The sequence below is a fragment of the Melanerpes formicivorus genome, unplaced genomic scaffold (genome assembly GCF_026170545.1).
Source record: "Melanerpes formicivorus ecotype bairdi unplaced genomic scaffold, bMelFor1.0.p_v2 SCAF_20, whole genome shotgun sequence".
In the NCBI taxonomy this organism is placed as follows: domain Eukaryota; kingdom Metazoa; phylum Chordata; class Aves; order Piciformes; family Picidae; genus Melanerpes; species Melanerpes formicivorus.
Window position 1 is genome coordinate 11,661,779 of NW_027142372.1, and position 70,041 is coordinate 11,731,819.

At 48.0% G+C, this 70,041-nt stretch overlaps 4 protein-coding genes across 5 annotated transcripts in view; 3 read left to right on the forward strand and 1 right to left on the reverse strand.

Annotated features, from left to right (window-relative positions):
- FOXF1 (forkhead box F1) overlaps positions 1-3,824 on the forward strand; it is a 4,393-nt gene extending 569 nt beyond the window's left edge. The window contains exons 1-2 of the mRNA XM_068150829.1: positions 1-556; positions 2,079-3,824. The exon at positions 1-556 is cut by the window's left edge and continues 569 nt beyond it. Of these exons, the coding sequence (XP_068006930.1) occupies positions 1-556; positions 2,079-2,239 (717 nt within the window). The 3' untranslated portion in view covers positions 2,240-3,824. The remainder of the gene's footprint in view (positions 557-2,078) is intronic.
- Positions 3,825-16,818: 12,994 nt separating this feature from the next.
- On the reverse strand, positions 16,819-33,954 carry MTHFSD (methenyltetrahydrofolate synthetase domain containing). 2 transcript variants are annotated; one of them, XM_068150830.1, is made up of 8 exons: positions 33,882-33,954; positions 33,591-33,694; positions 31,571-31,684; positions 30,385-30,498; positions 27,727-27,817; positions 26,815-26,927; positions 26,466-26,591; positions 16,819-18,096 (listed from the first exon to the last, which is right to left on the reverse strand). In XM_068150830.1, exons 1-8 carry the CDS (start codon positions 33,907-33,909, stop codon positions 17,581-17,583), a joined length of 1,206 nt encoding a protein of 401 aa, XP_068006931.1. In that variant the 5' UTR covers positions 33,910-33,954; the 3' UTR covers positions 16,819-17,580. The 2 variants fall into 2 exon arrangements, with proteins under 2 accessions (XP_068006931.1, XP_068006932.1); XM_068150831.1 differs by lacking the exon at positions 31,571-31,684 and adding an exon at positions 31,731-31,844.
- Positions 33,955-39,774: 5,820 nt separating this feature from the next.
- Positions 39,775-43,093, forward strand: FOXC2 (forkhead box C2). The gene is given in 2 exon segments (XM_068150903.1): positions 39,775-41,395; positions 41,397-43,093. Coding segments are annotated over 2 exon segments (1,476 nt in total). The 5' UTR covers positions 39,775-40,273; the 3' UTR covers positions 41,751-43,093.
- Positions 43,094-46,568: 3,475 nt separating this feature from the next.
- FOXL1 (forkhead box L1) lies at positions 46,569-51,783 on the forward strand. The gene is made up of 2 exons (XM_068150904.1): positions 46,569-46,827; positions 49,573-51,783. Exon 2 carries the CDS (start codon positions 49,736-49,738, stop codon positions 50,648-50,650), a length of 915 nt encoding a protein of 304 aa, XP_068007005.1. The 5' UTR covers positions 46,569-46,827; positions 49,573-49,735; the 3' UTR covers positions 50,651-51,783.
- Positions 51,784-70,041: the final 18,258 nt, after the last annotated feature.

The following is a 70,041-nucleotide window of genomic DNA, read 5'->3' on the forward strand; positions in this document are numbered from 1 at the left end:
CGCCGCCCCCGCGGTTTTCGAAGGAAATGCCAAGCGCTGAAGCCCATGTACAGCATGATGAACGGGCTCAGCTTTAACCATCTCCCCGACAGCTACAGCTTCCAGGGTTCTGCTGGCGGACTCTCCTGCCCCCCCAACAGCCTCTCCCTCGAAGGGGGTTTGGGGATGATGAACGGGCATCTATCCAGCAACGTGGAGGGGATGGGCCTGGCGGGACACTCCGTGCCCCATCTTCCCGCCAACGGTGGGCACTCCTACATGGGCAGCTGTACTGGCTCCTCGGCGGGAGACTACCCGCACCACGACAGCTCGGTGCCCGCCTCACCGCTACTCGCCGGCGGTGGAGTGATGGAACCTCACTCGGTTTACTCCAGCTCGGCCTCGGCGTGGGCACCCTCTGCCTCGGCGGCCTTAAACACCGGCGCATCCTACATCAAACAGCAGCCCCTTTCACCCTGCAACCCCACGGCCAACCCACTCTCCTCTAGCCTTTCCACGCATTCCCTCGACCAGTCTTACCTGCACCAGAACAGCCACAACACTGCCGAGCTGCAAGGTAAGACGCGGGCACGGTGGGCTGCCACCGGCTGTCGGTCGATCCACGCGTGGATCTAGAGCCCCGTTTGGGTTTAATGCACCATCCGGGGAAGGAGCCTCTGTCTCTCCCTCTCCACTCCCCTCCTCCTTTCCCCGGGGCAGCCGTCGAGGCTTTCCGCAGCTGTGGGGCCGGGCCTGAGCTGCAGGGCTCTGGTCCCCCTGGGGCTGCCCCAGGCCTAGGGCCGGTGGGCTCAGGCAGGCGGGGAGCTGCGGGAAGACGAGCCCGGGGATAGGTCCCTCTTCCATCAAGACCTGAGGGTGACAAACTGGGGGATCTCCCCACTGAGGTCCGCCATCCGTACCGCCCCATCCGCCGCCATCAGCTCCTCCCGGGGATATTTTTTCCAGGCCCATCGCCTCCTTCCACCCTCCGTCCATGCGGAAATCAGTGGCCCGCACTCCCTCAACCTCGAGATGGGGCTGTCGGGGGGGATTTGCTCTGGAGTTTGGAAGGGGAGGGGGCAGATGGTGTTTTGGCCAGGAGGAGGCCTCGGGAGGGATGAGGCCAGCACCGGGCTACGTCCTGCGGCCCGAATTCACCACGGGGTCGAGGGGGGTCCCTGGGAGCTGTAGGTGAAGAAGCAGGTTTTAGGGGTCCCCGCACATCACTTCAGGCTTTCAGGGGAGCCGAAAGCACCTGGCAGAAATAGGTGTGAAACGGAGCAGGTCAAAAACTCGAAGAGGAGGGGAAAAGCATCATCCGGGCTGGTGCGGAGCGCCCGAGCCCGAGCACAGCACCGAGCCAACCCGCGCCGGGACCAGCCTGAGGGTAATCTCTTGCCCCGGGGTAGGTCCCGGCTGCAGGCACTCAAATTCACCGGAAAATAGAGCAAAAAGTCTGTCCTGAGGAGCCACGGGGCCTGCCCGCGGCCTTAACCAAAATGCTCCGGATTAACATCCAAATTACCGGCGCCGGAGCGGCGGGGAGAGGGGTCCCCGGGCGGCTGCTGTCCTCGGAACACCCCAATTTTTCTGGGTGTTTTCATGTCCCGAGGGGAGGGTAGGAATGGCCGCAACGGCCCCGTTCTCGGCAACATTTCACCCTAGGCTTCTCTGTCCGGATCCCGGTGACCTAAATGTCACTTCCCTACTCCGCTCCCCCCGGACATTCCGCGGATGGGAAAAAGCAGCCGTCACCTTCAAATGGGGGAGGAAAAAACCCACCAAATCAAACTCAAATCAAACCCAAGCCAAATTAAAAACCCAACCCAAACCCTGTCTCCTTGAAGCCTTTTCAGGCCGCAGTGTCCCAGGGCTGCAGTGTTCCTCCTCCGCACCTGTCCGCGCCCGCGGAGAGGCTGTATATTTGTTTTTATGTTAAAGCGCTGAGACCAGGGTTTGGGGGGGTTGGTTTGTTGTTTTGGTGGTTGGTGGAGTTTTTTTTACACCCCCACATGTCTGCTTTCTCCCCCTTCTCTCAACCTCCTTTCCTAAATATAATTCCGATGGCTGACAATCTTTCCCCCCGCCTCGTCCCGCAGGCATCCCGCGGTATCATTCCCAGTCTCCGAGCATGTGCGACAGAAAGGAATTCGTCTTCTCTTTCAACGCCATGGCCTCCTCCTCCATGCATTCAGCGGGCAGCGGCTCCTATTACCACCAACAAGTGACATACCAGGACATCAAGCCGTGCGTTATGTGATACGGGACGGAAAAAACACCTCCTGGGGCCGGCAAGGGCTGACCCAGGCTCCAAGCCTCCCCCCCCACCCAGGACCCTCTCGGTGGAAAAGGAGGTGGGGGGTTGTTCAGGAGGTATAGACAGAAGCCCCCAGGGGACCGAGGAGTGCGGCCCCGGGGCTGAGCACCGGCCGGACCCGGCCTTCACCACGGGTCGTTCATCATAGACCGTCTCTGCCGCCTTCATCTTCTGCTTCCTCGCTTCGGGATGGGTTGAGAAGAAAGAAAAGGAAATTTCCCTTACACCCCGCCTTTCCCCACCTTCCCACCCCCCCACCTCCCCCTCCCCCCCCAAAAAAAAAAATCCCAAAAAGAGAGAAAAAAAAAAAAGAAAACCCAATCCCCAATACCTTGACTGCGAGTTTGATTTAAGAATTTGATAAATGAAGATTTGATGCTTCTTTAAAGAGAATATAAATTCAGTCCCTGATTCAGTTCAGAGATTGGCATTGAGCGATGCCACCAGCCCAGTTGGTAGGTGTTGGGGGGGGGGGGGGGGGGCGGAGGGGAGGGCGTAAAGGACCCCGACCCCAAAACCAGTTGCACCGCGAGAATAGCGAGGACCCCCCCCCAACCCAAACCCATCCATCCCATCTCACTTCGAGCCCTTTCTTCCAAGAAATACCTTTATTTTTATATTGTTTTTTTGCCGTGAAGGATCAACGGGGACAAAAAAAAAAACACCGATAATCTCTCAAAGGGATTACTTTTTTGGTTTTAGCTACGAATATCTTTTTGGGGGGGAACCTGCATAAAAACTGCAGGATCTGACCCTAAGCGGAGAGAAAAAGGCACTTTGAAAAGAGACAGCCGTGCTCATTCTGTTATTTATTCTTCCTTTCCCTCCCCCCTTCCCCCCCTCCCCCCTTTCTTTTTTTTGTTGTTGTTGTTGTATTTTTTTTTCTTTGTTATTGGTAATAATCGAGACAGGAGCAGTCTCAATCGATCAGTGTTAAATCGGGGGAACTCTGTTGGCAATATTTGCCGTGTAGATTTTGGTTGTTTCGTTGTGTTTTTCGTTTGTGTGAGTTTTGTTCGTTTGTTTATTTGTTTTGCTGTTTTTTTGTTTTGTTGGTTGCTTTTTTTTTTTCCCGGGTTTGTTTTGTTTTGTTTTGTTTTAGTTAACCTTTGTAAATTTGAAACCCATCATGGACGGCCCTCCATATGTTTTTATAGAAATATATATATAATGAAGGATTATTCCCCTCCCTCAACCCCTCTCTAAGTTTGTTTTTTTTTTTGCCCCTCTCCGTGGTTTATTTTCTCTTGTTTTTCCCTAACTTTGTACAGTTTCGGCGACACCTATTTTAAGTCTTTCTGCACTGTATAAAATTGTAATTATGTGGGTTATTAATTTTTTTTTGCTGCCCAGCCCTTTTGTGTACGTTTTATTCCCCTCCCCCCACCCCCCCACCCCCAAAAAAAAAGGCAAAAAAAAAAGGGCAACAAAACCTCGAAGCGAAATAAAACCTTGTATGTTATTTGTACGTGGGGCTTCACCATTGTATCAGCAGCAAATAAACGAGCATGCGGTGGAACACGCCTAATTATATCTGAGGAGTCTGTGGGCTCCGCGGAGGGCTCCTCTAGGGCGCGGAAAGAGCCGCGAAAAGCCTGGCCCGGCGGCTGCCAACCTTCTTGAGTTTGGTGAAATAATTCCTCATCTCGGTGCAAGATGGAAACGGCTTTTTTTTCGGGGGTTGACTGAAGCTCCTGATGGGATCCCCGGGCTGGTTCCTCCTTTCTGTGCGCGGAAATACTTAACGCGAGGATAATGAAACGAAGCGGGAGGAAAACCGGAGGCAATTCGTATTTTAATCTTTTAATTATTAGACTTACTCTTTTTTTTTCCTATTTTTCCGCCCCCCAAGGAGAAAGACAGTGTTTGACAGCTCTTTGCCTCTTACTCGGCGTGGGGCTGCAGGGATGGAGCCTGTTGCTCCTTTTCTTTCCTCCTCCACCGCAGTGTAGTTTTGGAGCTTCCGCACGGTCTGCACCGCGCTCGACCCCAGCTCCGCGGAACCTCCGCGGGGAACGGTCACGAAAAGCCCAAAATGTTCTTTTCCCGCGGGGGAAAAAAAATAAAAAAAGAAAGAAAAAAAGGAAAAAAAGGGGGAAAAAAGGAAGAAAATAATAAAACGGAAGGAGATGAGCTCCTGCAGCATCACCATTCTGAGCCGGGAAGCAAAGGGAGGAGAGCAGGCAGCGGGGGAACAAGCCGGGATCACTGGAAAAATAGGTCATTCCCTGCGAAGTTTGGGGTTAATTGGTTCAATTAATGATATTACTATGTCCAGGAACTTTCTCTTTGAACTGTGGGCCGATATGTCTGTATCAGCGCTCAGGCAATGAATATACAGGCACATAAAAAATAGATGCAGGCAAATTGATGCGATTTCTTGGCCGTGTATTAGTGTCTTTATCCAGGGAGCTTACATTACTCCACGCTAATCAGCCTCGGGGTGTGTAATCAGGTTAATTAAAAGCCAAGTTAGCTACTAACACCAACAACAGCAATATCGAACTATTCTTTTCATTAAGGCAGGTGGGAAAGGCTTTGTCAGAGCTGGTGGAGGCCTTTCTCAGAGCGGAGCTTGTGCTGTTTTAGGAGGGGTTGTTGTGGGGGTTTTTGTCGTTGCTTTGGGAAATTTTTCGTTGTTATTTTGCAGATGGTTTTTGTTGTTGTTGCTCTCAGGGCTTTGTTATTTTATTCTTGGTTTGGGGGGTTGATATTATTTGGGGGGGATTGTTGTTTTGGTTTGGGTTTTTTTGTTTGTTCTGAGGGTTGAGGGGTTTGGGGTCTTATTTTGTTTTGGTTTGGGGTTTTTTTGAGAGTCGGTCTGTTCAAGCTAGCAGCACTCAACCTGCAGTGTTTATTGGTTTTTCCCTGGTTTTGTGCCCTTATGGGTTGATCCTCGCCTCCATTGCCTGTCCTGCTGCCCATTCCTGAGTTGCCACCATCTTTTTTATTTTGTAATGTACTGAAAACTGAGGGGTGTTTTGCTGCTGAAGCACATATCTGCGCTAGGTGTGGCTGAGATACAGGTCCAGGGTTAGGAGGTGAGTCTCTGCTGAGTGGCTCTTCCTTCCTTGAAATCTCACTGTCACCCTTAAGGCTCATTCTGATCATTCAGGTTAATTTTGGATTTGCTCGTTTGCCTGCGGTGCCAATGCCTTCACAACTTGGCTGGAGAGGGGAGGCGGATACCTTGCAAGCCTCAGGTCCCAGCTTGAAGGGGTTTTGATATCTGGTCCCCCAACAAAGGTAGATGTGATTAATTCCCCCCCCCTCCCCCCCCCCCCCCATTGGTTTCCAAACCTGGAAAAACAGAGCCTCCACATACCGTGGACGCCACATATTCCTCAAGCCAGTGAGCGCAGTCTAAACAGACAGCTCTCCATCTCAGACACCTCCATCAGGAAGCAGAGGATAAAACCCCACAGGCTGCTGCCCCCAGCCCTTCTTCTGCACAAGACAAACTTTATTTTCCCCTGCATATATTGCCCCACGGGATGGCAAACTTCCCCCCTGCCCCAGTGGCTACCACAAGCGATCCCTTTGTGTAAGCTTCATTTGTACGTTTGCAGGATCGGTTGGGCTCTTGTAGGAGGTGAGGAGAATTAAGCTTGATCAGAAGTGCTGTTGGAGCCCTGTAAGAGAAGATGAGAAAATAGACTTGCTTGGAAAGGCAGTTTTGCTCATGGAATGGTCCAGATCTGCCTGTGGTTAGCTGCTGTGGTTCAGTTCAGTATCAGCGAACTTCTCTCTGCTCCTCATCCAACCACTTCTCAGTCTGTAGATGACACGACACCACAATTTCCCTTGCATTTTTTTCCCCTTGCATTTTTACTCTAGGAAAGAGTTTCTTATTGCAGATTCCCTGTGCAGGCCCATGAGTTTTCTCCAGGGCCTGGTTTCTCCAGCTGGATGTGGCACAAGCTGTCCCCCTGGTTCAGGAGGGCTGGGTGTTCTCAGGTGTATTGCCCCCAGGGCCATGTGCTGTCATATCAAGGGTTTGCACGGTGAAGCACATCGTGAGTCTCAACGCTTCCCTCTGCCCTCCCTGCATGCTCCCTCCTATCTTTGCAGGGCTACCACAGAGCTGTCACTTTGTCACATGTGCTTGGGCTTGTGTCACCAGGGTTGCTTGTAGGGGCCACAGAGTCCTGCGTGGAGGAACTTGAAGAAACGTGGGATCGTGCTGAGATTCCAAAGTGGGGACATGCACTGTGAAGCCCGTGCAAAAGGAGAGATAGGGCTGGGTCGTCCTCGGGTGGGTACATATTTGGGGAGGGAGGTCCTTCGAGGAGAGCTGTGGCCCTTTATATGGGGCAGCACCTGGCAGCTATCGCATCCTGGGCCTCTTGGGAAATGGGGGGAGTAGATTTGGAGGGATCCCCGACAGAGGCAGCAAGGTTTGGTTGGGATATGTGGGGGGCTTTAAGGGGACCCGGGGTGGAGGGGCCGGGGGGGGCGGACCTAGGTCCAGGGGGCGGAGCCAAAGGGGCGGGAGTCTCCGTTCCCTTGTCGGCAGCGCCACCTGGCGGCAGCGCCCCGGCACCACCCGCGCCTCTCTTCCTCTCCTCGCCCGGCCGTGATTTTCGTCAAATCGGGCTTTAAATGCGGCCGGTTCTGGCGGGTTTTGATCTTTTCTCCACGAGGTGGGTGTTACAAATTTCTGTTCTTTTAATTTATCTCCTTCTGGCATGCGGAGCTCTGAAGGTGCGTGTCTGTTTATCACATCTTCAAGTTTGGTGATGGAACACGCCCGGAGAAACTGATCTATGGAAGGCTTCTGGGTCAGGCTTAATCCACACTCAGGTGGAACAGATGGGAACGCTTGGCTTGGGATAGCATGAAGTAGCCCCTGAATACAGACACTCAGTGCACAATGCTCTCAGATGGGGTTGGTTACTTAGACTGGCAGAGAACTGGGAACTTCAGAGACATAACTGGTGGGAATAGACACCTTGGATCTTAAACTAGTATTTCGAAGGCCAGGTTCTAGTTTGGTACCAGATTCTTAGCAGGTCAAGACATAGGTCCATCAGAATAATTTGGTACCTGATTTCTCCTTCAATTCCAAGAAGCTTAGGACCTATGGAGGTTGTTTATCAGAGATTTTTGACTCCTACATCACTGAAATACTTTTGGAAGACCACACCTGCACATTTATCTCCTTTCCATGCATATTTCCAAGCACGACTGTTGCCTGACCCCAGCCTCTGCAGGAAAAAGCAGTGCTGGTATGCCTCTGTGGGCTTTGCATCTGCATGTCTGCCAGCAAAGCTTTGTCACAGGGAGTGACCCTCAGGGACAGAATACATGATGCAGGTGAGCTTGTGTCCGGCTAAAGCAGAACTCCTGATGAGCAGGAGATGCCCTGAGTGCAGGCAGCAGCTCTGCAGTCGTGAGCTGGAGCTATTCATAGAAACAATTATCAGATTGGCTCAGCAAGTGAGGAAAGGCATGAGGCTGGGCTGTGTTGTTAAGTAACATTCACTGCCAGTATTCATCTTGCTTAGTAAGAAACTAAAATCAGAATATTAGTAAGGAAAGATATGGAATAAATCTTACTGCTCTTGAGCTTCTGGGCTGGAGACCTGTTTTGCACAAGCTCTTTGAAAACAATTCTCATTATCACAGGTTGCTCTGATCCACCAAACTTGTGATAAATGTAACTCCAACCTTTAAATGAGCTAAATTGTCACAAGGGAGATGCAGATCCTTCGTGTGTCATAAAGCTCCTCTTCTCAGCCACTTCTTGAAAGGTCTTAAGAATAAGTCTTATGAAGAGTGGCTGGGGGTTGTTTAGTCTGAAGAAAAGGAGGCTGAGGGGAGACCTTCTTGCTCCCTACATCTACCTGAAGGTAGGTTGTCATAAGGTGGGCGTTAGTCTCTTCTCACAAGTCACAACTGATAGGAGAAGAGGAAATGGCATCAAGTGATGACAGGGGAGATTTAGGCCAGACATTATGAAAAGTTTCTCTACCAAAAGGGTTACCAAAGACTGGCAGAGGCTGCCCAGGGAGGTGGTTGAATTATCATCCCTAGATGTATTTAAAAGCTGTCTAGATGTGGTGCTCAGAAATCTGGTGTTGTAGTGACCCTAGCAGAGTTAGATAATGGTTGGACTTGATGATCTGAAAGGTCATTTTCAACCATGGTGGCTCTGTGTGTGATTCCTGAAAGTCCTCTAAGTGTGCCTGCAGGACACTGGTATGAATATCAAAGAGCAAATGATGATTCTAGAGGACAAATTATCTGCTTAATTATGGAAAGAGATGAGGGGACACTGGCAGTGCCAGTTGGCTTCAGAACTTCTTAGACTGGTGTCAATACATGAGCCTGAAAGAGGCATTTCTTTATCTAAAGCAGCAGCTGAAAGACCCAAAACGACACAGAAAGTGCAGCCCTGCAGCTCAGCTTCAGGCTAATCACTGAAAAAATAAGCAAATCCACCTGGGAAAGCAAGATGACAGGGCCTGGAAAGTTTTGCAGGGACTTAAGAGCACCAAAATTCATTGGAGCAGAACTTTCCAAGGCAATTGTGTTTCTCTGTGGTGGTAAAGCAAAGCCACTGTGGAGCAGCTACCCAAGTTAATCGCCTCCTCCACAGAGCTAGAAACACCACACCTCGAAGTCTGAGCAGTGCAGGTGCCTGGAACCACTCTGAAAACACGATATCCCTCTGGAAAAATGTAAGTAGTGCTCTTGTCTGAACAATTACTCACTCAGAACTACTAAGGAGTGGCAGCAATAGAAATGCTAATGCCTAGAAATGTAGAAGCCTTTGCAGCATTTCATGAATGTTTCCCTTCTTTCCCTGCTCTAATTTCTTCTTCCTCCCATCTAAGGGTCCTGTATGTTTGCTTTATTCCTTAAGAAAAATCACCCTGGTTTAGCTCCAGGTGTTTCTGCATGGGATGGGTGGACCTTAACACATGTATGTGACCTGCCAGACCTCTGGAGGAGGTATGCTTTGAGAGAAATCTCTCAATCTGTAGTTCATGTCTTGTTTGGCAGGGTGAAACCCAGCAGTTTATATGCCTGGACTGGAAAGAGGCTTGTGTGGGGTGCCTTGACCGGAATGTTCTACCGGATCACAAGGACCTGCAGGATCATCTGCTTCCCAGCCACAGGAGGGCTGGCTGGGGTATGGGTGGAGCAACCACAATGCTGCAGCTCCCTGTTGGGAAGCAACAGGGTGCCATCTGGGACATCAGGTGCCAAGGACCACCATGCTATGGGATGGTTTTGCTGAGTGCTTTTCATAGAATCATAGAATGGTTTGGGTTGGAAGGGACCTTAAAGATCCTCTGGTACTGACTCCCCTGTCATAGGCAGGAAAAATCTCCTACTAGGCCAGGTTGCTCAAAGCCCCATCCAACTTGGCTTTGAATATTTGCAGGCTTGGAACCTCCACAACTTCTCTGAACAACCTGTTCCAGTGCCTTATCACCCTCACCCTTCTGATGAGTTTCTAGTCTGTTCTCTCTAGTTGTTTTCTGCAGTGGTAGGAATCACCAGTTGGATCTAGTCTGTCAGGAGCCATCTCTACCTTCCTCCTTTTCCCACATCTGTAAAAAGTGGATGTTACCAGGGCCACAGTAAAGATTGACTAGATAGATCCATATCCTGAACTCATTTCTCCCTGTGACTTCAGTGGGATGCCCAGCCCAGAACAATGGCAGGATACACGACCCTAAACATTTCTGCAGGGCTTTGTAAGATGAAAAGCAGTGACTTTCATACCTATGTCAGTGCAGGGGCAGGGAAACGTTTCATGATGTTTATAGCAGCCCTCACGGACATTACCCACGAAAGCATGGGAAATGGTGCACTTTTCTTGGAGGGAGATAATATTTAATAGATGGCAATGAGGAAATAAAGTCCTTCAGACACAACTGCCTACCTCACAGAGGGACATGTCTGCTAGAGTAACCTGGCCACAGCCACAGATGTTTCCTCTAGAGCCAGACCCGCTGCATGCTTTTCCTCTTCCTTCCTTGCCCCTTGCTACACTCAGAGGAAAATGCAGCTCTGGTGCTAGAGTTCTCAACAACAACATTCTTCTACATACCAGTTGGTTCTCCTTTTGGAGCAAGAGAAGATGATGAAATGGAAAAAAAAAGAAGCCATAACTTGAAGAGAGTATTTAACCATCCCTTTTCTGACCTACTTTATTGGTCTGCAAAGATAAGCTAAAGGCTCTGTCCTTGAAGACTGCTTTCTTGGAGGCAGCAGGGACCGATAAGGCAGCCTCCAGGGAGACCTCATTGTGGCCTTCCAGTATCTGAAGGGGGCCTACAATAAATCTGGGGAGGGACTTTTTAGGGTGTTAGGTAATGACAGGACTGGGGGGAATGGAACAAAAATAGAAGTGGGTAGATTCAGACTGGATGTCAGGAAGAAGTTCTTCCCCATGAGGGTGGTGAGACACTGGGACAGGGAGGGAGGTGGTAGAAGCCTCATCCCTGGAGTTTTTTAAGGCCAGGCTGGATGTGGCTGTGAGCAGCCTGATCTAGTGTGAGGTGTCCCTGCCATGACAGGAGGGCTTGGAACTGGATGATCCTTGAGGTCCCTTCCAACCCTAACAATTCTATGATTCTATGGGTCCAGAGATGTTGGAGGGCTGGATGAAGACCTGGCTGTGGGACCCATGAGAGGGCTCTACCCCCTTCGCATCCTAAGGGTAGGATTATTTTGCCCCTTTGTCTCTCCAACAATCTCTGACTCTTGTCACTCAAGGGAAGACTACACAGCAGCATGGCTTGTTTACTGGCTGTTGTCTTAGTGGATTGAAGCTGTGTGGCCTTGTCCTCGTTCCAGGAAACGCATGGACATAGCTGTCTGAAGGAAAACCCTAATGATTGTATAGTTTTCAGCGCCGAGTGGCAGTTGGCCACCTCGCGCTTATTGGTAACAGATTACCCTCTTGCCTCACTGCTCTGCGCCACACACCACGCTGTGACTAACATCATTCAACAAAGGCAAATCCCCTCTGAAGTGACCACGTTCTCCAGCTGAAAGGAGCTGGTAGAGGCTCTATTCACCCTGTGCTGTTTGCTCTCCCATAAGTGAGGGTAGGAAGAGGGGGTCACATGACACCTAGGGTGGTCCCTGCTGGATCCCACACCCTCCCAGCTGCCAGGAGAGCAGAGCTGGGTTTGCTCACACTGCTCAGCCTCTGGAGCTGTTCAGCATCTTTCCCCACCGAACCCTCAAAACCAGGGGTGTGCAATAACAACATCCCGACTTGTTTGTGCCATGAAAGGAGCTGGAAAGAATGCGCCCAGCCACATGACAAGCGAGGACATCAGGCTGCGCAGAGAATAGAAAGGCCTCATTTTTAATTACTTCTGAACAAAGTTGGCTTAGTAAAGTATTTCCCATTGTACTGCTGAACGTTTCTTCTCATCACACAGCAGTGAAACGTCGGCTTCTCTGCTGCTGCAAGTGAGCTAAACTCAAGTCTGCGTTAGGGATCACTTCATTCCCTATTAAAAACAGACTACTCATCTATCACCAGCATTTCAGACCTTTCTGCAGGGTCCAGGCACTTCTTTGTCACTGTAGATGGTTTTAGCATGAGATTCTTGAGAGGAAAGAATGTCCTTACAAGAAGAGACTGAAGATTAAGTGCTTAAAGTTACTTCTCCCCACTGGTCCAGGCATAAGCAGTCAAAGGCCATTTCAGAGGACTGACTTGAAGCACTGAGACCTCTGAAGTCCTAAACTGGTGCTTCACAGCAAGAAAGAGGGGAGGTAAGGACCAGTATTCACCTGAGGTGAGAGGCACAAACTGTATCTAGACATAACCAAGTTCAATCCACTGTGCTAACAGTAGGGCCACAGCTGCAAGAGGTCCAAAATGAAGAATTATTACCTAAGTAAAGGTTCTCATCTTTAAAGCTTGTTAATTCAGACTATAAATCCAACAGGGCATGAACTTTAAGGTTTGATAGTCAGTAAAAGATCTTGCTTAGTCTTGATCTGGGCCAAAGTAAAGCATAAGCAGGCTTCAGTTCCTCGAGTTTCATCATGAGACCAGAGCCCAAGGTTTCACTAAAATTTATTGTATTTGAGAGTTTTGTGGATTGAGAGAAAAGTCAGAAGTGACTCATGTATAACCAACGTCTTCCTGAGCATGCAGAGAGCCTGAAACAATAGATCTAAGAGACACACAGGCTGCCCCATTCACTTTTTCGTCAAAATCTGTTGTTTCCTCAAGTATGAACTTGGTCAGCCCACAAGAAAAAATCCACATCATAGAGCTCAAGACACCAGAAGGCTATGAAGGCGTGTGCCTTGAGCAGGCTTGCATTATTTCATTAAACAGCAATTTAGCATCCTGCATTGAAATGTCTTTCAGCTACAGAGGAGCAACTTCCAGAGTTGCAGGAAGGGCTTCATCCTTGTCACAGCTTCCCTCACTGTCCACGACAGAAACTGCATTGACTTCAGGGTGGACAGGCTCCAGCTCTTGCTGTCTTGGTACATCACAGACTCACAGCATGGCAGGGGTTGGAAGGGACCTCAGGAGAACATCTAGTCCAGTGTCCCTACTAAAGCAGGGTCACCTACAGCCAGATGCTCAGGATCAGAGTGTTCAGGTGGGTTTGGAATCTCTCCAGAGAAGGAGACTCCACAACCTCTCTGGGCAGCTTGCTCTAGGGCTCCAGCACGCTCACTGCAAATAATTGTCTCCTTCTGTTTAGGTGGAACCTCCTGGGTTTCAGTCTATGCTGTTGCTCCTTGTCCTGTCACTGGGCAGCACTGAAAAGAGTTTAGCCCTATCCTCTTGCCTCTCATCCTTTAGCTCTTGCTGCCTGTTAAGAACATCCCCTCTTAGTCTGCTCTTCTACAGGCTAAACAGCCCCAGGTCTCCCAACCTTTCTTTTTAAGGGAGATGCTCCAGTCCCCTGAGCATCCTCATAGCCTCTGCTGGACTCTCTTCAATAGTTCCCTGAGGGGTCACTCTGTCCCTTCATTCAGGTTGTTGATGAAAATGGTGAACAAAACTGAATCCAGTCCTGCCCCCTGGGAAACAGGATGCATTTTCCAAAGGCATGATCTTGTACCCTCCTACTCACAGGTAAGCTCACAGAACAGCTTTGCTGTAGAATGTAAATACTTAAGCTTTTATCTTCCCTGTGAGAATCTTACAGCAACCTCAAGGTAGTATCCACATATGACTCATTTGCCTCCATGCAACCCCTTCCTACAAAATCTCTGCAGAAGCTCTGAATCCTGGCAAGCCTTCTGCAGCCTCAGGCTTTCAACAGCTGCCTCTACCAATTCCTTCCCTGTGTAGGTTGTTGCTTTTGAAGCAGAGATGACAGAAATGAACTTGGACTTCAGTAGCTACCAAAGTGCTGAAGCTGCTCATGCAGATGGATTTGCACCAGGCTGCCAAACAGACCTGGAGCTGTTGCCACTTTGGATAAAAACCACTCTTTAATGACTTTAAGATGGTGAGGACCAAAAAACTTTGTCATTTATTAACAACCTGGATCAAAAAATGAACTGTAAAGTTGGAAATACAATTATCATAGCATCAATATCATTATTCCTGTCCACTCAAAATGCTAATGAGTGGTGCTGAAGCCTAAGTAATTATTTCTCTTCTCTAACTACAGCTACATACCTCTGTCTAGTTATCTTCTCCATAGTGTGGTTTGGATGGTTAACTCCCTACTGAGAAAGTAACAAGGTATTAGGTAGCACTGGGAAATGTGGCCTCATGATACATGAGGGAGAAAAAAGGGAGAGGCTGGAAGAGAGATGAAGAGCAACCCCATGCAGAGCTACAGGCTAGGGTCAGAGTGGCTGGAGAGCTGTCAAACAGAGAGGAACCTGGGGGTGCTGATTGACAGCTGCCTAAACATGAGCCAGCAGTGTGCCCAGGTGGCCAAGAGGGCCAATGGCATCCTGGCCTGCATTAGGAATAGTGTGGCCAGCAGGAGCAGGGAAGTCATTGTGCCCGTGTACTCTGCATTGGTTAGGCCACACCTTGAGTCCTGTGTCCAGTTCTGGGCCCCTCAGTTTAGGAAGGACATTGAGACTCTTGAACGTGTCCAGAGAAGGGCAACAAGGCTGGGGAGAGGCCTTGAGCACAGCCCTATGAGGAGAGGCTCAGGGAGCTGGGATTGTTTAGCCTGGTGAAGAGGAGGCTCAGGGGTGACCTCATTGCTCTCTACAACTACCTGAAAGGTGGTTGTAGCCAGGAAGGGGTTGGACTCTTCTCTCTAGCAACCAGCACCAGAACAAGAGGACACAGTCTCAAGCTGTGCCAGGGGAAGTTTAGGCTCGAGGGGAGGAGAAAGTTCTTCACAGAGAGAGTCATTGGTCATTGGAATGTGCTGCCCAGGGAGGTGGTGGAGTCAGCGTCCCTGGAGGTGTTCAAGAGGGGATTGGATGTGGCACTTGGTGCCGTGGTCTAGTCATGAGGTCTGTGGTGACAGGTTGGACGCGATGATCTTTGAGGTCTCTTCCAACCTTAGTGATACTGTGATACTGTGATCTGCCCACCTGGATGCAGACCTAGCACAGCCTGTGGGTTACATGCAGAACCACAACTGCAAACAGAAAATAATCCAGATGTGTTTGTCCAGCCAAAACCAGCCCCTTACTGCACAGTGTTGAGAGAAAATGTAACACATTTACCTATCATGTAAACATATCTGCAGCAAAACTTCACATGCTAAGAAAGGAAAGAAGGTAGAGGGTGAAATTCCCACAAATTTGAGAAGAAAGTGCTGGTTTGATCTGGTGTTGGAAGTTTTCATTGGCAGAGTAACTCCTTTTCAACTGCTAAGGTCACCTGGGCATCTTCACCAAGGCAAGCTGCATTGCAAGAATCAAAAATAACATCAGATGATCACATTACTTAATTTGCCACCATTTGGAAGGAAAGGCAGTGATGTATAATTATTTTTCTGCTTTTCTTTCCTCCACTTTCCAAGCTCATGATGTAATGAGTATGTTTAAGTAGTAACATAACCCCTGACTCTTCCCCTTGAAGTGCTCAACTGCCCAGACAAGATGCAGAGGACTGTGCAGCGCTCATGTTTTAATTCAGACTAAGTGATACTGAAAACAGCTTTGAGCTGGGGGAAGAAAGAGAGTATTTTAGAGCACTGCACTATCATTTTTCAGCAGCCTTTCCTTTGTGGGACTTTACAAGAAGCTGAGGAAACACTCTCCTTTAGCCCCTCTCTGCAGAGGATAGAGTAGAATTAACCAGGTTGGAAAAGATCTTTGAGATCATCAAGTCCAACCTACCACCCAACATCACCTAATCAACTAAACCATGGCACCAAGTGCTTCATCCAGTCTCCTCCTAAACACCTCCAGTGATGGTGACTCCACCACCTGCCTGGGCAGCACATTCCAATGGCCAATCTCTCTTTCTGTGAAGAACTTCTTCCTAACATCCAGCCTAAACCTCTCCTGGTGCAGCTTGAAACTGTGTCCTCTTGTTCTGGTGCTGGTTGCCTGGGAGAAGAGACCAACCCCCACCTGGCTACAACCTCCCTTCAGGTAGTTGTAGAGAGCAAGAAGGTCTCCCTTGTGCTTCCTTCTCTCCAGGCTAAGCAACCCCAGCTCCCTCAGCCTCTCCTCATAGGGCTTGTGCTCCAAATTCCTCCCCAGCTTTGTAGCCCTTCTCTGGATATGTTCCAGCAACTCAACATCTTTCCTAAACTGAGGGGCCCAGAACTGGACACAGTACTCAAGGGGTGGTTTAACCAGTGCTGAGTACAGGGGCACAGTGACTTCCCTGCTTCTGCTGGCCACAATGCTCCTGATACAGGCCAGGATGCCATTGGCCTTCTTGGTCACCTGGGCACACTGCTGGCTCATGTTCAACCAGTATCCCTAGGTCCCTTTCTGCCTGGCTGCTCTCCAGCCACCCTGACCCCAGCCTGTAGCACTGCATGGGGTTATTGTCCATGCTAACGATGAGAACTTTGCATTTAATACTGTAGAAAATGCCTGACCCTTGATGCATAACAGCATGCTTAAAATATACTTAACAGTACCCTCTGGCTAAAAAACAGTTTCCAGCTCATACTTCAAAAAATATCCATTTAGATGCTTACTTTGACTACATGCCCAGCATCGATGGCAAAAGTGCTTCTGTTTTAGAGAGGATGGTTCAGCCAAAATTCAACTTGTTTTTCAGGAATAGGAAACTGAAAGCAGGGGGGGAAAGATGTAATAGAAGCTGCACACAATAAACAATCATTTTCCTATACACTCTAGGCCAATGTTCACATGTGTGCAAATCTCACTGCTCAAGATAGTAATTGATAGCGCTCTGACAGTGCTGCTGTCTGACCCTTACTGCTGCCTGATGTGGTGGGTGCAGGAAGATCCTGCTGGTGGTGACAAAGGCCCAGCAGGAAGGGGCTTTGCTGTGATCTCCAGCAACTTTTCAGGCAGCTCCCTACAAGTCACCCCCGAGTTCTGATCTGCTTTTTCTTTCCACTGCAACGATTAATGTCCTTTCACAGAGGCGATGGAATCACGTCAAGTTGTAAGAGACAAGACAAGCAAGAAGAGCATTTATTTTACAGTTATCTGCATCCAGGAAAAAGGCACCAAGTGTTCTGGAGAAAAGTCTTCACTTTCCCTTGCCAAACTGATAAGAAATAGGTTTATAAAGTACTGAATTAAAATTAAGCTGAGAAAGGGGCTCCACCCCTTCCACCTGATGTTAGCAGCTATTAGCAGGACTCAGTGGCTGAGCAGTGTTTCCATTGCACACAAAAAAAGTAGCTTTTCCTTATGAAAAACATGCTGAAAAGTCCCAATTTTTTTAGTCAGCAGAATTGTAAACCATAAGAGATAATTTTCTGCTGCTGGCTTTTAAGCTCAGGAGTACAAATATACAGGTACAACCTTCAGACGACAGAACATAACCACCTCGCTACATTCAGCTACTGAGGGGCAGGGTTTTGAGCCAGGCCAAACAAACATCCCCACTGAACAGCAAATCAACCTACAGGCAGTGAAAAACAAACAGACAGAGTGTGGGTACTTTGTGTGTAAGCCTTTAGAGAAACGACCCCTCTGTCATCGTCTTGACAAACACACTTTGCAGGTACAAGTGCAGGAATGAGGGAGGCAAGCCAGCTGTGAGATGCACACCTCATTTGCTTGAAGAGCTGGCTTCTGCACTGCTGTTGAGCCTGCAGAAAGCAGAGGATGCACTAATATCCGTGGAAGTTTAGGCTGGCTTCCCACAAAGCAATGCAAGCTTATTTCCACCCCCACCCCCCACCCCCCTTTCACGCTCATTTCTCACTATCGATTTCTCCTTGCCCTTTGTTTCTCTGAGTCTTGGCCAGCTCAACTCGCAGAGTATTACCCCTGAGGCTCAAGCCTTTCAAAGAGGATACAGCACTGGCTGCAGCTGCTTTATCCTTGTAATCAAGGAAAGCCCTGTGCTGTGCTCCTTGCCAGTTCAGTCGTAAAGGAGTTGCGTGGAACTTCCTCAAAGCGCATTTCAGCTCGCTCACTCGTAGGCTGGGAGGTATGTTCCCCACATACACAGTAGTTAGCCTGCCAGATCCCTCTAAGCTGGGACTTAAAGCATCGCTTTCAACAGAGCGTGGTCCTAGTTGAGCTGAGCCTGTAGCAGCCTGAGGTCTCACATCTTCAGCTGTCGCCATCTCATCGAATGCCGCGGGTCTGGTGGCATTTGCCACGTCTGAGCGTTCATCTCTGAGGGCAACGTCCTTGCCAGCCTGTTTCTCTCTGTATCGAAGACTCTTCAGGATGGGGATTTTTTCCAGCATCTCATAGCTGACCTAAAAAGGAGGAAGACAGATACAATGATGAGATTTCTTGCCTTCCACAAAAGGAGGACGGCCATCAGGACCCCACGTGCCAGAAAATGAGAGGAACCTCGTTATACTGCTACCATTTGGAGTGCCAGAGCATTCACAACGTTACTAATTAATGGCCTGATTCTGAAATTGCTCCCTAAATACACACTGCAGGACAAAAATAAACATTAGTAACTCTTTAAGCAAGTAGCACACTGCAGATCCAGCAGGAAAATCAAAACCAAACTCAGAACTATTCTGTTCTGACATTTATTTATCAGAGCACTTTCAGATTTGCATTCCCATTGTTATCCTTTAATATTTGCTTTGACCAAGGGCCTGCACTCCTGCTCTGGCAGAATCTCACATGCCTACAATTCACCAGACACTCTTCATTCCACAGACCTCCTTGTGCTCTTTTCCTCTCAAAACAGGATATTCTGTAGGCTGGGTCATACAATGGGGAGGGCTGATGGTGTGAAGTTTGCAGCTGGGGAGCGTGCCTTGCAGCGAGGCTCCTCCAAGTGTGGGCCCAGCTGGAGGCACGTTCTCTGCTTGTGGCACATCCCCACAGCCTCCCTCTTGTCATCTGACCTCACACACCACCCGCAGCTACTCATCAGATCCCACATCAGTCTGCTGGGCTGGATCACAGAACGGAAGAGAGCCTGGACACTACACTTCCAAACTGTGAATCCTCTGTCCCTTCCACCCACTCCCAGTTCACAGGCAGCTTTTCTGGACAGGCTCTTCCTCTCAGCAGCTGAAGCCCATCCATCTCAGGCCTGAGATGCCCCAGGCTGCACTCGGTGACTGGCAGGAAATGCAGTGGTTCCCTCGCTCATGTGGTCTAGCTCTTGGCTTTCAGACTGCAGTTAGAAGGAGGAATAATTCGTACTTGGCTGCTGGGCAAACAGAGCATCCATCAACACAAGATCCAGTTCTTGAATTTAGGGAGTAAAACAGAGCCTAGGGAAGTGATGTCTGATCTACCAGAGACCCAAGCTAGTAGCCCACACAGTGTGAGCGAGCCACTCATTGCGCTGGACTAATACCAGCATACTCTGGCCAGACTATGCCTACAGATCTCCCTGCTCAGACCACTCACACCTCTGAGCCCGTGAATTCCTGGTGGCTACAATTACAGACTGAGTTTGGATTGGCTGCACCCCATAAGGTCTAAACTTCACAAAACTCTAAGGAGCAGAGTCCAGCTCTGAAGTGACTGGAGGAAAACATTAGGTTTAGGTGACATGAAAGTCAGTCAACAGAAGCATTTCCAGGGCTCCTCTTCTGAGGAGCAGAAAAGCAAGCTTTATTTCAGGCTGAAACTAAATAAAAATGTAACTCACACAAAGCCTGTTCTATGTCTATCTTGTTAATATAACACCAAAGAGCAGAATTGGACTAACTGATATGGGCAGAGGCCACTTTCATTCTGCCAAACCTCAGACTCAGAGTCAAGGTGTTTGGGATCAGGTCCTTCAAACAAGCAAACAAAGACTGAGAACAATTTCAGCCAGTACAGAGAGGCAAGGACTTCCTCTGGGGCTCTGGGAGCTTTAGCACTCCGAAAGGTACATGTCACTTTCAGATTTTGAAGAGTTACTGCTCCGTGGATTCTTGGACTGATCTGTTTTTCCCAGCCAAGAATTCCAAGTGCTGTGTTTGACAGCAAACTCCCCTTCCCTGGGCAATACAACATCAAACCAACAGCTGAAGCCATCTTACTTTGTTTTTACTGGCCAACCATTAGGAACATTTGTTGTCCTCTGTCAAGTCCCTGTGTGAAATGTAAGTTCTATGCTAATTAAACCAAACAGGAAAAACATTTTTCTATTCTCATGCAACTAATCACTCCTGAGTCCAAAGCACAGCCTCAATCTTTTATCAAGTGCATATACAGTTCCTTTCACCCTGAAATTACACTCAGTTCCCGAGGCATGGGCTGGGTGTTTAGTTAGAAAGATCAATGCTACCACGAGGGCAAATCCTCACCACTTTGTAGATGTGGAAACCAGAGTAATGGGCACCCAGAGGATAAGCTCTGGAACTCCAAGACTTACAAGGACAAACCAAGGAGAGGATTTAGATGATGAAGGGGTCAGCATATTCTCTAGGAGACTTCAACATGGCCTCTCTTCTCACTAAGGTGACCAGTAGTTCATTGGCATCTATCTGAAGCTCTTGGAGCTACTCCTTCAGGCTCCATGCAAGCCCTGGAAGATGTAGTTACAGCAGCAGCATGTGTCTTTGTAATTAACTGTTGTTTTCTGTAATGCCTGAAGCTCTGCTCATCAAACACCACCATGAGGTGAACCTACCATTACCTTCAGTCCAGCCCCGTGCAGATGTAAGTAGCCCTTACAGTACCAAAGCAACACAGGCAGATAATTTGGCACTTACATTTTCTTGTAACAGAAAACATTCTGTAAAAAAACAAACCTACATTAGACAAGTTCTGACACCATCAGCTGCTGTCCTTCTGCCACAAGAGAGAGACAGAGGATTTACCTTAGGGGCTGTTTTCCCCAGGGTCTAGAGCCTTTCAGCTAGGCCAAACCTTCCAAATCTTTATCACCCCCTACTTTTATGCTGAGGAAAGGCAGAAACTCAGTTGGGGATTTCAGAGTTTCAATTCAACACTGATTCACTACCTTTTTTGGGGTGCAGAGGGTGAGAGCAAAAAGGGCAAGGAGGGCAGTGGGTGGCAGAGGAGAGGAAAAAGCTTGCTCTGCTCTGTTGCAAAACAGCAAACAAAAGAACTCTGTGGTAGTACAATGTGTTGCTAATTACGAACATGCAAAAAGTTTCTTTTGTCTTGTGAGCTGAGGAGGACTGCAGTGATTTATTTCCACATGGAGAGAGGCCAAAGATATTCCTCCTCTCTTTCAAACACGCTGCACGTTTCTTGGTCCTGCGCCGGCCGGTCTCTCCTCCTTAGCTTTGCCTACTGCTGTAGGCTAGGCCAGGACACAGAGACTTGGGTTCCACCCCAAGTGGGGTTGATCCAGTTCTGTAGACCTGGACAAACCCAGCAGTGGAAGCTCCTTCCCTTGCTCCCCCATGCCTATAAAGTCAAGGCCAAACCATTTATTGGTGTTTGTAAACTTTGTATTGAGCGTTGGGATTTAGCTAAACGATTGTCTTTGGCAGCAGAACCAGATGAACAAGTTTCCTATTATTCCTTGACCACCAATTCCCAGGCCAGCTCCATACTTCAGCCCTCTGGGGTTGTCCAACAGAAGTGCTTGTGGGCCTGTGCTATAAACTCAGTAACTGAAGTGATTCAGGTTAAAAATAACTCCATTAAAGGCAATTAATCATTTAACAATCCTGCCTACTCCCTGCCATAGCTGGGAGAGCCTTAGGGAAAAGGACAGCAGGATAGATGAATTCTTCAGGCACACAATTACAGGGCTATGGGAAAAGAGCTGAGAAGGGAAATGTGGCCCCTTTCTGACAGTAACCTGAAGAAAACAGAGTCTTGGATGCTGAGTGCCAACACAAATCTCCCAGCACTTAGCCCTGAGCATCCACTCTCATGACACCTGGTTTGGTCCCAAGGCAGCGTAGTGGCAGATGGACTTCTGCAACGTCCCTGCTGGAATGTCAGGGCCCTCTTCCACCTCTGTTATTCCGGAACAGTTAACGTAGCCACTTTCAATATTTTCCTGGGGAAAATGAAAGATGTGTTTGTCCTCTGACAGAATGAGTAATGCTGACCCCTGATACAGAGCAGGCCAAGTCAAACACTACTGTGATTTCCCTGGCAGCAGAGGCTGATGTAGGGCAGATGAGGGAAGGACAGCTATGGATTGGAGAGGGCTGCTATTTAATTCAGCTTCACACAGCTGCCCATCTGCACACACCAACATGTGGCTCAAGATGGAGACAGATGCTGCTGCTGCTGCTGCCCTGCCCTGGAAGGCTGCCACAAGACCAAGCAGCCTTTAGTGCAGTAGATCACTGGTCCTTCCAAGTAGTAAGGCTGGAAGGTGTTGGAAAGATGAATCTTTGGCTACCGTGAAGGGTCTCTGACCCAAGGCTGGCTCAAGGATAGAGCCCACTTACTGTGTTGTCCCCTTGCTCAGATGCTTGTTTGTAGGAACAGTGAGCTCAGAGGGGTTTAAAGCAGAGACAAAGCCAAGGGAGCTCGGACGGGCCAGCAGAGTTGAACACTCTATCATTCATTTGTACAAAATGTCCAAATATGTGCACGCAATCGGAGGGCATACTGAGCTGGCAGCCCACGAAGTCTGCTGGTGTCCCTCAGGAAAAACTTATGCAACCCACATTTGGAATCCATCAACAGAGAAATGATTCCATGGACTCTGCTGCAAGGGTCAGATTTGCAAAGGTGTTGAGATGTTTAACCTCACGTGGAAGCATGCCCTGCTCACATAATCCCTCCAGAAAAATAGAGCAAACCCAAACCCTGGCTACACTAACAGCAATTTTCTCCTGATAGCAATGCTGTGTCCCTGCTGAAGGTTTCTCCAGACTGAATGTGTGACTTTTCAGAGCTGTAAAACAAGGCCCTTTTACTTTCCAATATTCAGTCACTGATCAGGAGCTGCTGTTGTCAGATCCTTTCCCTCTCTGCCACTGCATACTCAACTCTCTCAACAGTAGACTTGGGGATTCCCCCCAGTTCAGTTCAGTTCAGTTCAGGAAAAATCTTTTCCTACTTCTATAAAATTCTCAGCAAAAGAATGATTTAAAAACCAGAAGGAAATGCTTGCTACAACACAGTGATTTTTCCACCAACTGTTCTCATTTCCCTCTTCATGACCCCAAATATTTTAATTGGTCTGTATAGTGTCAATTTAAAACAAGCGCAGCACAAATAACTTCAGAATCCTCACTGCTACTAACTACATAATCCTCACCGCTTTGCCCTCACTGCAAGAAAGACATTGAGGTGCTGGAGCAGGTCCAGAGAAAGGCAATGAACTGGTGAAGGGCCTGGAGAACAAGTCTTGTGAGGAGCAGCTGAGGGAACTGGGGTTGCTCAGCCTGGAGAAAAGGAAGCTGAGCGGAGACCTTCTGGCTTGCGACAACTCCCTGAAAGGAGCTTGGAGCCAGGTGGGGGTTGGTCTTTTCTCCCAAGTAACAAGTGATAGGACAAGAGAAAACAGCCTCAAGTTGCCCCAGGGTAGATTTAGGTTTGACATTACAAGAAACTTCTTCGCTGAAAGGGTTCTCAAACACTGGAATAGGCTCCCCAAGGAGATGGTTGAATCCCCATCCCTGCAGAGATGTGGTGCTGAGGGACATGGTTTAGCACCAGACTTAGTAGAGTTAGAGAATGGTTGAACTCAATGATACTGAAGGTCTTCTCCAACCAAATGATTCTGTGATTCTATTCTGTAATTGTGACTAATAGGCAGTGTCACAGATAAAGATCACAGCTACCCATACAAAATACTAAATGAGGAAGTTCAGTTTTTTTCATCAATTTAGAGTTCCCAGAAACAATGGGTTAGATTTTCAATATAGATGGAGCCAAATAATTCTCCAGTGGTATCCAAATAAAGTTTTCCAGAGTGCTCAACTCCTCACAGCTCCTTCTGTCCTCTAAGAGTACACACTTGTTTCTCAAACCTCTGAACTCAGCTGCAGAAAACCTACTCACAGACACACTCCAGCACGACCTTGGTATTCAGATGTGTTCTAGAGTGCCTAGTACTGATAATACTTCTTTGGTATTGATAGGGTACTTCTTTGAAAGTTTTTTTTAATCAGCAAATCTGTAACAAAAAGAAAAATAAAAATCACAGCAAGTAATTCACCTCTTCCTGTTTGGAAGAACACACTGCCTCAACAGCAAGAAATAGCTCAGCTGGAAATGCTGCACTGAGGTGAACTGAAGGAAGGCAACTGAGGGCAAGTCATGTCAGTCCCTCGAGAAGGGAATCATTTACCCACAGAGGAACACCTATTTACCCCATCCCCATATCTACTTCTTTCCTAGCCAGCACAGAGCTAACAAAAACATAAGAACTCCAGGAAAATGCAGAACCTCTCTGAGCACAGAAATCCAGCCTGGAGACATGCATTGTGTTTGTTGTAAGTACTTTCTTACCTCTTTTGAGCTGAAAACAGAGTATATGTAATGATGGCTCTCTACCCTAAGAGCTTTGGGAAAGCACATCCTTTACCACAATGCTCAGCTGTAATCCTGTGTTTGCAAACACCTTTAATTTAAAGTTCTTAAATCACTGTCTTGGCTTGACCCAGCCACGTTCCTGAAGGATGAACTTATTTGCAATGTGTTTTGGCCATCACACATCTTAACAATGAAGCTAAGCTCCTTACTGTTGACAAAATACCATATTTAGAAGTGGGTAATTTATTTACTTGCTGCCTCTTGGTTCATTTAGTTGTGCTCTGAGCAACAGGAATGCATCAGTAAAGCCAGGATTTGAAGGAGAAAAGGATGTAGAGAAAAGGATGTAGAAGCAGCCAGGAAAAGCCAAAGGACAAACAGTTAAATAGCCCGTATCAAATCCTGCATTCTTAACACCCTGCCAATTATCTAGACCTCCCAGTTCCAAGGCACTCTGTGCAAGAGCTGAACAAAGTTCCCACCTCAAGCACAAACTGAATGTAGACAAATTGTTCATCTCCCTGTGAAAGAATAATGCCAAAGTAATTCTTCTTCATATAGACACAGCACTTTGTTCTTGACCCCAAACAACAGAAAAGCCACAGTTATCCTTGCCCTGTCTTGTGTTCTCCAACGCTGTTATCAAAGGACAGCCAAAAGCAGTTTTAGGTTGAAATACTCAAATAAAGGGTCAGTTGTGTGATACAGCCTGTTCTGAGGGAAAGTTCTCTGCAGAACATTCAGAGAGAGCTCTACTTTTCAGACACTATCATTACTGTAGAGCTGTGGGAGATAACTTCATTAGTTTGAGGCATGTAATATTGATGTGGACTTTTTCTCTCGAGAAGCAAATAAATGCAAAAGTAACACCGAATTTGATACAACACTTGGCACTGACTGACTTCTCGTGGCAAACATTTCATAGGAACTCAACAGCCCCTGCAAGAGAGCTTTGAAAAATGTCCCTGCTAAAAAGGAACCAGACAGGGGGGGGAAAAAAAAAGAAAGGGGAGGAAAAAAAAAGTGTTAGCAAGGCCACTTACTGAGACTGAAGCCTGACACCAAGACAGACAGACTGCAATCAAAAGTATGTTGGCAAAATGGATGGAGCACTAGGGGTAGGCCCTCAAAACAATTACTTTCAATAATATCCTGCAAAAGTTATGACTCAAAAATAATTCAATGGAAAAAATGTTTCAGTGCAGACAGAGAGCCTTTATTTATTTATTTCTAACCTCAAACCCTCAACCACAGGCAGGGTAAAATACTCTCCCACCATAAAAATAGTACTGGCTCGAATTGTTTGTTGTAGATACATTACCTTAACACATTTAACTCTTCAAGCCTGTTGGCAAGTACCTAAACAACTCTTGATTTCCCTAGAAGTAATCCCTAGTGATTCCTCAGACATGGATATACTGTTCCTTGTTCCAGTGTCCCCTGCTGTTACTCAGTCATGTAGGATTGTGTCTGCTCCCTCACTGGATGCTTTTAGGAATGAAAATCTAATGACCAAGTTTTCCCAGCATGAATTTCCAGTAAAACAATTCACTTAATGTTTTTCTGAAAGCATTTGTGAATCTGCTGAATGTTTTTGGCAGTCTTGGGCTACAGCAGTAATTATCAGTGAGCAAGGATTCACGGTGTAAAGCAGTATCCAGTCAGTATTCCTCCACTTGAAAAGGAACTCCAGCCAAAAATCCATCTATCCTTTGGGAGTTAATTCAATCCATCCACTATGTAACAACCAGCAATGTACCAGCCACCAGGTCACACTGTCCTTTCAAAACTAGAGCAGCAGCAGCACATATCCCATCCATTCCACAGAAAGCTCTGTGGGACTGTCTGCAGAAAATGACCAAAGTCCATTTGAATGAGTACTGAGGAATGAAACACAAAAGGTGGAAAAGCCCCCAGACTTACACAGACTATTAAACCACAAACAACTACAAGAAATGATGCCTGTCTTAAAATCCCCCCTGGATTTGATAGATAATGATGTTTCCAGAGGCTCTCACCCTCTAATCCATTTCATACAGCAGCCTCAGCTTCAGTAATGTCCTTCTCCTCCTCACTATTACCACTTAAAACACTGAACACAGATGCTGGTTTGTCTCATTTGACAAACACATTTGCTCCTTTTCTAAGTATTTCCAGTACAGTAAGTGTTTGTAAGTAAAAAAGGGAGACTTAACAGAATGTTGGTACCAGTGAACTGTAATTAGCAGAGGTAACTTGCCTTGTGCCACATTATTCCCTGAGGTTTTGGTCGTTTGCAATTAGTTTTGATAGTTCTTGTTGGAGTGAGTATATAATCCACTGTTAAATCATGATCACCAAGCAGCTCTTCTGCTATGTCAAGAACCTACAAAGAACAAGAGGTTAGTAAGCAGTTAAAAACAAATCGACCTAGTTGTGAACCATTCTGATGTCTCACAATGGAGACATTGTGTCTATGGCAATGCCAGTGACAATGGCAGCAGCAAAGTAAAGAGCCACACCAAGCATTCCAAGCCTCTTCTTGAGACCCAAACACTCAGTATCCCATGGTTTGGACTTGTCACTTGAGTATGCATGTTTTAACTTACCTGACAGTCGTGCACAACTGTAATTACAGGTGTATCCTCCTGCACTGCTCCCATTGACACCATCATGGCATATTCCATGTCTGCATAACCTTCCCCTTTCCCTATTCTCCAGCCTAAAATAGGTAAAGGTAAACAGGGATAGTGAGCACAGAAGCAGGGGCGTGGAAAGGCTGGTAACTGTCAGATGCACACAGTTAAACCAAGCAGTCTGCAAAAAAATCCAAGCACAGAGCTGTAACTCTGGGAAAATTGAGATCAGCCTCTCTCACAGAATGCAACTTGCCTTGTAATCTGAAATGAAATACAAGATTGTTTCCAACGAATTCCTAAAGGATTCTGGAGCCTCTCGTTCAGACTAACTCATTTTAGTCTAATTCAGTTAACACAGAACCTGATTTACCCAGTGTAATTAGATGCCTCCACTCATGTCAAACACAGGTTAACTTCATGTGGGTAAACAGGAGTCTGGGTCACAGACAGAATACACATTATTTTTAGCCAATGGATAAAGCCAGTGGAAAAATGCAGAGCAGATCCTCTAAACAGGGAGCCCTCTTTGATTCTTAAAAAAAAAACACCCAAAAACACCACAAAAACTCACAAAACCCCCAAACCCAGCAATTGCTTGCCTGAATAGTTCCACTGAAGACCAAAATATTGTCCCACATGCTCTACACCCCACTGCTGTCTGCACACTATCTCCTGGTGTTGCTATACAGCAGGATTTGATTCTTTCTGGTTGGACTGGGACCAGTGACTTGTTAACACAGCAGAGATAGAACTCCAGACTAACTTGGTTCCAAAGATAGGTTTGGGTTTGGTTCTGCCAAAGGAACATGCAGTGTAACCCCTGACATTGTGAATTGTGGCTGGAGACCATCCTCCTGAAAAGCTTAGAAGGCTTTATCTTACCTTTTTCAGAGACAGCCACTGATCCCACAACAACCAAGTCCACTCGTGCTTTCGCATCAAGCCCCACAGGAACACTGTACTCTTTTACACCCTGCAAGGAAAACAGAACTTTAGCTTTGCAGAGGGCAGAGCCTTCCAACCAAAGAGGCAGAAATACAGAGTATTTTGATAAATCCAAGTAACTCCCCACGTTTCCAAATCTTTCTTCCATGTCTAGCCAAGCTGTACATGTCCTCTAGGGAATCTTAGAATAGATTCCCTGCTACAGTAACAAGAATCTTGGCACAATTCAAGAGGAGGTAAGGGAGATGGACACCTTTTTAAGCAAGAGTACTTATTTAGGATGAAAACCTTGCTTTTTTGAAACCCTTTATTGCATGCCTATTGCTAAAAATGAGAGCAAAGAACACTTCCTGCTCCATCACTACCAACTTCAAGTTATAATATGCAAATTCAAGCCCAAAAGATCTATCAAAGCACTGCAAATCCTTACATTTTCACATACAAATCACAGAGTTAATGTAAACAGGTACAGCATAAAGATGTGAAGCTACTTGTCTGAAGTTGCACAAAGTGCTTTGCTGAAACACAAACTGGATCACTCTCCATTCAACATTGCACTACCAGTTTCTCCACACGTCTGTCTTTAAAGGCACCTTCCAAAACTGCCTATGTGCTTCCCAAGAATACATTCCTCAACACTTTGCTCTGTGGCCATCATCCAGGGTGTGCCACTGCCAAGCTAAGCTATCTCTACCAAACCCTTTTATTCAAGACACTAATGAACAAAAAACCCACATAGCTTCTGACAAGTGTGAAGAAAAGCCTTACATAACTCTGTCATCCTTCTCTGCCTTCCCTCTCTCCCTGCTCATCCCTAGCCAACCCCCTTTAGGCTCCTCTCTAAAGAACATATCCTAACAAAATTCTGTCCAGAGCTGCAGAAATTAAAATTGGTGTTTACTTTGCTTTGCAGACATCAGAGATTTAGAACTTTTAAAAGTTATCTTGTGATTCATTTACTCCTGATGTGTAGAACACAGTGCAAATCCTTCTCACACTGATACAGCTCTGTGCTAAACTAATCCTCACAATGAAAAGCCCAATTTCTGAGTAGAGCATAACATCCAAAAGAGCAGTTATTCATGGCTGATTATCAGTGACAATGCTTATTATCCACTTCACAGTACTGTGATAAGAACTGTTTGCACAGTGCTCTCTAAATATCAACTGCTGATGCCATTCATTCGTCCCTATGCCTGGGGGGGGGGGGGGGAACCAGACACATGGTGGTAAGATCAGAGATGAGGCCTAAAGCAGGCCAAGAGATAAGTCTCTTTCAGAAGTACTCTTCAACCCTGAAAAGCCTAATTAGACTTTAATAGAGCTTCCAACAGAGAAATTCACTACTAATTACCACCTGTTTACAACTTCCAGTTGTACACAGAATTACTGCTGAACCTTATTGTGTTGAGCAGGAGATAGAGAAAGAAATAAAACCAACATAGCTGGGCTATGTATTTTGAATAAATTATGAGTTTATACCAAGTAAAGAAGTGTCTAAACCAGCGCAGGTTTCTCTGCCAAACGGGTTTAGCTGTGCAATACGATACTGTAACACCAGAGGGCACCAACAGACCTGTTAACAGAAAACTCTCAAAGCATTTTTGTGCCTCAGCTGACCCAAACGACAGAAGTAATGTTTCTTTAGACTTAAGGTTCTAAAACAATTGAGCTTTCCCCTTTATTTTATCAACTAGATTAGGCAAAACCTGTAAACACTACAACAGTCCTTACAGGGTTCAGTAGCTCCAAATTACAGAAGAATAAAGGAGTTCTACTTATTAGAAACCCGAAGATCACTCATGAAATGTTGACATCATTCTGTTAATAAAACACAGCCAAAAAGGATACATTTCCTCATGATTTAAGGATAAACAAAATATTCGTGGTGGATGTGTGCACAAACCCAGGAACAGCATACTATCAGAACAGTATTGCAGGTAGTATCTGTTTTTTTTCAGCTTCTACCTGAATAGTGTGGCCAAGCAGGAGCAGAGAAGTCGTTGTGCCCCTGTACTCAGCACTGGTTAGGCCACACCTTGAGTACTGTGTCCCATTCTGGGCTCCTCAATTTAAGAAGGACATTGAGACTCCAGAGAAGGGCAGCGAGGCTGGGAAGAGGCCTCAAGCACAAGCCCTACAAGGAGAGGCTAAGGGAGCTGGGGTTGTTCAGCCTGGAGAAGAGGAGGCTCAGGGGAGACATTCTTGCTCCCTACAACTACCTGAAGGGTGATTGTAGCCAGGAAGGGGTTGGTCTCTTCTCCCAGGCAACCAGCACCAGAACAAGAGGACACGGTCTCAAGTTGCACCAGGGGAGGTTCAGGCTGGAGGTGAGGAGAAAGCTCTTCACAGAGAGAGTTGTTAGCCATTGTAATGTGCTGCCCAGGGAGGTGGTGGAGTCACTATTCCTGGAGGTGCTCAACAGGGGATTGGACATGGAATTTGAAGCCACGGTGTAGTAGTCATGAGGTCTTGGGTGACAGGTTGCACTTGATGATCTTTGAGATCTTTTCCAACCTTATTGATTCTATGATTCTACCTGGACTACCTCAACAGAACAGGTTAATTCAGATCTCTGCCATTCTTCACTCCTACCTGAGATGTGGCACATGTCCGCAGGATCTCCTTAGTTGCACCTGGAGGTGGGACAATCCTATTGAAGAGCCCAGTTCTCAGACGGGGTGTAGGAACCAAGAGAGTCTTCCTTGCCTGTATAAACAAGAAAAGAAGTTACCACATTAAAAGGAGGTGAGGAACTAAAGAAATACTTCTGCTTTCCTCTAGGTCTCCATGTGGTTGGTCATATTTGCTACAGAGAAGTTTGCTTCTTGATTGTGTGGTGCCTGTAGATTGATCCCCTCCAGCACAGCAGAATTCCAGGAAATATTTTATTTAAGAAATTAATAGAATAGAATAGAATAGAATAGAATAGAATAGAATAGAATAGAATAGAATAGAATAGAATAGAATAGAATAGAATAGAATAGAATAGAATAGAATAGAATAGAATAGAATAGAATTAAACAGGTTGGAAAAGACCTTCAAGATCCTCAAGTCCAACTTATCACCCAACACCATCTAATCAACTAAACCATGGCACCAAGCACCCCATGCAGTCTCTTCCTAGACACCTCCAGTGATGGTGACTTCACCACCTCCCTGGGCAGCACATTCCAAAGGCAAATCACTCTCTATGAAGAACTTCCTAACATCCAGCCTAAACCTCCCCTTGCACAGCTTGAGACTGCATCCTCTTGTTCTGGTGCTGGTTGCCTGGGAGAAGAGACCAACCCCCACCTGGCTACAAGCTCCTTTCAGGTAGTTGTAGACAGCAATAAGGTCTCCCCTGAGCCTCCTCTTCTCCAGGCTAAAAAACCCCAGCTCCCTCAGCCTCTCCTCATAGGGCTTGTGCTCCAAATAGATGCAAGACACACCTACTGATCTAAATTGCAGGTCCACAAGTGAGCCACATATCAGCCACAGGCATGAGGTGAGTCTGTCCTGTGACAAACACAATTCAAGGCAAGGCTACTTTCTGTGTTTTGGGGAATATGACAATGGTGACACAGCTATTGCTGCACAGAAATGTATCAATATCCCCCAAACCCTACCTGTCCTTTCACCACTTGCCAAAAATGCAAAGACATCCATCCAAGAGCAACCCCATGAAACTCAAGGCTGCTAAATCTCCTCCTGGAGAAACAGCAGGCATAGACCACGAGATGCCACCAAGTGCTGCAGTGCTGTCCCATTCTCCTCCGGGGTGCAGAGGTGACATTACCTGCAGTGCAGCCAGCCGAACACCTTCCAGAGGTTTGTCAGGATCCACCTTAATCTCATGTGCTCTGCTGAATATATCCAGCTCTTTAACAGAGCAGCAAGCCTGGTGAGAACCCTGCATGAGGGAAGGAATGACGAGAGAAGAGAATGCATTCACTTACTTCCAGCATTAGAAAGCGAGCGTTCTTCTGGGGAGCATCAGGGTTTACTTTTACAGTACTGGCAGCTCTGAACTCCTGTAAGCCCAGAAGCCTTGTCGCAGCATGGGCAGAACCCTGTTTTCATAAGATACCAGTGCATCACCAAGGAGTTCACAGCAGAGATGGGAAACATACAATCTTCCATCCTACAATCTTCCATCCTACAGAGAAGCTGATTTCCCCAGATTTCAAATGAGGGGCGTACTGCTCATTGTGTGGTGTTCTCTCTGGAAAACTCTCACATACCAACAGGTAGAATCATAATTTGTTTCAGTTGTAAAAGACCTCTAAAATCATCGAGTCCAACTGTCAATCTCAGACCCCCAGGGCCATTAATCACATCCCAAAGTGCCACATCCACATGTTTTCTGAACACCTCCAGGGATGAATGCTGAGTGCCTAATACAAAATAATAGACTTGTTTAGGTTGGACAAGGTCTGTAAGATCATTGAGTGCAGTCATGCAGGCCTCAAAAAAAGATCCTTCCATCCTTTGCCTGCTTCATTCAGATCTAATTGAAAGCTGGAGACTAATTTCCATTTTTAGGCAACAAACACAGATTCCCCAGGGAGGTGGTGGAGTCACCATCCCTGGAGGTGCTCAAGAGGGGATTGGACGTGGCACTTGGTGCCATGGTTTAGTCATGAGGTCTGTGGTGACAGGTTGGACTCGATGATTTTTGAGGTCTCTTCCAACCTTGGTGATTCTGTGAAAAGCCACAGAGATTCTTTTAGGTGAAGACCTTCTGGACAAGGTTGTCTCTTTACAGAGACTATACTGACCTCAGAAGATTCCTTTCTTAACTAAGATGCTCAAGTTCAGCAGACAGGTCCCTTGTAACCTCCTGATATTCCCTCGCTTTAGGCTATGATAAAGCCTCAGGCCTCCTCCGCCTGCTTCAGCACCTTTTTAACCTCAGCACCAGACTAAAGCAGAACGTGTCTGCCAGTCCCTTGAGCAAAAGCAGAGCACATCTCCTAAAGCTGCTCATGGGCTAAAACACCCAACGCACATCCCCACAATGCTATTTTGGTCATCATGTCTTCAATACACAGCAGACATGTGGCTGCACACCTTGAGCTTGGATTTGAGAAGTTCCCTTTGGTAAAGCAGTGCCCTGGGTAACTGAGTATTTATAAGTTTCATCTCTTACAATCATAGAATCAATAAGGTTGGAAAAGACCTCAGAGATCATCAAGTCCAACCTGTCACCCAACACCTCATGACTACTAAATCACAGCTTCAAGTGCCATGTCCAATCCCTTTTTGAACACCTCCAGGGGCAGTGACTCCACCACCTCCCACCAGCTTCTCCCAAACAGTTAAACTGGGGATGCAAGGTAGTCAGATCAGGAGGAAGGGATCCTCAGCAACACTTTGCCAGCAGTAACTTGGTCACTGTTCACATTTCAGGAGCACACTCTGTGTTCTTAGGCTAAGCCCTACGAGATGGGTGACTTCTTTCTGTCCTAGTGGACTGTGGGGTGAAATCCAGTTTCGAATGCATCAGTCTCCCCACCTCTGTTAATGACATTCACAAGGTGATGTGGTATCCGCTGACAAAAGCGCAGCATACACCTGCCATGCCTTGTACGGGTGTCTGTGTTCCTTTACTCGCCACAGATTATACAGATGTGCTGTGGCACTTTTCCGAGGTGTCATCACGGCTCAGCCCACAGCAGCGTGCTGCTCCCAGCTGTCTGAGGGCTGCAGCGACAGGCAGGGTGCAGTCAGAATGCCTGGGGTATTCTCGCCTGCTCTTCCCTGAAGAAGCAAGGAACAAGGAAGCGGCCCAGACCCGCAAGAGCGAGTTGCCGTACCTTGAAGTTGGGGATGCGGCGGTGCACGGGCCGTGGGAAATCGGCCAAGCCGCTGCTCTCCAGGTAGTCCCACACCTTCTCCCGGATGTCCCATTTGGAAGCACCTGGAGGAAGGCAGGGGTGAGGGGACGAGCAGGCGCCTCACGGGGGAGCGCTGCGACCGCCGCGGGGCCGGCCGCAGCCGTCCCCCTCCCACTCCCCCCGCTCACGCCAAGGACCGCGCTCGCGCTACCCCCCGTGACGTAGTTCGCCGCCTCTCCTCTCCTCGCCTCGCCCCACCCCTCCGCTCACCCGCGCGCAGCCGCACGCCCCCCTCCATGGCGGCGCCACCGGCGGCGGGGAGGACAGAGGACCAAAGGGAAGAACGTCTGGCTTCGCCCCACCCGCTCGCCTCTACGGCGGCGCGGAAGGGTCTAAAAAACTAGAAAGCGAAGCTGGGGAGAAATGGTGAACCTGAAGCCCGATGGAGGGACCTTTCCTCAGGGTTCAGGCTTCATGTTGGAACGTGTGCCGAGGAAAAACTTTATTTCGTGGAAGCATGGAATGCCTTAGGTTTGAAGGGACCTTTAGGCCAGCCCCCCTGCAATGAGGAGGAATAGTCTCAATTAGACCGGGTTTCACAGCACCCAAAACAACCTGATGTGGAATGGTTCCAGGGATGGGGGATCTGCCACCTCTCTAGGCAACCTGGACAAGTGCCTCATCAGCCTCTGCGTGATAAATTTCTCCCTTCAGTCTAATCTGAATCTCCTCTTATAGTTTAAAACCATTACCCCATGTGTTTTCACACAAAACGTGCCTGTGAAGGTTTGGACTCCCTTCTCTGAGTGTCTCTCTTGGTGGGCAGCTGCTAAGAGCCCTGTCAAGTGTCTTCATGCCTAGGCTCAGGGTGAGGCATGTGAGTGGTCACACCCCCCAATATTTACAACAGCACCACCAATATTTCTGAAGTTAAACATAGAAATGGATCCACCACACCATTAACATCATAGGAATGATATTTCAATCATGTGTTACAGCTAGGGGGAAAACACTCCACTTTTCATAAAATAATTCCCAAATCAATTATTTTCCCCATTTAGAATTTGCCTGGTGTATGAATAAAGCAATATCCGGCCTCTAGGTGGGATTCCAAGTCTGCTGTCTCTCAGAAAGTGCATTTCTCATTTGCATGTAATAGGATAGCAAATTATTTGTTTGCATGATTTTATTATTTATAGAATTAATGCATTCAGCGATTACCCCAAGAAGAAGGAGGACGTTGAGAATCCCAACATTCCTGAGCAGAGTGGGATGGAAGGGTCATGGGAACAATGAAATGAAGGTTTATTTTAAAGTGTGTTGAGGAAAGGGGGGAGGGAAATGGCTTTCGAATTGGGTTCCTAATCTGCTTGGCTTGGATGCTACTGATACACATCCACCGTCAGAGCTGACTGTTGCTCTGCCAACCAAAAAGCGGAACAAATTCGGATGCTCTTCTCTGAATGGTTACAGATGTAGCTGGGCAAATGTGAATGCCTTTTCTCTCTGTGGCTGCTGTTGATGGCTGAACTGGCTTTTTTTTTTTTTTCACAGTGCAAAGCAAAGGCCAAGACTCTGCTGGGTTCAGGAGTCTTTCCCCCTCCAACTATGTGTGCTTTTCAAACTCTGTAATATCAGCGTGTTGGACCAAATGCTGTGGAGCAGCTGTGGTGAGTCTTGAGGCTTCACCTTTCCACCAAAGTCCTTCATAAGCATTTAAAAAAAAAAAAAGGTACTTAGAGCCCAAGTTCTGCAACGGGGTGCATTTAGGAACAGCCTTTTCACTACCTCGGAGTGCTGCTGGAGCCAGTGGGAATCCATCCAGGCATAATAGACCACCCATGTGGAGCTGGGCCTAAATGTTTGAAGCTCATTCCTCCACTTCCTACTCACGGAAAACTCCCAGTGACTTTGATATCTCTGCGGGGAGCTGGGGTTCAGGCCTTTGGTGAGCAATTTACAACCTCACTGTAAGTCAGCATTGTGATTTGCACTCCCGAGCTGCCAAAGCCGACGCTGTCTGTATGTCTGCTGTCACCCAAACTTGCCACACTCCAGCTCATGGGACTTGTTTCCACTCCAACACACTCTCTTTCTCCTCTCCTTTCAGGAAAGGAAAGCAAGTGAGGTAGCAACAGTGCCATTAATGAGTGCACTAATGGTCAAGAGAGGCTGAGATCCTACCAGACCACCTACATCTCCCTCCAACCTCTATGCAAGACGTTCATTAGAACTGTTCCTTACGTGGCTTCAGCTTCCAAATGAGAGGGCCTGAGCTGGTTTTGTAGAAAACAGAGGACTTGGCCTTAAGCATATGGGGACTTTGCTGATAGGTGATGTCTCTTCTGCTGGCTTAATTTTCTGCTTTGGTTCTACAGTTCTGAAATGTAATCCAAATTACTTCTCCAGGGTCTTCCCTATCACACCTTCAGCATAATTTTCCACCTAAGCATGAGGAAAATCTTTCATCTGAGGGAGATGGAGCACTGGACCACAGAGACTGCCCACAGAGGTTGTGGACTTTCCTTCTATGGAAAGACTCCAGACTCTCTTTGACATTGTGATTCTAGTCAACCTGCTTTAGCAGGAGCGTTGGACTAGGTGATCTCTAGAAGTCCCTTCCATCCCCACAGTGCTGGGATTCTGGGCCCTGTGATTAACTGTGGCAGCCTAATGCAGCTCATATGGATGTTACTGGGAAACCTTTCAGAGGGAAGTGGAGAGGGCTACCCACATCCTTGTATATTGAGCTATGGGAGGTGCCTGAATCACTTTTATTATCCATTTTATAAAAGTTAATAAAATACTCCACTGAAATAGGTTAAAGAAGGATCCTGGGCTTGCATACAGGAGACAAAATACAGCTCCTGCTGCAATTTGTGGAAACACCTAGAAAAAGGTAGTGCCAAATTAATAGAAACCCCGTGGACAATGCAGAAAGGAACTCCTTGTGATGTGGGAATTGTTTGTTGCTCTGCAATGCAGGCTGAACGTACAAGGACAGCCACAGAAAACAACCAAAGGGCAGCCAAAGAGGAGCACTGAACAAGTGATACCACACTGCTTGGGGTTCAATGCTAACAAGTAAAAATAGGTTTTCCTTCTTTTCCTTCTCTTCCTTTCCTTCCTTCCTCCATTCCTCTCCTCTACCCTTTCCTTCTTTCCTTCCCTTCTTTCTTTCTTCCTTCTTTTCTCTATCTCCTGACTCCATTATTTTTCTTTTTCTTTCTGTTTTCCTTTCTCTGCCACCCTCATACCTCCTTTCTGTCCTTTTCCCATTCCCCATTCACTTTGTCTCACTCACTTCTTGCTCTTTGCTTTTTGCCTGCTCACTCACTCACTCACTCTCTCTCTTCCTTTGATCCTCTGTCCCATTTCTATCTCTCTCATTTCCCCCTCGCCTCCTTTCTCCTATCCCTCCATCTCCCTCTCCTCCTCCCTCGCGCTGCACCCCCGCACAACCGGAGGACCCGGGGAGGGCAGCCGGTGCCGGTGCGGCGTTGCAAAGCCCCCTGTATCCCCTGGAGGGCAGCACACGCCGCGCAGAGCCCCCGGAGCGGGCAGGTGAGCGATGCGCCCGCCGCCAGAACCAGCCACCGGCACCGCACCGAGCACCCGTCCACCCCGGGGCACGGCCAAACGGTGCTGGGAAAGCCCCCGAGAAGGAGAAAGGGCCAGGTTGTTGCTCTCAGGGATTTGCCAAAGGGAAATAAAAATCTGCGGAGGGAAACCTGCCGTTTGTCCCGGTAGTTCGAGCAAAAGCCGGTCCCGGAGACCCGCGAAGGAGGGGAGAGAGAAACCGGCAGTGTCCGGGAGAGGAGGGAAACTTTCCCTCTTGCCTAGCGCTCTCTTGATGGGAACGACTCCTTTCTTCGCTCTCCCCCGTTTGAAAACTGGCTATTTTTCATAGCGAGATTGTTTTTCTTTTTCATCCTGCGATTTGAAATTTGGGCTTTCCCGAGCCCGTTCCTTAAGTCTCTGTCCAGTTCCCAGCTGCAACAAGCAAACACTCGGTACTGTTGGTTGGGTTGGGGTTTGTTGTTGTTGTTGTTGTGTTATTATTATTTATTTCCCCCCCGCCTTTCCTGTAGAAAATCAGCTCGGTAGGGTTTGCAGCCGAGGAGAGGTAAGACTTCAGCGAGGTTATAGTTTTTTCTCGAGAGCGTCCCAGGCTTCTAGGAAGGGGCAGCGCTAGGGGAAACTTCGGACAAGCTTTTGCAGTTAAAATTTCCTGCCTTTTAAGAAGTTACAGTTGTAAAAGATTCCTATCTTCTTGAATATGCTGAGAAAATGCCCTATTATTTTTAATTAGGAATATTCTTTCTTTGAAGACGGGTGGTACAAATGTGAAGCCGTTCTCAAATTAATCCAGAAAAAAATAATATAATAATAAAAATGGAATGTTTTCGCCATAGTCTTATATTTACATGAAAAATATCAACACATCTCACTGAATTTACTCACTGCTTTCCTGAAAACAATCCCCCTGGACATTTGCTCGGTTGATGAAGCCCTCCCGGAACATTTATATTAATTTCCATCAACATTAAATAACAATTTCAAAGCGTCTGCGAAAGTTTCCAGTCAATACTTTTCCCACCGCCGATGGTTTTTAACCTCCAAGTAGAGGAGCTGCAACTCATATTTTAGGGCTTTCCCCCCACACACCCCGGTTATCGCAGAAATTCGTTTCCTTTCTTATTAAAAAGCTCTCCCGTAATTACCATCACGGCCGCGTTCCCACGACCGGAGGCGGCCGCGGTCCTGTCCCCACCACCGCGGCGGGGACCAGGGAAAGGACCCTCTATCCCGGCAGCCAGCGGGGAAGAAAGAAAGAAAAAATTTAAAACAAAAAATCACAATCCGCCTTTGGGGAGGAAAAAAGAGGGGGGGAAAAAAGGAAGGAAAATAGCTTTCTTTAAAGCCTTACGAAGCCCCACAAATTACAAGGAGGGAAAGGCAGAATTATAGTGTAAGAAACCAAAAAATGACCGCTCAGAAATCAGCCGGGCTCGGGGGAGGCAGCGGGCAGGAGCCTGCCCAAGTGACAGCTAATTAATTTCAACCTTATCTTGGGCTCTTCGGGCTCGAATCGATTTTGCAGTGACTATATATATACATTATTTATTTCTTATTATTATTTTTACTGTAGCCGAGCAGGAGTTGGAGGGGAAGAAATCACCGTTTCCCACTTTTCTCCCTTGGCTGGGCAGACCCAGATTTCCTCCCGATGGGACAGGGCAGCTCGCAGAAGTTTTTTCCCAAATATCCAAGTTTACACTTGGTCACCATGCGTCCCTAATTGTCCTGCTCTGATTGCCCCTAATGAATTCATTAGGGAAAAGGCAGCGGGGCGGATTTCACAGGCAGAAGAAAATTCGCCTCAGTGGCCGGAAAGAAAACAAAACAAAAAAAGAGGCCATTTAAACTCTCTAAGTTTTGCTTATTTTCAAATAATAATAATAATAATAAAAAAAATAAAATACTCCTAAATTTCTCCAAAAAGGCAGAGGGATCTGGGGCCACTGGGGTGAGAGGGACAAAGAGGGACATGATGCCGCTCGCCACCGGCTCCCTCCCCGGTCGTCGATTTCGCTTAAAATAACGATATTTAGGAAAAAAATGGGGAAGAAGAAGGACCTGTCAGTCCCGTCGACACAATTATATCGGCACTGCGGGACGATAAGCGCTGTGTCACGACTCCCGCTGTCAATCTGGCTTTTTAGAAGCGCTTAAAAAGTCGCTTTTTGGTGAAGAACACGGGAAGGCAGCGCGGACCAAAGGAGTCCCACGCCGGCCAAAGCTTTTTTGGGGGGGTTTAAAACGTTAAAAATCATGCACGGGGAAGGGGGTTTGTATAGAATTGTTTAAGCGCGGCTATATCATCCCGGAGCGCGGCGAAGCGGGGGCGCGCTCGCGTGTGTGGCGGGGCCCTGGCGTGTGAGGGCGCGCACCCGCCGTCCGCATGCCGCCGTCACCGCCAGCTTCCCATTGGCTGGGCAGGCAGCAGTGCACCCGGCCATTGGCGGGCGGCGGCGGCGGGGGGCGGGGCCAGCGGGCAGTAAAAGCGCGCCGGCGGCGCGGGCCGCGTTTGGAAGCTCGGCGGCAGCAGCAGCGCGGCCGAGGAGCTCGGCGGCCCCCCCCCCTCCCCTTGCCCCCAGAACCCCCCTCGCCAGGAGCCGCCGGGGCCCCGCAAGACTTCGGGTCGTGGTTGTGACAAGAGCTGGCTTTCTGCAAGGCTGATTTTTCTCCTGTTTCCCCCCCCACTTTTTTTTTTTTTTTTAACTTTTTTTTTTCTTTTTCTTTTTCTTTTTTTTTTTTTTTTCGGTAAGACGAACTGCCCCCTCCCCCGCCCTGCCACCACTACGACATCCCTTGCGCGGTCCCCGCCTCCCGCTCCGCAGCAGCGCAAGCTATAGGTGTGTATATAAGAATCACAGTCATAAAGAGGGAGGGAGAGGCCACCAGAGACCACCCTGTCCCCGGCGTCCCGAAAGATGCTGCTGCGGTGCCGCTGCTAGAGGAGGACGCGCTGGGATTTAGCTCTCTCTGAGACTCTCTACTCTCTCTCCCCTCGTCCTTCTCCGCAGAGGGGGGTGAGGCCTTTCCAGCCTCTTCCTCCTCCTCTTCCTCTCCTGCCCGGCCGCGGGAAGCCCCTCTCCATGATGCAGGCTCGCTACTCCGTCTCGGACCCCAACGCTTTGGGAGTGGTGCCGTATTTAAGCGAGCAGAACTACTACCGGACGGCGGGGACGTACGGCGGCATGGGCAACCCCATGAGCGTCTATTCGGGCCACGCTGAGCAGTATGCGGCGGGCATGGGGCGCTCCTACGGACCCTACCACCCCCACCAACCCGCAGCCCCCAAGGACCTGGTGAAACCACCTTACAGCTACATCGCCCTCATCACCATGGCCATCCAGAACGCCCCCGATAAGAAGATCACGCTCAATGGGATTTACCAGTTCATCATGGACCGCTTCCCTTTCTACCGAGAGAACAAGCAGGGCTGGCAGAACAGCATCCGCCACAATCTCTCCCTCAACGAGTGCTTCGTCAAGGTGCCCCGTGACGACAAGAAGCCGGGCAAGGGGAGCTACTGGACCCTGGACCCCGACTCGTACAACATGTTCGAGAACGGCAGCTTCTTACGCCGTCGGAGACGCTTCAAGAAGAAGGATGTCTCCAAGGAGAAAGAGGAGGCCCGGGAACGGCTGCTGAAGGAGCAGCCCAAACCCTCCGGGCTGCCCGGCACCGACCTCTCCAAGGAAGCCTCCTCCTCCTCTTCCTCCTCCGCCTCGGCTCCGGCCTCCGAGAAGAAAGTGGTGATCAAGAGCGAGACGGCATCTCCCGAGCTCCCGGTGATCACCAAGGTGGAGACGCTGAGCCCTGCCAGCGGAGGGGCTTTGCGGGACAGTCCCCGCAGCACGGCCTCCCCTCCCGCCGCCGCCGCCTCCCCGGAGGCATCACTTCCCGAGCATCACCCCGCCGGGAACGGACTCCCAGGTTTCAGTGTGGAGAGCATCATGACCCTGCGGACTTCTCCCGCGGGGGATCTCAGCCCGGTGAGTGCCGCCTCGGGCAGGACGGGTGCCGGTATGGCACTGGGCTACCCAGCGGGGCAGCCGTCGGGCTACAGCGCGGCGTGTAGCCAGGCCCTGGACACTAGTGGGAGCTACCACTGCAGTATGCGGGCCATGAGCCTCTACAGCGGCGAGAGGCCGGGCCACATGTGCGTGCCCCCCGCAGCGCTGGAGGAAGGGCTGGCCGAGCATCCCACCGGTGCCCCCATCGCCCCTCGGTACCCTCAGCCTTCCGTCGGGGCAGGAGGGTACGTTGGGTACCGGGCATCCCCACGGCGGAGGGGCTGCGGCGGCTGCGGGGGGGCAACCCACCGCCTCTTGGTACCTCAACCACGGGGCTGAGTTGAGCCACCTGTCCGGGCACAGTTTTGGGTCTCAACAGCAGACTTTTCCCAACGTTCGGGAAATGTTCACCTCGCACCGGCTGGGGATGGAGAGCTCCTCGCTCAGCGATCACCAGGTGAGCAGCAACTCCGCCTGTCAGATCCCGTACAGATCCGCGCCTTCCCTATACCGTCATGCCACCCCCTACTCCTACGACTGCACTAAGTACTGAGTAGCCGCGACCCCCCCTGCAACCCTCCAGCCTAGGGCCATCCGTAAAACAAAATAAATAAACAATTTAAACAAAACAAAAAAAAGCTATTATTTTTATTATTAATAATTATTCTTGATAAGCAATCAGGAGAAATAAAACTACACCAAAGGCTTCAAACGCAGGAAACAAAATTAACCTGACAGCTTCCCTGTGGACTTGGGGGGGGGGGTGTGTACAGAGTTTGTAAATCCCAACACCCCCCCCGCCCCCCATTTTTGGGCCTCCTGAAATTTCCAAGGCAAGTAAATTCTGCTTGAAAAAACAAAAAAGAAAAAGAAAAAAAGGGGGTGTGTGGGGTGTGTGTGAATCTCTCCTAATACATAAAAAAAAAGGAAAAAAAAGAAAATCACAAAACAACAAAAGTAAAAAAAAAACCCTAACCAAAACTGACTTTAAAAAAAATAAAACAAACAAAGGAAAAAGAAGGAGGAAAAAAAAAAGAGGGATAATTCTAAATATATATGTCTATCTGAAAGTGGCAAATTTTATATGCTGAAGTATAGGGGGTCTCAGAAAAAAAAACACAAAACAAACCAACCAAAAATAAGTTATGGACCAATATTGCAACGACCATTTATACCTTTTAAAAGGAGGGGAAAAAAAAGTAGTATATAAATATATATATATATATATAAAAAAATATATGTCCTGGGTATTTTTTAAGTTCTCTGATGTGCTGTACAAAATGTGTGGATTTCTAATCAGGCTGATTTTTTTTTTTCAGAGCCATTAATATAATATTTAAAGTTGAGTTCACTGGATTCATTTTTTTTCCCCCCCCCGCCCCCCCTCCCCGTCTCGCCCAACCATTCCTAACTTCCAAATTAATGGCAAGTGTTTTCTTCTTCCTCTGTGTACATTTATGCAATAGAATTTCTTTTCTTTTAGAGGCGGTTCTCTTGGCAAGACGAGGAAATAATTTATTTTTATTCTGTTTTGCTGGTGAATTTTATTTTATTTTATTTTTTTGGCAAGGCAAAAAAAAAAAAAGCTGAAGTATCTGATACTTTTTTTTGTTTTTAACTCTTATTTACGACGTGTGATGTTTGGTTTTTGGTTTTTGGGTTGTGTTTTTGGTTTTTTTTTTTGTATAATAGATTTCACCTTGACCGTTCTTAAGGACTATTTGCTTTAACCTGCTTCAAAGTTCGTTTGTCTTATGTGGTCCTGATTGTTGTACTTACCTTAAAATAAATCCATGCTGTTTTTTGTCTGCTCCAAGTCTGCTGCTTCTCTGTGTACATATGGGGATGTTGTTTGCAGGTGTGTGTGTATGTTTGGGGTTTTTTTTTTCCTTCTTTCTCCCTTCGCCTCTCTTCATGCAGAAAATCTCTTATTTTAAAAGCAAAGTCCTTTTCCTGCAACCTAGTGTTTCTCATAGTGGTTATTTCCTCGAGCAAATGTTTAATTCACCTGTAGAGCTGCAAATTAAACAACTGTGGGAAGGGAAACAAATAAAACACGGCTTGGGCGGCCGGCTCTGAGACCCAGCTATTTCCCCGATCCCAAATTCTTGGCCGTCTTGAAACACAGGGACAATTCTCAGGCCTGTGAGGGGAAAGCGAAGCAGTGGGGAGGGGGGCTCCCTGCTCCCCTCGCTTCATCCCTGCCTGCGGGGGCCTTAAGCGTCACTTCGCGTGTTCCAGGATGCGGAGCCGGCTCCTTCCATGGCAGAAATCACACTAAATTCCCCTGTATTTAAAAAAGCTAAGAGTAGGTGTGGGTCATAACAGCACTCTTTAAATCCGGACTCACTGCAGAGTCTAAAAGTAAGGTGGAAGGTTCACTTCAGAATCATTTGAAGCTTTTAAATCCTCTCCCCTGTGAAGATTTGGCTGATTTTCACCTTTTCTTTATCGATTTTAAGCTTATTTTCGCAATGCCGGGCACTGACAGATGTAGTGCCTTTTTCTTAAATCGTCCTTAACCTGCTAGAGCAGCTTTAACCCAGCCCAGAAGCACTGGGGAACAGCAGCGCTGGAGGCATGGAAATTCCAGTGAAGCCTGAAACAGTTTAGGAGCCTGGGGACTCCTCGAGCCCAACCGCTGGATCCCGGTTCTTTCGTAGACCCTGCAGAGGCTCAGCCATCCAGTATTTCCCGGGGACATTTCCTAGCTGTGCTCCCCTTCCACCTCCCTCAGTACCCCTCATAGGTTTGGCTGGGTTAGAAAGCAGTTAGATCCGGTTAAAATCGATGATAGAAATTGGGTTTGATGGGGGAAATTCTGCATGTGCTACAAAACTGGCAAAAAGCACCGAAATCCTGTGTTTAAACGAGAAAAAAATGTCCAAGCCTCACTTGATCTGTATTTTAAGGAACATTCTTATAAAACTCTTGCTATTTTTCCTGGCTCCGAGGGACAGTTTTAGTTTTTTCTTTTCTTTTCTTTTTCCTTTTTTTTTTTTCTTCCCCTTCTAAATGCAACAAAACCCAAAGTAGTGAACCCAAAGTGCTGTTTTAAAGGGGGAAAATAAACAGGGTAAAGGGTAACAAAAATAATAGGGTAAAGAAAACAAATAGACTAAAAGGGTAAGAAGAAAATTAATTGGGTAAAAAGAAACAAAGTGGGGGAGAATTCTTCCCTGGTTCAGCTTCGTCCTTCCCCTCGGATTTTCTCCTGGAGGGGAGCCCCGGGTGGGTGTCTGCTTCCCACCCACCCCTGGAGGTGTCTGAAGTCAGGTGGCTGCTGTCGGTCTTCCACCTGTGCCGCGAAATCCCGACCTGCGCCGAGAAAGCCCGACCTGCTCCCGCATCTTCCCACGCCGGCTGGAGACTTTGGGCACCCGGGGGCCCTTCCCCGCGATGTGGACAGGGATACCAAGGTGCTGGGGGCAGAGAGCACCCCACCGGGGTTCTGCTGCACCCCCCAGGCTGCTGCTGGACAGTTCCTGGGTGCCGGTGGGCGCAGCTTGAACCAGCGTTGAGGGTCCCTTCTTCTTTCTCAACTCATTGTCGGTATGCTTTTCCCCACCTCGTCCTGGTGGGATGCCCCCGCTTGGGGCCGACGCTGCTCCCAGCCCCTCTACCCCTGCTTGCCCTGCTGTGCTCCGGTTTCAGAGATGTCAAGTTTTCAGGATGTCAGGATTTCAGGAGCCTGACAGAAAAAGAAAAGCCCTTCTATTAGGTGTTGAGTGCAGTGCAGATCAAGGAATTTGCAGGAGCAGATCCTTCTCACAGGTCGGGAATCACAGCCGGGGCAGCGGGGACATCCAGACCCCCTCTCAGGGCCAGGGGGCTGAGACACTTATCCCTTTGCTGTGCCTCATTCAGTTGGGGGAAGCGGGGAAGGGGGAATCAGATCACATCTGCCTCTTTGTGTCAAGCTCAGCGAACTCCCCCTCCCTCTCTATCCCTTTTGGGTGGGCTGGTTTCAGAGACGAGGGTAGAGCAAAATGGGGGTTCAGGAATCTTTTCGAGGCTGCATTTAAAAGCTGACGCACGGAGGTCGGTAACGCAATAGGAGTGTGTCACGACAGGTGATTTCAGCCCAGCCGGGGCAGAAAGGGCAGCAGAAGGCCCGGGGTAGCTGCTGCAAACAGCCGCGGCCGGATCGGGCCCGGCAGACCCTCGCAGCTGAAGACCCAGCATAAACCCCACCCCGAGCAGATCAGGAGGGTCAAGCTCTGCCCCGGGAGGCTCTGCATGGCCTATTGCCCCGGACTGGGACCCAGTATGGTTCCAAGCAGTGGATAAAACTGGTGATTATTTCCCCCACCCCACCCCCCCCCGCCCCGTTTTATTTCACACTTTTTCTTGCTGCACTGCCATTAACCTAAGGGTTTGTAAACCTGTGCAAAAGCCCAGACAGCTCCGTATAGCAGGAAGCAAAAAGACAGTGGTTTTCCAGCTCATCCCCACCGGGAAGTTCCCTATGCAGACTGCCCCCCATGCAGACCGTCCCCCCGCCCCGAGTCAAGGAAGCCTCTCTCTGATGCTGCTGAATAAAACACAACCTCTTCATGAAGCCACCCAGGACTCTGCACAAGCCAGGCATGGGGCTGTGTGGTGTGACCCCTCTCAAGCCATCCCACCTTCCTCAGAGCTGTGCAGTACTGTGGGAATGTGGCATACAGGAGGATTTTTTGGTGAAGGTCTCTAGGTCATCTGTCACTTTGGAGGGGGCTTTGTACAACATTCATGCCAGGGGCTGAAGGTCTGGAGAGAAAGAAAAAGAATCCCCCACCCGGGTCAATATCGAGCCCTCCAACCCCTGGAAAATGTCGTATTTCCCAATCCTGAGTCAATATCGATCAGCCTCTCCACTGTGCAGCATGTTCACAGCATGGTAGGGATAGAGGGGCGTATGGGGTAGCTCCTGGAGACTCAGGCCGGGCTGCAGCAGGAGTGGGGAACACTAATTTACAGTCCTTGCCCCCTCTCCCACGTGGCCGGGATAAAGGATCAGGGATCACAAATTTACACACCTGCTTCCCTCACGGATGAGGATGCATTAGGAATGTGGAGTACTGATTTACACCCCCGGTCCCCGCCGCAGGGCCGGGATGCAGCAAGAATGGGGAGCGCTGATTTACATTCCTCCTCCTCCCGGGGCCGGGGTGCAGCAAGGAGTGGAGAGCATGGATTTACACCCTACTCCCCTCTCTCTCCTCGCTGCTGCTTTAAAAGGGGTTTGTCATCTGGAGAGGAGGGGATACGCATCCATGAGCGTCTTCATCGCTTGCTCCGCAGTTGTTTTTTTTTCCATTCAGGGGAAGAGCCACGGTAACAAGAACCACAACCCTCACCTCCACCGCGCCGCTTGCGTCTCCCGCCCTCCCCCCCGCCGCCGTCAGAGTCTCTCCGAGGGCTGCTCTCGGGTGGATAACGCAGTTCCAGCGATGCCGCCGGCAGGATTAGGACAAGAGGCAGGACATGAGCTGGGAAGAAGGAGCAGAGAGAAAAGCAGCATCCCCGCCTCCAAGGATTTCCTACCGCCGAGAGGGCAAAACATGGAGGAAGGAAGAATTTTACTGGGGGAGGGAGCTCAGGGAGTGAACAGGAGCCCGTGTGCCCGTCTCCTGCCGTACACGCGAGTATTTATTGTTTTAATAATTCGGGTGTCCCAAGGAGCGGGGAATTCCCCGAGGTGGGGAGAGGTGAGGGCTAGAGGGTTGACCCTCGACAGGCTGCCTTGAGGATACGTCTGGAGGGTGAGCCGGGCTCTGCCGCATCCCTCCCCGGCGAGGATGTTAGGAGGATGTGGGAACTGCCCGGCGGTGCTGATCCCCACTGTCGAGACGATGGGAGCTTCTTCCCATCCCAAACATTTCTGTTTCCTTCTTTTTGATTTATTTGGAGCTCATTAAATTTCTGGCACACCGGATGGGTCCCGCAGCTCCCGGGGGGTGTGCAAGGCGGGAGAAGGATGCGGCATTACCGGCAAGGGCGGTGTTAGAGTGGGAGGGGGGTTCCTCCTACGCGTGGGGCCAGCCAGGGAGCGGGGACATCCCCCAGCCCGAGAAGCCACCTCCTTCCACCCCTCGGCTGCATTTCCCAGGCTTTCATGACGACTTTAGGACTCGTCAGCGGCTCCACAGACACAGAGCTGATTTTTACCCTGGGGTGAAGCACTTTCGCCCGATGGTTTGCTGGGGGAATGGCAGGATGGAAGCAAAACTGGGGGAGAAAACCCACTGATGAAGGGGAAAGGTGAAGGGGAGTTTATGGGGAGGTCTGGGAGTGTGCACCGCTGGGGGACACCCCGGAGCCCGTCTTTTACCTCTTCACCTGACAGATGAAACTTCCACCACGATCGAGGGAGTAGGGATTTGTTATGGTTTGAGGCTGGTGTTTCTCTCTGAAGGAGGGAGGGATCCCCCTCAGACCTCCTCTTCCCTTCCCCGGAGAAGTGATGCTCTGCAAAATGGGGTCTCAAGCAGGTCTGAGGTGCGGGGGGCTGGGGAAACAGCCGACACCTCCAACCACATCGGAATTCCTTTTGAGATTAAAGTTGTTATTACATCAGTAAATTAATAATAATAATAAAATAGTAACAGTAGCCCCATCAGAAATGCACACAAGGAAACTCCAAAAACAAAACAAAAAAAACCCCACCCAATAAAACACACAGGGCCCCCCCTTCCCCCTCCCACTATCCCCCTCCTTCTCCCGAAAACACATCCCCAAACCTGGGCGTTTATACAGAAAAAGAGCATCACAAATTCCTAATGTAAGCACCGGCCAGCTGTGTGCACTTGTAAAGTTGTTATAATCCCCCTCCTTGGTATAAACAGGAAAGTACATAATATAAAGCAACAGGCCCGCATCCACAAATACTGACCCTCCTCCCTCGCCTGCCAAATTCCCCTTTTCTGAAGCTCTCTGCAGCCCCCGGGGCTGGGTCCAGGGCTGGACCCTGGTGGCCTGTTGCCGTGCAGAGCTGCAGAAGGAGGTGGATGATACACATTGCCCCAAGCTGTATCCCCGCTCCGGGAGGTGCAAAGTCCAGCCAGGGAACGCACCCACACCTGAACCCCTTCTTCTTTGGGGCTCCTGACAGTCCATTCTCCTCTTCCTCTCCTCTCCCTCTCCTCTCCCTCCCTTCTCTCTCCCCTCTCTCTCCCCTCTCCCTCTCCTCTCCTCCTCTCCCCTCCCTCTCCTCCTCTCCCTCTCCTCTCCCTCTCCTCTCCCTCCCTTCTCCCTCCCCTCTCTCTCCCCTCTCCCTCTCCTCTCCTCCTCTCCCCTCCCTCTCCTCCTCTCCCTCTCCTCTCCCTCTCCTCTCCCTCCCTGCTCCCTCCCCTCTCTCTCCTCTCCCTCCCTTCTCCCTCCCCTCTCTCTCCCCTCTCCCTCTCCTCTCCTCCTCTCCCCTCCCTCTCCTCTCCTCCTCTCCCCTCCCTCTCCTCCTCTCCCTCTCCTCTCCCTCTCCTCCTCTCCCTCTCCTCTCCCTCTCCTCCTCTCCCTCTCCTCTCCCTCTCCTCTCCCTCTCCTCCTCTCCCTCTCCTCTCCCTCTCCTCCTCTCCCTCTCCTCTCCCCCTCCTCTCCCTCTCCTTTCCTCTCCTCTCCCTCTCCTCTCCTCTCCTCTCCTCTCCTCTCCTCTCCTCTCCTCTCCTCTCCTCTCCTCTCCTCTCCTCTCCTCTCCTCTCCTCTCCTCTCCTCTCCTCTCCTCTCCTCTCCTCTCCTCTCCTCTCCTCTCCTCTCCTCTCCTCTCCTCTCCTCTCCTCTCCTCTCCTCTCCTCTCCTCTCCTCTCCTCTCCTCTCCTCTCCTCTCCTCTCCTCTCCTCTCCTCTCCTCTCCTCTCCATCCCTTTTTTATCTTCCCCCTGCCATTTTGCCAGTTTCCTCGGTTTATTTCATTTTCGCCTTGTTCAATGCCTCGCTTTTCCCGCGGGGATCCCTGCCCGCTCTTCCCCGAGCTCCAGCAGCGTACATCCTGCTCTGCTCTCTGTGTTTGCAGCGTCAAAGGGTGGACGTGATATTTCAAACATCAGATCAGTGCGTTTATATATTGGGTGCCCGGAAATTTTTCCAAATAAACACAGCTTGATTCGACTTGGGTGGGCAGACTTATCAACAGACTAATTCTATAAACAAATGAAGGAATAACCCGGAGACCATTGGCTGGTACCAGCGAGACACGTGGAGAGAGCTTGGAGTTTTGTAGCAATGAAATTTTAATTAATGTGGGTGGGCTGAGAACACAAACGACTGTTTATCAGAGACAATTTATTTTCCAGTGCTAAGTCAACATATAATAGCAAACTTACAACAATTATTTAACTTTTTTTTTTTTTTCTCTCTCTCTCCCCCCTCCTTTTTTTTTTTTTTTTTTTTTTTTTTAAGAGCTATGAAGCAGGGACAGAGGCAGAAAGAGCTCCTTCAGGCAGGACTGGGATCTGAGCTCGCACAAATCTCTCCCCCGGTGGACTCGTCCCAGGTTTCTGCCCGTTCCCGTCCCTTTTCTCGGCTTTAACGGGGAAGCCCCGGAGCTCAGGGCCCGCCGGCGATGAGCCACATCTACGGCAGCCACCTCTCCCCCATGGGCAGCCCCTCCATGCTCTATCTCCCAGCTGCCTTGAGCTTCGCTCCCGGCGGTGCCATTTCCCGGCAGGACCCCCCGCAGAAACCCCCTTACAGCTACATCGCCCTCATCGCCATGGCCATCAAAGACGCTCCGGAGCAGAAGGTGACCCTCAGCGGCATCTACCAGTTCATCATGGACCGCTTCCCTTTCTACCACGACAACAAGCAGGGCTGGCAGAACAGCATCCGTCACAACCTGTCCCTCAACGACTGCTTCGTCAAGGTGCCGAGGGAGAAGGGACGGCCCGGTAAGGGCAGCTACTGGACCTTGGACCCCCGATGCCTGGACATGTTCGAGAACGGCAACTACCGCCGGAGGAAGAGGAAGCCCAAAGCCCCGGGGCCACCGGAGGTGAAGAGCAGTGTTGCCACGGCAGACGGGGAGCAACCGGGGCCGGACGCTTGCCCCGACGAGCCCAAAAGGGCCAAGGGGAGCACTGGGGAGGACTCGGGCGATGGGGGGGTTCCCAAACCGGGTGAGGAAAGGGAAGCGGCTCCCAGCGGGTGTCCAACCCCCTGCGGTGTTGCCCCGGCTCCCCCCACAGCCGCCGCCGCCCCGTCGCACAAGAGCGGCCCGCGGGGCAGGAGCTTCAGCATCGAGAGCATCCTTGCCCAGGGGCTGAGGCAGAACCCCGCCGGGGCAGCCCCTAAGGCGGCCCGGGAGAGCCCCGTGAGCTGCCTCAGCGGTTCCCTGGTCGCCAGTGGTGGCTTCGGGCCGGCCCTCAACGCCTCCCTGATGCTCGACTCCCAGGTACATGGGAGGCTTTACCACATCGGCATCCCGTTCCTCTCCTGCTTCCCTTTCCACTTCTCCGAGGCTGTACTTAATTTCCAATAGTTGCCCCATGATTATAACCTCCCCTTCCGTCCCGTCTCTGGTCGCTGCTCCCGGGATGCCGATGGGAGGGAGAGACCGGACTCAGACCTCACCAAGCGGGTAAAGACCAAAACAAATAATCAATGCTCAAAGGTGACTCAGGATTTCAGGGCATTTTCAAGGCACGGCTTGCTGTGGAACTCTCCTTACAGATTGTCTCCCACTCCCCCAAACCCCACCAGATCGACTTTTAAAGGTAAATCAGTTTTCTTTTCCCATGAGTGGTAGAGGTCGAGAGGCAGCCTTGTGGGGGTGTGATGTCTCACACCGGCCTCTGAGTCCTGTTGGGTTTGCTCTGCACCTTTAGTCTTTGCATCCCCCAGGTTCCTCAGACCTGGTTTATGTGGAGCCGTTCAGCTCTTTGGTTCTCTTCTTTTTCATCCTTTCTGAAAACCAAACCCACTCCTTCCATCCCTGGGGGAGGAGGCTGAGGTTTGTTTTGCCATTAATACCACGCAGATAATAATTCCTGATATTATCTCAAGTGCTCCAGTCTTCTTAGTGGGCAAAAAGCAGGGAACTAGAGACAAAATGAGGGCAGACCCAACAATCCAGGCTCATGCTACACAATCCCCCTTTGCTTCAACTCAGCACTATATATAACTCACGACAACCTGGTTTCCTGCCTAATGCTTGTGCTTCTCAGTATCACGATTAGTGCTTGTGCCTCACTGATGTGGCCAGAGGGAAGGGGATGGGCAAGCAAACATGTTGTGACCATGGAGATGCAGCTGCTTTCCAGGGCTTGCTGGGATCAGTTGCTTCTGACCAAAAAAGACTGAAGCAGGGTGATGGAGGCTGGTCTTGGCCTTTTGAAGTAGCTGTGTTAACAACCAGGACAATTACCAGGAAAAAAAATGAAGACATCAGCTGTGTTTCTAAAAGTTTGGTTTGTTTTTTTCTTATAGAAGGAAAAATCCAGACACATTATAAGAAATCAGGAATAGTTTTTCCCTTCCTTTCCCCACCTCCCTCCCCCCAGTAAATTGAGGCTTTTTGTATATTAGTGGATAAATGCCCTTTGGAAAAAAAAAATAATCTATATTCTCATTATGAAACCAAACCTATATCCAATAAAGGTATTTTGTTCAGGATTGTGGCTGCTGTGTTGTAAAACACCCCTTGACTTGTGTGACTGAAGGGATGAGGAGTGGGTTCTGCTGCCGGTTGTTGAGCTCTGGTGCAAGCATCCTGGTGATGGCATGATGCACTCCACTGCCAGGAGAAGGGAAAAGGTGGGAGAGGCCAAAAATTAAGGAGCTGGGAAATCATCCATTCCTTGCAACTGGGATGATGTTTCCATAAATGATTGTTTCTTTTTCCCTCCCCTTCCTCCATCCCATCCCATCCCATCCCATCCCATCCCATCCCATCCCATCCCATCCCATCCCATCCCATCCCATCCCATCCCATCCCATCCCATCCCATCCCATCCCATCCCGTCTGTTAGCATGTGAACTAGTGGAGATCCAGGTTTCTCCTTTGAGTTGTTATTCAGCTCTTTCAGAGGATGGTCTGCATCAAACTACCTCGGTATCTGTACCAGGAGCTCGGGGTGGGGGGTGGGGGGAGCTGATTTCAACCCCAACAAACAGCTCTCAGGTGGGGAAGTACAGAGAATATCCAAAAGGTGGGAACTGATGGTGAGCTTCCCAAAAGAAGGATGGTCCTAGGTGGAACCCTGCATAGGCAGAGCTACATCTTCTCACCACAAAAATGAGCAAATAAAAAAGGAGATGGGAACTTCTGATAGAGATTTGTGAGATAGATTTTGTTTAACTAAAATGCCTTACACACTTCCTATTTCTGACAACTTCTGTTTGGACATCCATTGAGCCCATTCTTTAAAGCTATGATACTGAATTAAAACTCCCCACTTGTAAAAGTGACATTGTCACTGACCAGTCAAGGCCTTAAGTGTCCCCACCATAATCTAGAAGGCTGGGTGAGTGCTGAGAGGGTTAATGCTCTCTGTGTGCAATGCCCGGTTCCTGCAGTGCCACTCCTCTGTGTAATCACAGACAGGTATTGCAGCCAGTTAAATTAGTATTCATCTTGTGAGGGGGTTTCTTCTCAAGGCTTGGGGCTGACATCATCAGTCTTTTCGGAGTCTGTGTGGTAACATCACTCATGGAAAGCTGCAGGGGTAAGGAAAAGATCCAGCTTGATTCTTTCCCAGCAGAGAGATCACATCATCTCTCCACCCCCAGCTGCTTGCATGTGCTGGAACTTGGGCATAAGTGTGAATTGGGAGATTAATGCTGCCTCGAAGGGCTTGGTTTCCATTGGGCTTTAAAACTGGTTCCCCTAGGTGGGGATCCTACCTTTCTGGTCTCCCTTCAGCCTGGCCCATGAAAGGTTTTAGACTCAGAAAGTGGTTATTTATGCTCTCAGTCACAAGGTGGTTTATTCCCAGAAAAACATTTTTTTTTGTCTTTAAAATCCCACCCCTGAAGGACCTGTGGATATTCCCTTTGGAGATGTGGCTGTTCCCATCGGGCATGGGGACAGCTGCACAGGGCGTGGATCATTGTGGACTTACCTCACTGTCCCTGGGTGTCTGCACAGGTCCAGGAAATGCTCACAAGCTGTCAGTGAGGGTGAGCACTTCTGTATGCATGGAGTATGAGGATAGCCCCACACAAAGAAAATTCCACTGAGTCCTCCCCCAAATATTTTTATCTCATATCTTCAGGCTTCTTTGCTTCCTTTTCTCCTAGCTTGGCTCCCCAGCTGTGACGCTCTGGTTTCAGCACCTCTCAGCTCCCATTCCCACTTCCAATGTACCTTTTTGGACTAGCAAAGAGGAATTCTATTCCTTTTCTTCTTGCATAGATATGTCCCCTCCACATCAGGGCCCCTTCTGGGGCAGTTTTAAGTGGCAGATCCTGGTCAAAACAAACAAACAGACAAACAAACAACAAAAAAACCCACCAAAAAAAATCTGAAGCAGTAAGCCTCACGTTAGGACTGCAGTTTTGTATGTACACAATGAGTATTTTTAGCACAAGCACTTTTTTGTTGTGATTCAACTCTTTTTGTGCAGTGGGAATGTATATTTATATATATATTTGCAAAGCTTTGCTTGTTTGATTCTGTTTCTGTTTTGTTGTAGTGGAGTGGGACCAACTACAGCTGCAGTGTTTAAAAGCCACACTGGGCTTCACTTTTGAGAGAGGAGCATTAGGGAATTCAACATGCTCTGCACAAAAGTCACATTAACTGGGATGAACTCAGAACCGAGTGAAGTGTTCTAAGTGGTAATTTGGAATTAATTGGGCCATGGATGTAACTTGCAGGGGATGAATACTGAGAAAAAGGGTTTCATTGCCAAGATGAAGGATGACTAACTGCACACAGCTTTTGCACGTCATCTGTTTATGTAGAGAGGAGAAGGAGCAATGGTACAATAAACCAACAGCTCTCCAGTGCAGAGAAGTAAGTGTGCATGTCAATACACCAGTACCTGCCACTTGGATGTATCTGAGCATCCTTTAACCTTCTACACATCACATCAATCTTGGTGCTGTGCTGTGCAAAAGGACTTGTCACACAAACATCAAGAACTCGACAAGCTGCGAAGAATCGGTGTCGATCGTTTCCCACCTGTTCCACCACCCCAAAGAAAGCAGCTGCCAAACACAAAACTGCCACCCAGTATTTAACTCATCCCTGGAATCTTCCCCCTCCTGGCTTTTCCAGCATCCCAGGGTTGGCTCTAAATACAAGTATGAAATGCTATGAAGAAATGTAGAAAATAGCCTCTGATGTAGTATAAACAGCACACTTCTTGTGTGGGCGGTATATATGCCTTTCCCCTCTCTTGGAGAGGAGTGACCTCTCCCAACCTACCAAAGTTTCATGTCTCTGAGGTCTGCAGCCAATTTTAACTCATTGGAGCAGAGAAGAACCCACAGTGGAAGAGGCTTACAGAGGAGCTGTTTGGTTCATGGAGCAGCTTTGCTCCAAACGTGGGTTTTCTACGAAGGGAACGAAAAATTTGGCCTATTAAAACAATTCAGGAATTCCATTTCTCATAAATGGGGCTTCCTGTCTTTAACTGTGCTCAGTGTGTGTTCTCTTAAAGTTGGTCCCAGGGCATATATAAAAAAGTGATCCAGTACTTACATGTGAGCAGAAGCCACTTGGAGAACTTGTCACTCAAGTGACCGTCCGTATCTAAATTCAAGGTGACATAACCCAAAGGCCTTTGTAACTGCTTCTGTTTTCTCCCTGTTAATTCTCCTTCCATCTTTTACCAAGGAAGGCACAGAATGGAGAGAGCATACCATTTAGCACCAAAACCCACTGGCCTCCTGCTGATTGCTCCTAAGACTGTTGTGAAGAGCAGCCAGTTCCCAAAATGAGACAGGGAGAAGGATCTGCTTTGCTACTTGATTCATAGCCCCACACCCCCAGAACACAGATCTCCTGGGAGACAGCATTTGGGATATTAACCAGATCACAGATTGGATTTTAAGTGAAAGAGCAAGAAGACAAGATCACAGAATTAGAGGAGTTACAGATGGAAAAGGTCTATGAGGTTATGCAATCCATCAGTCTGGACATTGCATAATTGCTCCCCACAGTATATTTTTAGTGCTTTATCCAGACAAATCATTAAGTGCTTTAAAATGGGCCAGATTCCTCAAACGCAATGCGTGCTAAGTCACAGCTGACTTCACCGAGGCTCGTAGCCCGCAGTGTCTAATAAGACAACACTAGAAGTGGTCAAGGAGAAGAGAATGGACTCTTCCAGCAATGAATAGGTTCGGTATTCCTCACAGGAATCTTCCCTCAACCGGTGGAATTGGATCTCTTGAATCTCATTTTCGGATTAGGCCGAATAATATATTATTACTTGTTCAGACGCTCGCTTCGTCCAAAGTAAAACACTGTTAATGCTCATGTGAACTCAATTTGGTCTAAGCCAGCTTCAAAAGCCTGCTCAGTAAAGCGTAAAGAATGTTTATTTAAAATACAGTTGCTAAATTTAGCATGAGCTCGGTTAGCCTAAATCTTCGCGACATTTTTAGAGAGCACATTGCGAATCAGGAATGCATGGAGAAATAAATAAACTTTCCCACATTTTTGGAAATGGAGTAAGAATTTGCAAGTTCCCCTCTTGCAAGGGCAGCTCCTACGGGCCGGGAAGCGCGGCGGACAATGCCAAGTCCCCCCGCTAAACGGGCGCGCAGTGAGCGTAGCGCTAATAATGTTTGTGGCAGTTCCGTTTCAAACAACGCTCCCCCGAGGAGGAAACGATCCCTGTCAGCTATTGTCACAGAAACTGTGCAGCACCTCCCCCCCAGGTCTCAATATTTACTTGCAAAGCACCAAAAAGCACAACGGAGCTGTGGCTGGCTGCAAGCCACACTCCAACCCCGTGCAAAGGAAATCTCGGGTTTGTATTGGGTCCTGTGCCTCTTCTCAGTCATTGTGATGCTGGATTTTACACCCGTCCCTTTGTGTGTTGGTTGCTGAGGTCCTCTGGTTGGATCCTCAGCTGCGTCAAGAGCCAGGCTGCCTGTGGGGCAGGCATTTAGGCAGGAGACAGATGACTTCAAGCTTCTCCTTTCCTTTTCTCCAGTGTCTCCTCCCTGAGTTCATGCAGGTAGAAGAGTCAGATCTGGGCAATCTTTATGTTAATTGCCATTACACTTAACAATCAAAGGTGAGCAGACTGGAGATGGCCATTGATTCATTTCAGTTGGAAAAGGCCTTTTGGCTCATCAAGTTCAAATGTTACCTAACACAGCTAAGTCTGGTGCTAAACCATGTCCCTCAGTACTACATCTCTGTGTCTTTTAAACACCTTGTAGTGAGTTGAGAGAGGAGGCCTAGCTCTCCATTCTGCTTTCGCACTATTGCACTCATAGGTGGAATTACTTCATTCAGGGCTTGGTAGTCTACAGGCATGGGGATTCAACCACCTTCTTGGGAAGACTGTCAGTGAAGAAGTTTCTTCTGATATCCATGCTATCTAATGATAAGCAGTTAAATTCTTTTTATTGGATAAGTATCAGAGGGTTGGAGCCTGGAAATGTTCATAGAGTTTTTTCATTTGGAAAAGACCTCTAAGATCATTGAATCCAGCCATCAACCTAAGTCCACCATGGGCATTAACTCGTGTCCTCAAGTGCCCTGTCTATACATTTTTTGAACACCTCAGGGATGGTGACTCCACCACCTCTCCTGGGCAAACTCAGTTTTCCTCACCTCCCTCCATCCTCCTTATCCTTTGGTGTGAGAGCAATACTTGCTTCTGCTCCTAAAGTGGGAGAATTACGTCTGTACACGAAGCTATAAGAGAAAAGGGATGTGGCCAAGTGTCACCCAGTGCTACCAAAGAAATCAATGGACTTTGGTGAGATTGGGATCAGCTTCTTAACAAGCAGATGCAGGATGTGGAATCAAACGCAGCAACTGCTTTTAGGCAGCTTTGAACATCTGTGTCCTGATCCAAAGTGCTGTGACTCAGCTTGACATTCAAACACTAAGTCCCACCTTCAGATCCATCCTCAGATCTCTCCCAGGTTATCAGATGAAGCTTTGCACATGCACTGGCCCAGTGCACTAATTCCTGACTCTGCAGTGAGATGGACTCCTTAATTCTTTACTACCTATCTTCAATTGCTCACTAAGTCACTGTTTTCATTAGAAAAGCAATATGTAATAATAGTTGTTAAAATAATTGTATTTCTGTTTTTACATCTGTAAAGATTAAGTTAAACAGTATGAAGCCCATTAAACTATTTCATGTCATGCTGCCATAAATTTCCTCCATTCCCATTGCTACTATTATTCCAGAGTAAACTCTGAGATCAAGCTGCTGCCACAGAGAGTTATTTATAGGAGCTCATTCATCAATAAAAACTTCAAAAGAAATCTGTTACTCTTCTATTGGGAAGCCAAAGAAAACTAACATAAAGACAACCCTGTTAAGAAACAAAGCTAAGGAGACCACAAGACATTCAGTTAAGGAAAATCCTGATTTCTAACAAATACCATGCAATGAGGGGAGAAGGGGAAGAAAAAGAAAAAGGGGGGGAAAAAAGTGAGTTTGTTGGCGACATGAATCCTTGAAAGTTGTTTCATTTTCATTGGATGGTTAAAATAAACTGTTAAACAGTTGTGTTTGTCCTGGCTCAGCCCCCTCATTGGATTTCACGTGATGGATCTGTGATCTTGCAGTACGTAAGGAGCTCTTAATCTCTTGCAAAAGCTGGTGTTGTCTTTCCACTTGTCTCAGTGGCTTGTACAGTCATCCCCAACAGCACAGCAGAAGCTGAAGGACTGAGATGCTGAGCAGGCAATGGATAGTATCCACCTTCCTAAAGGTGGATCTATAGAAGAGCAGGAGGTTGCATTTTATCATCCTTATTCTCACTTATTTTACTTTTCTCTGCACACTTGAGCTGTGCAGCATTGGCTTTGACAGTCATAATAGTCCTGCAGAAACTTAAACACATAAGGAGCCCAGTGCTATGCTTTTCTGTGCCAGCACCTGCTGCCTGTACCAGCACTGGTCCTCAAGGACAGGTCAGGTCTCTCTTCTAGCAGGATTATGCTCAGAGCCACATCACCTCTCAAGACCATTTATATCACAGTGATTAACCATAGCCTGGAAACCAATCTTGCTGTCTCTGTCTCACTGTGAGATGTAGAGGAATGAGATCTTCCTGGAAGTCCCTGCAGGATGAGCCATGATCATCCAAGTCGTGGTAACTGCATCAAACACTGTTTATTTGCGCTCAGCGAGGTCACTCCTTTCCATCACAAGAATCTGAGGCCCAAAGGCAATAGGGACCTCAAACTGGTCATGTAAGTTGCATAGCAATTCTATAATCACATCTCCAAACATCAGAGTGCAGAGGTGCAGATACTATTTCGCAGGGATCTCCTTACATCTCCACCATCACTCGTGCTTACCTGGGCAGAGCACTTTGCATGGGATTTCTCTCCAGTAACACCAGTCACCTCCAAAATCAATACCTGGTCTAAGCTGGCCATCAAAATTATTTCCAGAATCTTCTGGAACACAAAGCATCTTTAGAGGGCTGAACTTCTAACCACCTGAGACACAAGCTTTAGGGTGGGTAAAATTGCCCTTTGTGCTGGATAAAAGCTGTGCTTCAAAACACAAGGGGAGGTGAAGTTCACCTGCAGCAATTGCATCACTTGGATTAGCTGTCAGCTTGGCTGGCAAAAGCAGCTTTTGCCTCATCAGCATCCTGTCTAAACTCACACAAAAGGCTCCCTTTATTTTCCTTACATGCTGTTCTTGGTTGAACTGTGCTGCAGTGGAGGTAACATGTGACTGGCTTCCTTCTGCTGAAGATTGAGACTCCACCCGGTATACTGTGTCCAGCTCCAGAGCCATCAGCACAGGAGAGATACGGACCTGTTGGAGTGGGTCTAGAGGAGGTCACAAAAATTATCTGAGGGCTGAAACCCCTCTGCTGTGAGCACAGGCTGAGACAGTTGGGGTTGTTCAGTCTGGAGAAGTGAAGGCTCCAGCGAGACCTTCTTGTGACCTTTCACAACTAAAAGGGGCTGACAAGAAAGCTAGATCCAGTTTAAAACCATCACCCCTCATCTTGTCACAACAGACCCTGCTAAAAAGTCTAACAGAGATTTAGACTAGATCTAAGAAAGAAAATTTTTGTGTGGAGGGTGGGGAGATACTGGTCCAGGTTGCCCAGAGAGATGGGAGATTCCCTGTCCCTGAAACAGTCCCAGGTCAGGTTGTATGGGCCTCTGATCAACCTGCTCCATATGAAAACATCCCTGCCAGCTGCAGAGGGGTTGGACTAGGTGAGTTTGCAAAGGTCTCTTTCCAACCCAACCTATTCTGTGATTCTATGATTTAAAGCAGGGACTCCCAAATCAGCCACTGGTGATAGGACTTACCAAGCAGCCCAGTAGCTTCTTCCCTAAGTAGAGGGACCAGAGAAAGAAATTTACAGAGCCAAAAAAATCTCTTTCCCCCAGAGATATGAAAGCATTACCCTCACTTCTGCTAACTTTTGCTTTGCTAAACATTGAAGCTCCTGTATCCAGTTCTGCACTGATATAATTCCAGTTCTTCTAGAAGAGTTTGAGAGCCGGGTCAGTCATGTTGACTCAGCTATGCCAAGGAGGAAAGTTTTTATACATGGGTATAGCTTATATTTGGAATTGATCTAAACACTGTGGACACTGTGATTATTAATAAACATGAAATGTCTCTGTACACAGACCAGATTTATTCCAATTTAACTGCTCCTACTGTAAAATAGAATGGCTTTGTTTTGAAAAGGGCAAGGAGAAGCCCTGAACTGTTGTGTCTGCTTTCAGATTAGACACTGCAGAAATTCTAAGTAACAATAACAGCAGTTTTGTCCCACTTCTTGTGGAGTAATTGTCACTGGTTTCTCCTAAAGTGCTTTGCAGAGAAGGTCAGGAGAAAGCCCCATTGTAAACATGGGGAAATCTCCTGATTATTTGTTTTGGATGGCTGCAGAGGAAATTACATATGCTTTCATGGAAAAAAAAAAATCCTCTATTATTATCCTCTTGTCCTAAAAGGAGGGGGAAGAAAAAAAGCCTGGTGACTCTGATCATACTCTAAATTATCTGAACATAATATCCTGGCAACTGAAATTAAGCCAGATGACTCTGGCTTTAAGGACAGTAAATAGCACCAGACTAAGTTAAAGCTTCAGCCAGGGCACCTAGATGTTCTGCACTCCTCTATAGCATGATGAAACCTTTGACCAATTTTCTTTGCTTATTTCAGAGATATTTTACTCCTGGCTTGAGCATCAATGGGGAACAACAGGTCAGCTGTTAACCCAACAAAGCAGAAAAAACCATGCAGCTGCAGTTTACAATCAATACAAGAATTGTGCTCAGAGCGAGAAGTGCAATCAGGTAGCAAAGCATGGAAAAATACCTTTGTCTGGCAAGGTTTGTGGCTGAACAGAGACATCCCAAGCCCAGACTGAAGTGTGATTCAGCCCTTTGAAGTCTCAATCTTTTCATTTCCATAGACAATTTTTGTTGCTGGGGGAAAAAAGAAAAGAAACAAACCCCAAACTCAAACCTGAGGAGGGAAACTCAGACATTAACCTCAAGTCTCCAAAGGAGATATTCTGCCTCTGCTCTTACCCTTGCATACTCTTGCTGCTTGCTTTAAGAGTGCTCAGCTTCCATTACTAAGAAATAATATTTTATTCCCTACTATTAATAATCAATAGAGGTAACATCTCTTCCAAATGCCTGAGAAATTATTTGCTTTGGGAGTGTTAAGCTGCAAAGGAAACATGAAGAACCAACTTTGACACACATGACAAATATTGAAAGGGAGCTGAAGAAAAAGACAGCTCATTGAAGACCTTGGATCATTAAGAAAGGACACAAATGGGTTGAGATTCTTGAAAGAAAACCTATCCCAGACTTACTTGGTTGGATTGGTGCCAGGGCTGTGTCTTTGCCTCCCAGCCTCTGCCACAGTAATGATGTCTGAGGGAAAAATCCATCTTCTCTTATTTCCTAAGATTGGGAAGGATCTATGAGGCGATGAACCAGGGGTTCCTCTGTGCTGCTTTGTGTGCGCTGTGCCTAGAGCAGTGTCTGTGAAGCCATAAATCCTGGCTCACTTTGTCCCAGCGAGGGTAAGACCAGCAGCTTTGTTATGGTCCAAAGGGTGACCACTGGAGTGCTGGGCTGTGCTGTGCAGACCTTTCCCAGGCTCAGATCCTCACTGGGCTGCATTGCATCAATTGAAAAATTAGATGCAAAACCAAAGTCATGCCTGCACAGGGCCTCAAGGCAATCTCTGCAGCCCTGTGTATGTGACACAGAGATGTGGATGTTTTATACATGGAGTGTATCTTCAGATGTTACCCTCTGCTCTTAAGAGAGAATCTTTCCCTGGCACTGAAGGTGAAGTCACCTCACCTTCTGTCAAGCACAGTTACACCCTAGCTTCATCCTTAGCTAATGAGATAATTGTTTGGGTCTCCCTAAGGAGTGCATCTCTCCTGGGTGGCCTGTGAAGAGTCTGGCTGCTCTCCATCAGCTCTCTCCAGCTTCAGCATGGTGGCAGGCGTAGGAGTTAAGCCCCAAGTGGATGTTCAATCCAGAGAGTGACCTTACAGACCACAGAAACTTCACATGTGAAATATTCGGGACAGCACGTCTTCCTGTTTCTCCTCACAGCTCTCACACAAAGAGTTCTATGTCCTGGTCTGCAGACATCACCCCAACAACAATTAGGTGACTCAGCTCCCCCGGCACAGAGGTATGCATCCAACTGAGCAGACCACACTTGGCTTTGTGAGAAGAGGGTGAGGAGAGGCTCTTCAGGGAAGTGGGTTGAAGGTGGTTTGGTGTGGGCACTCTGTGGAGGGGTCCACGTGTCTAACAGTGAAGGCAGGGAGATGGAAGAGCTGAACTTTCCCATGGTGGCTGCAGCAATTGCAAGTCATCTTGGAGGATCAAGCTGTGTCTGTCCTGGCATTGATGCTTTAATAGCTAGAAATAGCCTGCACAGCCCTAGATGTGAAATGTCTCAGGCCAACGAGCTCACATCTTGTGCTCGCTGCAATCTGCAAGCTCTGAGTTTCACAGCTGCGGTGAGACAGCATTTAAAATCTCAGAGACAGAAATGGCCTCTGTAAAGCAGAAATTATAAGTTTTGGCCCTGTCTCTAACCTTTGGAGAGTTGCCCAGCTCCTGACAGTCTGTGATGATGTCTCTGTGGAGGAAATCCTACGCTGAAGAAAAGCATGTTGCCTTCTCCCAAAGTCAGATTCTTTCTTTCATTCGGCCACCATAAAGGACACTTTGTCATCTTGACAGATCCTAAATATTCCCTCCTAGTTTTACAGGAGGCAGATATGGGGGACAAAATGCAAGGATCGCTCAGGAGTCTTATTTATGGCTAAGGATATAAGGGATTTCAATGGAAATAACAATTAAACTCGAGAAAAAATTAACGCTGCAGGTCACTGCCATCCCAACTTTTCCCCTTATGAACTCGAGCTGAGGAGCTTTTTCTTCCCCTTTGTGATTTAGGCTTTGCTAAACTTCTCTGAAAATAGTTCATATATCACAGAGAAGAATTTCCATGGGGAACATAAATACATCCATGGAAAGAAGGGAAAATTTGTCCCTGTCTCTGGGAATGGATGAGAAAGAGAGACAGTTGACGCCAAATGCTAATGATGAGTGGAGGAATCCATCCAAAGAAGGGATCTATTGAGAATACTAAAACTACCCTAAAGTCACAGACATAAAAATCTAGTATGGAACAATGACTTTTCCACTAATATAGGCTTAGATTCAGGAAAATCTTTAAGCACATGCTTAAGTCAGTCCCTGCTCAGAACAGCCCTTCAGTGAATTGTTGAAGCTAACTTCAGCTTTATTGATGTGTTTTCAGCTCAGTGGATACCAGTGGGCCTTAGTCATGCCTATGGCTAAGCACATGCTTAAGAACTGACTGGAGGGGAGATGTTTTCTTCTGGTGGGACCATGTAACAGATTCAGTTTTCCATTTCTTGGCTTCAGGAGGAGTTCATGCTAAATTTGTAGTGGAGAGGACAGCACTGAGGACACATGGAGCTTGCAGGTTTTAACCTGTAGAGAGAGGGAGGTCAGATCAGTCTAAAAGAGCTCCAAACCACACTATTAAGATATTCATACATTGATATGTATGTATAGATCTGTGGCATACATGGATATACAGAATCAGAGAATTGTTCTGATTGGAGAACATCTTTAAGATCATGGAGTCCAAAATTAAATCAGCACTGCCAAGTCCACCACTAAACCATGTCCCTCAGCACCACATCTACCCATCTTTTCAGTCCCTTCAGGGATGGGGACTTCACACTGCCCTGGGCAGCCTGTTCCAGGTCTTGACAACCCTTTTGGGAATTTTTTTTTCCCTGCTGTCCAACCCAAACCCTTCCCTGGTGCAGATTGAGGCTTTTTGTCTGTTCTGTCTCTTGTTCCTTGAGAGAGGAGACTGACATCCACATGTGCATGCCTGCACACAGGCTTCTCATGTACATCCAGGGGGTGACAGTCAAGGGTGATGATAGAAGGACATTAATAGCTGGTCTTCTCTGGCAAACATTTCTGCAAAACCATGCCTTAAACTTGTGATCCTTCACAGACAGGAGTGACTGGAGTCTCCCAGGCAACTGAGCAGAGTGGGGAAACATTCTTGCCCTCTCTTACGGGATGGGAAAGCAAAGACACAGTTGTGTCAGCCATGTATGGGCATGTTCAGGCAGCCCTGATACCTCATCCTGCTGCCTGCACGTAGCCACAGCTACCATGGTAGGTGACACACAGACTTTCCATCATGCCCTACCAGTGGGCAGCTGCAAGGTTGTCCTGCCATCAATACAGCATCCTTGCCATAGGCATTTAAGCCCTCCCCTTTGCAGCCCACCTGTGGGGAACTTCTGTTCACATTTCCCACCTCAGAAAGCCATGGCCAGCTGATGAGCCATGTTGCTGCCAAGTTTCATGCATGACCTCATGTGCTTGTGTGCCTTTGCCTCATGACGAGGAGGAAGCGGTCAGCTAGCACAGGTGGTGTTCACGCAAGACAGCTTCAGATGTTAGCCCTTCACTGCCTGATGCTGCATGAGATCACGGTGGTGATGAGCTGGGGCAAGGTGTCAGCTGCAGGGACGTCACTTTGGCATGCTGTAACGCGGCACAAGAATCACAAAGCAAAACACCTCAGCCTTCTTCAAGCAATTGGATTTGACATAGCTGGATGAACAGTTTAATTGGGTTATTAACACATCTCCACGCTGACATCAAGAGCGTTAAACGCTGTGTAAATAGATTGGGGCAAACGGCTCTGCCAACGTGCTGGAGGCAGGTGGGAACGCCTCTTCTGAGTCCCTCTGTCAGCCCCATGGCTCGCTGCTCTCTTCACAGCTGGGGCATCCCTTGGCTCCAAGAAGGAGGTGCTGGGAAGGTAGGAGTCAAAACCACAGCTCCCTTCAGAGCTGTGGCAGAGTTAAAAAGATGAAAGGCAGGGTAGGGTCCACACCAGCTTCACATGGCCCTGCATCTCCAGAGCATCCTAGGAGCTGTACAGAGGTATCTTGTAATAGTTTAGAGACCATGTTCCTATCATGGTCTGTGGAGGTTAGATTGGCTTCATAATTACCACCCATACTGGTTATCCAGCCATTTGGGTTATCCTATCTGCTGGGGTTTCTCCTCCTAATCTGCTCAGGGTAGAATCAGAACGCTGTCTGTTTTGAAAGGGTTTTTGAGCCAGTTTCTGTCCGTGTGCACAGTGCTGTCCTGAGGTAGAGTGCACAGTGCTGTCCTGAGGTAGAGTGCACAGTGCTGTCCTGAGGTAGTGTGCACGGTGTTGTCCTGAGGCAGCAGCTCCTCCACCGCCTTTGCTGTGAGCCAGCATCAACATTCGGGCGAAGCGATGCGGCGGTCACTCTGCAAACCTGTGCCTCATGTCCCGAGGGAGCAAGAGGATTAGCCAGGCACTTCAAAGCGTTGTGTAATTGCACTTTCACTCAACTCACAGCCTTTGTTTTCTTAATTTTTTAAAAGAAATGTCAGGCGAGCCTCCAGGGGCAGGCAAAGGATCCCTCTCTTGGTGACAGAGGGTAAAAACAGAGTCTGCGTGTCCTCGATCTCAGATCGGACAGGGAGGATCCAGGCTCACCTAGCGCTTGCAAAAATGAGGTCAAACAAATCAGCTTTGGAGTCAGACCCTTTGGTCTTTTGGACTTGCATCAGTCGGCTCCCACTGCCTGAACTTGGGTGCTGGAGCTCCTCTCTCTGTCTGACTCAATGGGTAAAAGCCAGAACTGCACTCCCTTTCCCTTCAACCACCCCACAAATATGCTGTGGTGGACTCCAGGCAGTTCTTGATCTCACCTTCAAAGGTGATGCCTCCCTTCTCGCTCACACTGAATTAGTCAAAGGAGCAAATCCCTTTAGTCACTTTACCATGCTTTCTGCAAGGGTGAAGCTTGGGAAAGGGCTCTCTGGAGATCCCATCCCCAGCTGAAGGATCAGTGTCCACTTTTCTTCCTCTCTGTCTTAATGGGAAAGGATGTTAAAGGTTACAAATGTATTGCTTCCACTTGAGGAACCAGCACACCAGAGAAGAAATCAGGGACAGGCAATGAATTTCCCTAGCTACTATCTCGTGGCATACCAATGGTGTGGTAGATTTACCACTCAGGGTAGCTGTAAGCAGACTCCTCTGCAGAAAGAGGCTCATACAGCTACAGAGCATGCTGATGTGGCTGCAAACTCTTCATTCCTATGCACCTTGGTCCTCATGTGTGACACGACTCAGATCCTGGGATCCCTGCTGCTACAACCAGATGTGGTAAGATTAATTAATGTATTTGGGTTTGCCAGCTATACCATGAAACAGAAATCATCTGCCTTTGGAGGAAGTTTCAGGCTTCCCCCGCCACCAAGTCTACAGATTGTGCTGAAAATGGCAAGTTCATGGAGAGGGAAAAAGTGGGTTGTCAAGTTAAATTCTGTCCAAGCATAATCAACCATTTCATGTGATTGTTTTCCTAAACAAGACCACCTTATCTTAAACTTTCCAGGTTCCCCCTCCCCTCCCCTGCTTCACCACTATAGAAAGGCTCTGACTGGCAGGAATCATCTTCTACCTGCCTTCCATCATCTGCTAACTAGATATTGGCTCTGAGGATGTTCTCTTTGCCTTTATTTATCAGCCTTCTTTCTGGCAAGTGGGTTTTGAAGAGAGAATGAGCTGTTCACTGAGCAAATATGAAACTGGTTCAACACAGAAGATAAATACTGGGAACTGGTTTATCTGGTTTGAAAGTATGTTCTGATTTTCTTCTCCCCCTGTTCCTGTTCAAGAGTGAACTGTCTTCTCTGATAGCACTCTGGGCTCTTCTCATCTTGGTTGGGATTTAGAAGTGCAGAAATTGAAAGGAAAAAGAAAAGAAAGATCCAACAAAGCAAAACAGAGGAAGGTTTTGAATGTTGAATCCATTTGGTGTGAGGTCAGCTGGAGGTGCTGGGTGAAGGCATGTGATAAACGTGCTGCCTTGCTCATCCCTAGGCGTGTTGTTCCTAGTAAATCAGCTTTGCTTCTGGTGAGTGTCAGGTGAACTCAAAGCTTGCCTGTCTTTAGAAACGCCACAAAACATTCTCATCTGAGAAAGGTTTCCTTTGCTAACAGGAATAAAATGTGCAGGATCAAGTCACTGACACCAGCTCTTGGCATTTCTGCTCACTGAGATGTGGAAATCTGGGGTCTGTTGGTATGCTGGAGGCTGCCTATCTCCCTGGAGCATCCCTCCCAGCTGTGAATCCCAAACTAAGGGTCAGGACCCCTGAGGGCTTGTGACATTTCAAAGCAGGCTTGCAAGTCGAAAGCCCAGGGGAAGCTTAGCCATCAAGGTGATGTCTGCTGCCAGAATTGTGCTGAGCAATGTGGACATTGGTGAAAGGAGTTGAGAAGTTCAGGAACAAGAATATATTTTTATGGTTTCTGTCTTCTATTTTCTCCTGTTTTCCCCTTTCTCACTTTCCATATACTTAGTCCTGTTTTCTCAGCCCTAGTGCTAATAAATTAGTGCTAATAAATTAGATTATCACTTGCTAAAGACTCTCATCCTTCAGGGAGCTGTGCTGCAAGCTGAAATTCAGTCTAAATCAGAAGGCTGTGATCTTTTCTAAGACAAAGAAAGGGGAAAATAATTTGGTTCTCATTCTTCAGAAGACCTTTGTTTTAAGAAGTCACAGTTCCCAATTTCTCCCATTTATATGGGAACAGCAGCACTCTGCAAGTCAGCAGAAGATTTCTTAGCATTGCAGTTCTGACCAAATGGGGGAAAAAAAACCCCAAACAACAACAAAAACCTAACAAAAAAGCCCTTTCCCCTTGTTTTTCTGGCCATCTCTAGTTCACAGGCAGACAGAAAAACATCACCCTGCAATTGCTACCACCCAACATTTACCCTCAGGGTTGGCTGCTTTCCTTCCTCACTTCCCAGGCTCCCAACCCAGTATGTCAGACCTGTTTCCTGGGATGTACAGGAGAGATGAGCCTATCATTGCCCAGCCCAGCCCCAGGGGAGATCAGGCTCCTCACATCATTTTTTCCCCCCACAGTTTTCTTACCAGATGCTCAGGTCAATAAATAAACACTTTGTGTTTGGTGACTGAGCTCCTATGAAATGCAGAAATCACCAGTCATGAAGCTTTGTCAAATGGATGGGATGCTCTGATCCCATTTGATAAGGTAAAAAACACATCCAAAAACAACAGTGCCAGGTCCATGATCTCATCCACCCAACCAGGAAGAGTCCAAAGGAGTGAAAAATGAATCTGAAAAAGAGAGATATCCAGCAGACAGCCTGAATAAAGCTTCAGTAACACAGCAGTCACTGATAGGAATAATAGACCATGAAAAAACAAAGCTTGCCATTATGTGAGCACTGATTCTGCTTCCACTCACATCAAAAGGAATCTGGCAGTTGGGGTTTGATGGCAGGAAGGTTAGGCTCAGGATGGAAATACTCTTGGTCTGAACTTTTCACCTTGCAAGAACCTGTTCACACTGTAAGAAAAAGTGTTGTTGTACAGACGTGACATTCATGTGACAACATCACCTGCATGGTGTGGTCAATATGACAGAAGGATGGGATGTCATCCAGAGGGAGCTGGAAAAGCTGGAGGAGTGGGTCCAGGTGAGCTTCATGAAGTTTAACAAGGCCAAGTGCTAGTTCCTTCACCAGGGCTGGGACAATCCTCATTACCAGTACAGGCTGGGGGATGATGTGGTAGATAACAGCCTTCTGGAATAGGACTTGGGGATACTGGTGGAAGAGAAACTGGACATAAGCCAACAGTGGGCAGGCCAACCACATTCTGGGCTGCATCAAAAGAAGAGTGGCCAGCAGATTGAGAGAAGTGATTCTGCCACCACTCTGGTGAGACCTCATGTGGTGTGCTGTGTCCAGCTCTGGGATCCTCAACACAAGAAGGACATGCACCTGATGGAGAGGGCCAGAGGAGGGTCACAAAGATGAACAGAGGGCTGGACTACCTCTCCTATGAAGACAGGCTGAGAGAATTAGGGTTGTTCAAGTTGGAGAAGAGAAGGCTCTGGGAAGATCTTATAGCCACCTCTGAGTTAACTGCAGCCCAGCATGGGACGCAAGATTCAGCAGTGCCCTTGGTCTGCATAGGGGCAGGTCTAAGCAAGAGCCTTTCTGTAGCTCTTGGGCTACAGTGTTCTCACTGCTACAGAGAGATGTGTGATGGCACTTTCTGAAGTTCAGGCCATGTTTGCACAGCCAGCAGCAGTGGATCACTCCTGCATCCTCCACAGAGCCACTTATCACATTTGCTATAAAGATGGCTGCACCATAGAAGGGAAGAGAAAATGGCCATGTTTTAAGGTCTTTTTAACACATATTACTCTCAGAGATTTAACTAGATTTTGGGAGTTGTAAGTAATTTCTTTTGGTATACTCCTGGCGCCCGCTGAAGGTGAGGGGAACGCACAGCCAGCGGCAGTGGATCACTCCTGCATCCTCCATGGAGTCACTTATCACATTTGCTATAAAGATGGCTGCACCATAGAAGGGAAGAGAAAATGGACATGTTTTAAGGTCTTTTGAACATATATTATTCTCAGAGATGTAACTGGATTTTGGGAGTTGTAAGTAATTTCTTTTGGTGTACTCCTGGTGCCTGCTGAAGGTGAGTGGAATGCACAGCCAGCAGCAGTGGATCACTCCTGTATCCTCAACAGAGTCACTTATCACATTTGCTGTAAAGATGGCTGCACCACAGAAGGAAAGAGAAAATGGAAATGTTTTAAGGTCTTTTTAACACATATTATTCTCAGAGATTTAACTAGATTTTGGGAGTTGTAAGTAATTTCTTTTGGTGTACTCCTGGCGCCTGCTGAAGGTGAGTGGAACACACAGCCAGCAGCAGTGGGTCACTCCTGCATCCTCAACAGAGTCACTTATCCCATTTGCTGTAAAGATGGTTGCACCACAGAAGGAAGGAGAAAATGGACATGTTTTAAGGTCTTTTTAACACATATTACTCTCAGAGATTTAACTAGATTTTGGGAGTTGTAAGTAATTTCTCTTGGTATACTCCTCGCGCCCGCTGAAGGTGAGGGGAACGCACAGCCAGCAGCAATGGATCACTCCTGCATCCTCCACGGAGTCACTTATCCCATTTGCTATAAAGAAGGCTGCACCATAGAAGGGAAGAGAAAATGGCCATGTTTTAAGGTCTTTTGAACACAAGACAGAAAACAGCAGGAGAAGAAGGGTGGAAAGTTT

Excerpts from the sequence above, each read along its gene's own strand:
- FOXL1 (XM_068150904.1), top strand. The coding sequence starts at position 49,736 with ATGAGCCACATCTACGGCAGCCACCTCTCCCCCATGGGCAGCCCCTCC.
- MTHFSD (XM_068150830.1), bottom strand. The coding sequence starts at position 33,909 with ATGGAGGGGGGCGTGCGGCTGCGCGCGG. Across the intron at positions 33,695-33,881 it reads GGGCGTGCGGCTGCGCGCGG|GTGCTTCCAAATGGGACATC; the intron begins GTGAGCGGAGGG and ends GCCTTCCTCCAG. Across the intron at positions 30,499-31,570 it reads TTCGGCTGGCTGCACTGCAG|GCAAGGAAGACTCTCTTGGT; the intron begins GTAATGTCACCT and ends TTGTTTATACAG.